This window comes from Nicotiana tabacum, chromosome 11, assembly GCF_000715075.1.
Source record: "Nicotiana tabacum cultivar K326 chromosome 11, ASM71507v2, whole genome shotgun sequence".
Lineage (NCBI taxonomy): Eukaryota > Viridiplantae > Streptophyta > Magnoliopsida > Solanales > Solanaceae > Nicotiana > Nicotiana tabacum.
The window spans coordinates 117,929,585-118,001,673 of NC_134090.1; the positions used below are offsets into that span (position 1 = coordinate 117,929,585).

Genomic DNA, 72,089 nt, shown 5'->3' on the forward strand with positions numbered 1-72,089 from the left:
GACAAAACTCACGGGGACTCATCAACAGAGGTGGATTCGATGAGGACACGGGGCCAACGAGGGCTCCTCGCCTGTCCGAATACAACTTCAATGTCGATATATCGGACATCGTGTTCACCATCAACAAGACCAGGGACACCAAATGGCCCAGGCCTATTAAGTCGAATCCTTCCCAGAGGAATCACAGCTTAGTATGTGAACTTTATAATACGCATGGCCATAGGACCAAATATTTCCACCAGCTCCGACAGGAAATAGCCAAGATACTCAATAAAAGTCACTGTTGAGAATTTTTGAGCGACCGGGCTAAGATTCAATTTCGAGAAACAAAGGCGGCCACAAATGAAGCAAATGAGCCACGACATGTTATCATAATATTGGAGGGGAATCAACACTCCCCGGAACCCATGATGAGGAGAACAAAAATATCCATCACCAGAGAAAAACGAACCCAGGGATATATACCCGAAGATGCCCTCACATTCAGCGAAAAAGACTCTGAAACCTCGCCCCAACCTCATAACAATGCATTGGTAACCTCTTTCTTCATTCATTCATTTCGAATAAAACATGTGCTCGTGAATCCAAGTGGCTTGACCAACATTATCGGGTCGAGAGTAATAAAGTAGCTCGGACTGCTAGACCAAATTGTGCCCACCTCTCGAGTCCTTAATGGATCCAACACGGCGGTCGAAACAACGAAAAGAGAGACCACTTTCCCGGTCAGCGTGGCTAGCGCGGCCCAAAACATCAAATTCCATGTCATTAAAGGAGACATGAAATACTACGCCTTATCCGAGCGACCAAGGATACACTGCATGAGAACAACACCATCCACCCTCCACCAAACAGTGAAATTTTCGACAAAGGATGGGGTTAAAACCATCTACGGGGAAAAACACACGGTAAAGGAACCGTTCGCGGAACGTAACATAGCGTCGGCGTCGATATATCCACTCTCGAAAAAGCCAAAGGATAATCAAACTACGACTTTGGCTAAGCCTGAATAAATGCAGCGAAGGACCGTACTGAGTCCTCACTCCAAACAATAGGGACACGTCAAATCTCGGAACATCGCCGACGCATCCCACGATATGGTAAGACCACCTCCCTCTTTCATTATTTTACATTAACCCATACGCAGGCGCCCGGTCAGGGCGGTCGAAAGTGCTAACCCAACCCGAAGATCTTAAGGCCTTAACGGCATCCGTTGCACTCTTTTCCTTCGGCCGAGCTTTTGTCCCGAAGAGGGTTTCACAGGCAAGATTTTTAGCGAGGCAGCGTCCACGCGCTACCTAAGGAGGATCCAATAAGCTTACAAGGCTTCTTTTGCAATCAACCTCCAACACTGGAGGGCACCCCATTGAGAGGTCATCCACTCGGAAGAACCAGGAAACGACAAACAAGGTTCCAATAGGAAATGATGTACCGATCCAAACGGCCAAATGAACCGTGTCCGCATAAGCCGGGCTCATGGCAACAAAACAACATGTACTTATGCCAAACAATCAAAGAATATCTTTTGCCAAAGCACCTCATGCTCCAAAGAAAACTCAACGTTTTCTCAACAAAGATTCCTGCACCGAAAATGCCCCAAAATACTCGGAGACTAGCGTCAATAACCCGGCACCCACGTGGCCTCAAGGTCAGAACTCCATACTCATAATCCCTCAACGAGGCATCACGGAGATCACAAAACATCTCCAAAAGGGAAAAATGTCCCGAAAACACGAAGACTAGCATCGCAAACTCAGAAAGCGCATGACCCCAGGGTCGGAATCTCCAAAAAACATAAGCCCTCACTGAGGTAATTCCAAGCTCACGAGTAATGGCCTCCGAGCCTAAGCAAACTCGATGACTCAAACACTGTCGCCAATCGCCATTCACTTAAAAACACGAGGCCATAAGACCCCGAGTGGGCAGACTCGGTCTAGTAAGATCTATTTAAGGTAGCAATGAAAACTGTATGACCTCAAGCAAGGTACAAATCATACTCGTACCAAGTATCAGCTAAACTGTAAGACCTCAAGCAAGACATGAATCATACTTGTACCAAGTATCAGCAAAACTGTAAGACCTCAAGCAAGGCATGAATCACACTTGTACCAAGTGTCAACAAAACTCTAAGACCTCAAAAGGCATGAAAATTTTGTAAGACCTTAGTACATGCAAAAACTCAATCCCGAAGTTTAGGCTATATGTCGCATTTGTAAAACTCCTGAAAGGGTATACCCTCGATGTAGATGCCTAAACTACTACACTCGGGATCAAAAATGGCTCCGGCCAAACACAAATGACTACGGTTAAATGGTTATACCAGCCGAATTAACGCGACTCGAGGACGCCCGACCGTAGCTACAAAATCATAGGCCATTACTTCGAATTTACATTGAAAAGAACCGGTTAAACAGGCTACCCTCAACAGGCAAAAGAGCTTCGACCATGTCAGCTCCAAATCACAAGGCTCCGAGCTACTCAACCTACGAGCCAAACCTTCTGAGGTGCTCGAACATCGCCGCAAACGATTTGAAATCGAGGTTCTTCCCGAACAAATGACGGGTCAGGAAAAATCATTTCAGAAAGACCTTAACGAGAGGAAAACAAAGCCTATAAATTCCTAAGGGCAAAGCGTAAGAGCCATTTTCGCCAGCCTAATGAGCCTCAGGGCCACACACTAAAAGGTCACATCGACCAAAAGCGTAAGAGCCATTGTTGCCAGCTTAAAATTTGAAAGCTTGAGGGTCAAAATGAGCTCGAGTCGTAACCTAATTCGGAGACCGGATCCAAAATAGTTAACTATACATGCCTAAGGGCAAAGCATAAAAGACATCGTTGCCAGATTCATGAGCCTTAGGGCCACACACATAAAAGGTCGCTACGACCCAAGGCATAAGAGTCGTTGTTGCCAGCCCACTCAAATGCAAAACTTGAGGGTCAATTGTGCTCGAGTCAAAACCCGACTCGGAGACTGAACCCAAAATAGTTAAAATACAAATGCCCAAGGGCAAGGCATAAGAGCCATTGTCGCCCGCCCATGCAGACACAAAAGCTTGAAGATCGAATGAGCTCGAGTCAAAGCCTGACTTGGAGACTAAACCCAAAACAGTTGAGCAAAAGCATAAGAGCTCTAACGCCAGCTTACACTAAAGGTCGCATCGACCAAATGTGTAAGAGCTGTCGGGCCTACCTAATGAGCCCCGGAGCCATATCACGAATCTAAGGATTCTCACCAACTCCGAAACCAGTCCACCTGGTCAGAAGTGAAGCAGAAAGGGGTACATAAGAAACAAAGCTTCAAGTTTTCTTTTATTTACATACATGAAAAAGTGCATTCTCCATCTACAAACGTGCTTTGAAAATATCCCATACAAGATGGAAAATTCTACGCCCCGCCCCTAAGGGCTACGGCCTGCCAGCCTCATCTTCACTCTCCTCAACATCGAATATAAGTGATCGAGCATCACGCTCGTCCGCCCTCGCTCGCGCCAACTCTTTTAGGAGACCAAAACCCCTGACACCGATCTCCTCGAGAACCTTTCTTCGGGATCTGCAACGAGCATATTCTTTGATCCTCTCTTCACGATCGAGGACCCTCTTCAAATCGGCTTGGGCATCGATAGCATCCTTCAAATAAATTGTCATCTCCTTATCAGCCTTAGCCTGGCTCAGTACAGCTTCGGTTCGAGCATCAACGATCTCAGCCCTAACCTTCAAAAGTTTGGATTCGAGCTTCGTGATCATATCCGCTTGAACTGAAGCGTTATCAAGAGCTAAGCAAAGTCGGACCTCGAAGGCAGGAACTTTAGCCAAGGCGCCTTTCTTCTCTAAAGCTTGAACATGTGCCTGGCTCTTAGCTCGATGCAGTCATTCCCGATTCGGTCGGCTTCACTCCTGAGGCATTCCAGGGCCTCCGGCTTTTTCTGTAGCTGGGATAGGCAAAGAGTTAACCTGAGAGGTTAAAAAGTGAAACGCATACCCGCCTGGGATGGGAAATTACCTGCTCCATCAAATAGCACTCGTAATTCGAGCTCCGGTACGCCTCATATCGCTAGTGTGTCAACTCAACTTCCTTCTCCTCGCAAAGGAGACCAAGGTACCTACCCTCATCTAGAGGTTTCCGGAGCCTAGCCCCATGATGGATCAGCTCGGACCTAAGCATGTCAAAGGCCTGCAAAAGAAAAACTCGATAAGGAAGGGAAGACGCAAGATTCGGAAGGCCTATGCCAAAGCTCACCGCAAAGTGAAGTCGGCGGACTTCCTCGAAGGCCGAGCACACCTCTATTAATCTAGTCCCCTCGGCCCTAAAAGAATCAACCCTGGTCGAAGTACGATCACTCGGAGGAACCACCTCTCCAGAATCGGAAACTTCAGGTGCAGCAGGCTCGGGTGATGTTTCCTCTTCAAAGACTCGGCCCTGTTTCGCCCTACTGTGAGTGTCATCGCACTGCAAATGCATATCCCAGTTATCATTGTCGTCCTTTAGCTCGGAAGCTGGCAACCCCTCCCCCTCTCTGGAGGAGCACAGCCTCACCCTTGGAGACCTTCTGATACCTACGACGGCAAAATTAATACATGAAAAAGGGAGATGTCTTCCCAAATGTATGGGGATAGGGAAAAAGAAGTACTCACACATACCATGATGTTGTGCTTCCCCTCTACCCCAGGATGTAGCTCGCCACCTGCGCTCATCACAAGTTGAATAGGTCGCCAACTTCCGGACCCAATGGGGCAGATCAGGAACTTTGCCCGGCACCCATGAAATTGCTGTAGAGAAGGGAGAAACACGATTAATAAACTAGCATCCACCAAGAGCAAACCTGAGAAAGCATGAGACGCTCCACTCACGCGTATAATTCCATTCCTCGGGAATATCATAAGTTCCATGGGGATAACGTCAGCCGTCCGAACCTGGACAAACCGACTAATCCACTCTCGATATCCATCTTCCTCCTCATCAACAACAAAGGGCGTGTACGAGCAGCACCACAAGGTTAGTAGACCTTGATGATGAAAGGGCCAGTACAGCCTGATAAGATGATTGAGTGTGAATTCAAGCCTTGCCTTCTCCGCAAAGAACCTCATCATCAGCACTATTCGCCAAAATGACGGATGTATCTACGCCAAAGTAACTCAATACTTTAAATAGAAATTGAGCACGACCCTATCTAAGGGGCCTAGTGCGAAAGGATACAAGTACACATTCAGGAATCCATCGCCAAGGTCTGTGATACCCTCATCCGGGGGAAGCACCTGTAATGCTACCCCCTCACCCCATCCGTAGTCTCTCCTCACCAACTCAATGTGCTCCTCTCTTATCAAACACATAGTCTTCATGGTAAACTCCCATGGATCCTGAGCGCTGGGAGTGGAACTCTCCCCTCTCTGCCGGGCAGACCCTGAAGTAGCAGTCATGATTATGGCGGGACTAGTAAACTGAAGCTGGAACCTACACAAACACTTTGGTGCTAAGGTAACGAAGGACTCGATGCCGAAACAGAAGGATAGGTATCGAAAATAGTGGGATCTCCCAAGGAGCGGGAGCAACCCCATATATATGTGGGGAAATAACAACGGTCCACCTACCCAAGTTAGGCCCCAAAAGGCCAATGACATTATCTCTAGTCCGAGGTGGTACCCGACTTTAAGGATCTCTGTCATAAGAAAGTTAGGCTTCAAAAGGTCAGCGACATCGTCTCCAGTCCCGAGAAGGTATCCGACCTCGAAGGTCCCTCTCAAGAAGAAAAGTAAGCACTTTGAGCTTTGTCCATGAGGATCCAACCTCAGGACATCGCCTAAATATGGGTAACCTCTCCTTAGGTACCTATTTACAAAGCCATAAAAGGTTATCTACATCAAGTTCAGAGTAAATCTCCAGGTGCCTGAAGCTGACCTTCACTCAGAGACCACTCTCAAATTTCAAGGTTCGATGCACTATCTTTATATGACTCGAGGGTCCCGATGACCTGAGCCTATCAGACCGCTTTATGCTTGGTCCGAGGAACAATAGTGGGCTAGGAAAAGAGCCATTTCTATCAACTAAAGACCGGAAGGAATACTCGCATCCGAATTATATATTAACAATCGTTGAAAGGGCATACATTAGAAATTCCCACAAATATAAAAGAATACGACAAGCAGCAAAGGCAGAAGTCAAGAAAATAGCTTTATATTCATATTCATAAACATTTGCTTACAACAACCGTCGAGGGGTCCTTACATATGGTTACAAAAGCCGGCAAGGGGTCCTTACACGAAAACAAAGAAGCAAAGGGGTGCACACCCATAGTGAAAGCCTAAGGACCTAGTCTACCCTCGAAGGTTCATCTCCGGTAGCAGCATCTCCGAGCGCCACTTCCTCAAATTTGCAACCTCAAAGGCAACTCCTTCGATCGCCACTCCCTCTAGGTTCCCAGCTCGATCCCACAGAATAGCTTCGCCGAGGGAGAAAACGAAGAAAAGGAAAGGGGGGGGATGTAGAAGAGGCAGAAAAAAGAGACATAACCCGCTGAAGCCAAAGGTTGAAGATTCGGTGGGCCCCAGCCTCAACGGCCAGTTGTGCCATCTTATCCCTTGGGAGAAAAAACCCAAGGGATGAAGTTCCATACCAGGACAGGGTAGGAGAGTGAGCAGCGATATATAGTCCAAATACTCTCCCGAGCAACGGTGTAGAGTCCAAATGCCCTTTTAGATCAAAGGATGCCAGTTGCCCCCATATCATCATCTCAAGCCAATAACGACAGCAGTAGCAGGCGTAACAATAACAGCAGCAACGAAAAGATGGTATGATCTCGCTTGACAAGGGGAAAATCAGGCGTGAGGCTATCATACAGCCGACGGGAATACTGCCAAATAGCCATAAAGTCGTGAACTCCAAACATGGTGATTAGCAATAAATAAAGAAGGCGAGAAGAAAGGAATGAATGAATGAAGAAAGGCACTTGGGTAGAGCAATAATGCCACAGTACCCCTATTTATAGGAGATAATGACATGGCCATTAATGCCTTTGGAAGACTAATCAGCAGGTACAATTAATGCATTCTTGAAGAACCAAATCGATGGCAGTACTGTCACTTTGAAGAACAGGAATCGACAGCGCATTGAATGGCATCGAAAAGACAAGTCCATGGGATTTCCCGGTTATCGTGAAAACTCATGACATAGGTTGTGTCATCGGCATGACGTCATCATGGGAAGCCCGGGGAGTCGGGTATCAGAACCGTTTCCTATTGCTTCATTCTAGGAAATGTAGAGCCTATCTGTATACGACGAAATCAGAGGGTCCAATTTCTTGCTATTAAGTCATTTCAGAAGAACATCTCGAGGCCTCGAGGACACAAAGTTGTGATCGAGTTCCCTCCCTCGAAGCTCGCTGAGGCCCGACCTAAAGAAAATATTGATCGAGGCTAGAGTAAAATAGGGGATTCCCAAGGTGGCATGCGGCTAAGTCTGACAAAGTCGGTCTGCCCGGGGCCTGTATCAAGGTATCGCATCTAGCCGTCCCATTTCCATACCTTTACAATTAATGCATTTTGTACTATGTTGGATTTTTCCTCCTATATAAAGGGGATCCTCACCACTTTGTAAGGGGATGCAGCTACCTCAACTATTCTACGCAAGATAAATAGCAACTCTCTCTTTTCTCTCTAAACTTACTCTCTCGATACTATTGCTCATATTTACTGCCATCATACTTGTTTTTCACTTATTGCTCGTCATTGGCCATAAAGAGCCTCCTTTAATTATATCCTAACTGTTAGCCCCTTCTCGATTATCCCCGATAGCTCGAGCCCGAGCCCAGGCATCGACCTCAAGGCCTGAATAGCTAACCCCTTGGTTTGATTATAACTCCGCTTTTGCTCGTATTTCATCTTTTATCTTTACATATCTAGCATCAACTGCTCTAACAACTAGCATAAAAATAGATCATGTATTTTTAGAGTCTCATCAACAAATTTAATTGTTATTACCATTTTCACGATAAACATCATCATCATAAGGCATATCCTAATAACTCATCAGTAAAGTGTAGAAGGACATAATAGCAACAAAAATGCCGATGGAATTCAACATATAAAGCATGACTACGGCCAAATCAAATATAACAACCAAGTTTAAGTTGTCATACACGAGATTAAATATGTGTCATAGAGTGCGCACGTCCCAATCCAGGCACACCACAAGAACAAGACGGATATGTGTTTTCAACATATGTGTATCTGCTTCCGAGGCAAGTTTAGCATAAATCTCAAGATTAGTTCATCATTTTCAAACTAAGACACCAATAGCCTTAATGTTAGTTATACTCTGATGTATAATGCTCACATAGTTAGTTAATAGCATAACACATAGGATCAAGTAGAACATGCAACCAAATAAGGCATATAGTAATCTAAAATATACCTCGAGCATGAATACTGTTACACGACACCTTCATGATATGCCTTGGAAGGGCGACGTAAGGCTAAGCAACCGATGTCCGTGCGGTTACTATCCACCAACTAGGGTCCCCCCAAACACTAGACGAGACTGTCAGTGTCGTACGAGAAAACCAATATCAAGAGCAATTGAGAGAACATAAAAGAGAATGAGAATGAAAAAAATCTTGATTGCATTAATGAAAGATATTATAGAAAGGCAACAGGGTGTCGAGAAGGAAAGACACCAATACAGAGAATTATTTGCTTGCTTGAAAGTTTGACTACTTGATCCTCCCTAATAATGCTAAAAAAATAAACCAAATTTATAAGACTTGACATAAATAAGCTAGAGACTTATAATGAAAATACAAGAAGTAAAGCTACTCAATAGTTACAACCAAAAGGACTTAGATTCCTACAAAGAAAAAGCAGGTTCGTTGGCGGCAACATTGTCTTTAGCATTAGGTCTGCACGTATGGCACTAGACATTGGGCATGGGTCGATATGGGCACGTGCTGAGGCATGGCCTGCCAAGAGGCAGCTGTTTGCATCTGTCTGCGGTTGGGCGCTGGCGAGGGATATTGATTTGGCGACATAGGCACATGCGCGCATGTCACTTAGAGCAACCAAGACCACGAGGCCGTCCATGTAGCTAGGCATTGGGATGCTTTCTAGCATGCCATGGGGCGCGTCCAAGGGGTCATGGGGCATGGCTGGAAAGCCGCCCATAAAATTCTCCCCCATCTGAGTTGACGACGTCCTCGACGCCTTACTTGCAAGATAATCATTGATTAGGCTCTTGTAGTCTTTGAGGTTGTTCCACTCTCCCAAGTATTTTCCTCTGTATCATAGCCCGCCATTTCATCGAGAACTCTTGCTGATCTTTCCTTTAAGCATTAATCACTTGATCATCGAGAATAACTTTTGCACGCCTTTTCTCGGTTGAATTGGGGCCTCGAATACTAGGTATTGTGAGTTTTCTCCGCGAAGGATCCTCCATGTCTTCCAGAAAAGGTTTCAAAAGGCTGACATGGAAGATTGGATGAATCTTGCTCCAGGATGGGGTATCCACCCAGTATGTAACTTTCCCAATGTGCTTCTCAATGGATAAGGGTCCAATGTACTTTTGCAACATGCAAGGGTCATGGACCCCTGCAAAGAGATATCCCCCACTTGGTATTCAACAATGTGATGATTTCTATCAGCATGTTTTTTCATTTGTTTTTGGGCTTTCACAAGATAGCTCCGCACTATATCCAAATTTTGCTTCCATTCTTTCGACAAGCTAGCAGCTAGGAGATTTTGACATGTTTGGGGAATTCACAATGTGTGGGAGTAGCGGTTGCTATCCAGTAGCAATTTCAAAAGTGCTTCTATATGTGCTAGAGCTCTTTTGTGAATTGTAACATAATTGAGCAGCATCCAGAAGCTTCACCCAATTCTTATTCGATTCGGTAATAAAATGACGAAGGTATTCCTCCAGCATGTCATTGAACCGCTTCGTTTGGCCATCATATTGCTAATGGAAACTTGAACAAAGGCTCAACATGGACCCGAGGCACTTAAAGAGCCGAGTCCAAAAGTTGCTAGTAACGCGAGAGTCGCGATCACTAACGATGTATTTAGGAAAGCCCCAATATTTGACAACATGAGCGAAGAAAAGTTGAGTTGTATCTTCTATTGATATATATTTTGGGGATGCTATAAATGTAGCATGTTTTGAAAATTGATTTACCACAACTAAGATAGTTGTAAGATATCTGACCTTAGGCAATTCGGTGATGAAATGCAGTGACACACTTTCCCAAGGTCTCTTTGGAACAGGAAACGGCTCCAAAAGTCTCGCTTGTGTCAAGCGGTTAGAGTTATCTTTCTGGAATATTAGGCAAGTCTTCATATATTGTGCAACATCATTACCCATTTGAGGCCAATAATAAGCACAACGCAATAACGCCATGGTGCATTCTTCACCCGGGTGGCTAGCCCACAAAGTATCATGGAATTCTATCAGAAGAGTCCTTCGCAGATCTCCTTATTTAGGAACATAAAGTAAGCTCCCTTTCACCTTCAAGAAACCATCTTCCATGTAGAACTGGCGAGTCTTGCTCTTTCCTACCAAATCGACCAAATACTGTGCAACAAGATACTTGGTGAGCAGATCCTGTATCTGGTCCTTTATAGTGGTGGCCACTTCGCTCCCCCTTAGAGTGGCAAGTAGGCACACTGATGCTAGGTCAGCCCTCTGACTAAGCGCATCAGCAACTTGGTTGGTCTTCCCACTTCGGTACTCTAGGTTGAAGTGAAATTTTGCTAGAAGTTTCTACCACCTGGTCTGTTGGCCATTCGGCTTTAGTTGGGTCATGAAATGACTAACAACCGTGTTGTCCATCTTGACCATAAACAGGGTTCCCAATAGATACTACCTCCAAAGGTGTAATAAGTGGACGACAACCAATAATTCCCGGCGTAGCACCGTTCTGCATCCTTCAACTTTCGGCTCTCGTACAGAAAAGGGATTCCCGTCTTGTAGCAAGACTCTACCTAAAGCATAGTCAGATCATCCGTTTGTACTTCAAACAGCTTGGCCAAATCAAGAAAGGCCATGACGGAGCTACTAGACACAGCCACTTTCAATACGTTGAAGGCCTACGCTCGCTTGGGACCCTAACCCCAATGCGTTACTTTCTTTAGGAGTTCTACTAACGACGCTATAATAAGAGAGTAATTTTTCACAAACTGCCGATAATAGTTGTGTAGGCCAAGGAGCGCCCTCAAGGCATGGATATCCTTAGGTTGCGGCCAATCTGTGACAACCTGAATCTTCTAAAGATCCATCTTGATCTGCTCTTCCTCGATGACATGTCCGAGGAAATCAATCTATTTTTGGGAGAAGGAGCACTTGGAAGATTCATATATAGTTCATGCTCCTGCAGTCGAGCTAGAACCTTCCACAGGTGCTCCTCGAATGTTTTGCTATATACCACAATGTCGTCCAAGTAGACCACTACGAATTCATCAATGTACTCTCGGAAGACTTGGTTCATCAAGGTGCAAAATGTGGCTGGAGCATTAGTATAGCCGAATGGCATGACTAGGAAGTCATACGACCCATATCATGTCACACAGGTCATCTTGTGCTCATCTCCCTTAGCAATCCAGAGTTTCCAATAACCTGTCTTTAGGTCTATTTTGGTGAACACCGTAGCACCACCCAGTCTATCGAAAAGGTCTGCCATTAGCGGGATATGGTACTTATTCTTTATGATGATTTTGTTTAGAGCCCGATAATCCACACATAGTCGTAGGGTGACATCCTATTTCTTTTAGAACAACATAGGGGAGCCATAAAGGGACTTGGAGGGAACAATGATCCCTGTGTCTAGCATTTTCATCAATTATCTCTATAGCTCGATGAGTTCAATTGTGACATTCTATAAGGTGCCCGGGCGGGTGGCTTCGTACTTGGCATCAACTCAATCTCATGGACCACAGTACACCTAGGCGGGAGTCGCTTTGGTATGTCTTATGGAATGACATCTTTCAAACTCCTGTATCAGCTCTTTCACGGGTGCAGGAATAGGAACCAAAGAGTGCTCAATATCTTCAATACAAAGGGTAGCCAGGAAAGTTGGTTCATGTCTTTTGACTCCCTTCTTCAAGTGCAAGGCTGATATGTTCTCCGCGGTCGTCTTTATGGTTGTGCACGGGATAATGCAGGGCTTGGCCCCAATTGCTTCTATCATTAGTAGCATGTATGCATAAGGTACATGAATGGTGATGGTTTGCCTCATGAATTCCAATCCAATTATCAGTTCGAAGTCATTTATGATCACCATACACAAGTTGATTTTCCTTCATAAGGACCAAGAGTCACTGGCACTCCTTTGGCTATTCCACCCACTGGCTGAGGTGGTGAGTTGATAGACTTGACATGACCTCTTCCCTTTCCCCCCAACTAGACCAAAGCGATCTACCCGAGTTGAGGCTAAGTAATTGTGAATAGCGCCCATGTCTATCATCGCCCGAATGGGCTTGCCATTAACTTTCATTTTGACGAACATCATTGTTTCTCTTGGTTAATAAGAGGCACCTCATCTGCCTTCATTCTCCTTTTCTTGGTAGTTGGGCATGGGTCCTTCTTCTTACAAATGCCAGCACTAGTTCCCGCTAATGCCTCAAAAATAGAACAAACAAGTTTGCTGAAGACACTTATTAGTTATGTTTGGTCAGCATCATTTGTATCGTCATCCGTCTCATAATCAAAAGTTTGATGGACGTTGATTTGTGCCTATGGTCATTCATTATTCCAATGTGGCCCGCTACAATAACGATATCCTAAGAGAGCTTCCTCCCCCCATCATTATCGTGAGATGCAACATTATTGTTGCCTGAGGAAGAAGTCTTAGATTTGGTTACACTCCGATCTCCTCCGCTTCTTCTAGGGCCACCATTGCTAGGCTGGACCACTTTATATCCTCCTCGGATAGGTGGTTGAGGCATATCCTTCTAAACTTTCACTTGGTAGTCCCCAAGGCATTCTGCTGCTTGGATCGCCTTGGGTAAAGTATCTATCCTTTGTCTTTGCACCTTCATACTGGCATAAGGTTTCAAACCTTCCAAGAATGTGAAGAGTTTGTCTTTGTCCCCCATATCTTATATGTTCAGCATGACTGAAGAGAATTCTCGCACATAATCCCGGGCTGACTTGGTCTGGCGGAGCTCCCAAAGCTTTCTTCGCAGATTGTACTCAACATTTTTGGGGAAGAACTGTAGGCATATGGCTGCCTTAAGGTCTCCCCATGTCTCAAGAGTATCTTCACCGACCCTGATGGCTTTGTATTTCACCCGCCACCAAAATTTAGCATCACCTAAAGAAACATGGCAGCAATTTCTACCTTTTTTACAACTTCTAACTCCTACACGTCATCGAAGTACTGTTTAATGTCAAAGATGAAGTTATCCACTTCCTTGGCATTCTGATACCCATTGTAGGGGTTTGGTTTAGGAATATTCATCTTTTGTGGTGCACGGGCGAGGTTCAAAGCACCCCTGATGTGGTTTCTTCTTCCTCTAAGTAGGCCTTGTAATGCAACATTGACAATATTGAGCTGGCCGGTCAAAATATCTATGGTTTGTTGCATGACAGTCACCATGTTTGCCTCTTGTGCCCTATAGTCTAAATCCTCGGTCCTCTCATGTTGGAGTCCCTTGAAAATACTAAAAATTTTGGCTGCCTCAGTGGCTATTATTTTCTGGTATCCTTCAGAGTTGTGGCTGATGTTTGTTATGTCTCATTCGACCTATCGCATCCTGCGGTCCAAGTCATCCAACCTTTGCACTAGGTTGATTCTTAGAGCAGGCATCATACTCGCGATGGGTTGTAATACGTTAACCATCTCTTCGAGAGCTGCAATATGATCCCAATGATTCACCATGGTCAGAAATGGTGGCAATGACATGTGTTCCCTTGTCCGATGTTGAGCCTAGGCTCTGTTACCAACTGTTATGCTATGCATTCTTGAGATGCATTGGAATGGATACGTAAGGCTAAGCAACCGATGACGTGCAGTTACTATCTACCAAGTGGGGTCCCCTCCATATGCATAATGAGACTGTTAGTGCCATATAGGAAAACCAATGTCAAGAGCAATTGAAAGCAGAAAAGAAAATAAGAATGAAAGAATGCTTTATTGCGTTAATGAAAGCTATTATAGAAAGGAAACACGGTGTCAAGGAGGAGAGACACCAATATAGAGAATTATTTACTTTCTTGAAAGTTTTACTACTTGATCCCCCCTAATAATGCTTGAAAGAAATAAATCGAAGTTACAAGACTTGACATAAATAAGTTAGAGACTCATAATGGAAATACAAGAAGTAAAGCTACTCATTTACAACAAAAAAGACTTAGATTCCTATAAAGCAAAAGCAGGTCCATTGGTAGGAACCTTGTCTTTAGCATCTGAATCTGCATGTGCGGTGCTGGCTATAGGGCATGGATCGATTGCACTAACAACGGGCGCACATTGGGGCGCAGCCTGTGGAGGGGCGTTGTTGGCATCTATCTGCGGCTGGGCGCTGGTGAGGGATATTGATGGGGCGACATAAGCATAGGCACACTTGTCACAGCCAAGACCATGGGGCCGTACATGGTGCTAGTCGTTGGGAGGCTTGCCAGAACGCCATGGGGTGCATCTAAGGGGTCTGTCACGACCCAAAACTCATAATAGGCCATGATGAAACCTAACACCACCGTTAGGCAAGCCCCACAAGTGAAACTACAATTTATTTACCCCTTAACATTTAAAACAAAAGTTTTACTTTTAAAAGAACAAAATAAGTAAGATCTCATGCAACTGTACCTATTGTTTTCTTAACAAAATAACAGGATAATAAGTACATCCACTATAGTAATAGAAATGATAAGTACAACAGTACATAAATGCTAAAAGACCCTAATATTCAGTGCCACAAGTACATGAGCAATCTTAAGAATATATAAAACTAATAAAATTATTGTCTGAAAGTGATAGACATAAATAATAAATAAGATAGAGGGAGACTCAGGTGCTGCAGATCGTAGCAAGGCAAGCAACTCACCACTAAGTCTCCGTAGATGATCGGCAACGCGCCCGCGTGGCCGCTAGTAATACCTCTCTCCTTACCTGCACATTAAGTGCAGAAGTGTAGCGTGAATATGGAAAACAATGCTTACCTAGTAAGTATCTAGTCTAACATCGAAGAAGTAGTGTTGAGGGTCGACTTGACACTTACTAGAGGTCAAATAATAATATAAATACATAAAGTGGACATGGTGAGTGTACAACAAGTAGCAACGAAGCAAATAAAAGTAACTACAGTAAATCCACACATGAGTTTATATTAAATCCCTGAACATATCATAACCGAACGTGAAGGCACTAACTCAATTATTACCAAACCAAATCCAATTCCGATTATTAAGCACGAAATTGCAGAGGCATACAACCCGATCCTATAAGAATAGTGGTACCAACCTGTCGAGGCGAATGACCCGATCCTATAAGAGTAGTGTTACCATACTGCCGAGACGAACGACCTGATCCAGTAAGAGTAATTTATTTCACTACCGAGATGAATGACCCAATCACATAAGAGTAGAGAAATTTACCTCACTCGTGAAAACACATGCGAGACGAGAAGACACAAATCTATAGTTTTTCAAATATTTCCCAATTTTTCTAAAGTAAGAGAATAAGTCGATATCCTTAACTAAAATCCTCAATCCGAGTTCTAATCAAGATAACCAATACATAGGATAGGCATAAAATAGCATAATTAGAAGCATGATGTGAATCTAAGTCTACCCGTACACATCATGAACATAGCTACGTACGGACTCTCGTTACCTTGTGCGTACATAGCTCCCCATAATAAGTAGCACACAACAATTAATACACCTAAGGGGATAAGTTCCCTCTTATAAAGTTAGACAAAAGACTTACCTCGATTTCAAGTCCTTAATCTGGCTCTTCAACCTCACTAGAACTTCTCAAACGACGTTAAGGACTCCCAAACTAACCAAAACTTGTATAAACTAATAAACATATGCTGAAAAGTTCATAATTTAGATATTAGAGTAATTACCCAACCCAATTTGGAAGATTCCAAAAATTCACCCCGGGCCCACATGCCTGGATTTCGGAAATTTTCAAGTATATATGTTGCCCATGACCTCACGAACTCAAATATATAATTTATTCCCAATTACATAATCAATTTTGTGGTCAAATCTTATCTTTACCAAACCCTAGGTTCTAACAAAATCTCACAAATTTTCCCTTAATTTAATGTTTTATCTACCCATAATCCGTGTATTTAACTTAAGAATAGGTGGAATTTACTTACCTTGTGATGTTGATGTGAATCCCCCATAAAAGTGCTCTCAAAATCGCTCAAGACCAAGTGAAAGTGTGGAAAATAGGCTAAGTCCCAAATTAAATGCACTCACTACCCAACGATTTCTGCATCTTCGGTCACTTAATCGCATCTGCATAACCATAGATGCGGTCAAAAATCTGCATCTGGATCCCCCATAACCTCCATCCTTCGAGCTTCTGAGGATATGGACACGCTTTTATGGGTCCACTTCTGCGGACTTCCTTCACTCCTGCGATCTCATCCAGTCGGCCCACTTTCACACCTGCAGAGCCTCCATCGCATCTGCGGACGCACAAATACGGAACAAACCTCCTACCTGCGGCTATCTAGCTCCAGCTAAAGTCCGTTTTTGCGTGCTCGCACCTGCAGCCATTTCCCTCGCAGGTGCGATTGCACCAGATCTGAAGCCACCAGCAGTTCCTAAATCCAAAACTAAGTCTGATTCCAATCCGATTCGCACCTAAGACCCCTCGGGACCCCATCCAATTACACCAACACATCCAACGACATGATACGAACTAAGTTGAGGCCTCAAACCTCGTCAAACAACATCAAAACTATGAATCGCCGGTCAAAACCCTTCATTCAACTTTCAAACATTCAAACTTCACTAAACGCATCCGAATTATGCTTAAACTACTCGTAATGACACCAAAATTTGCGTACAAGTCATCAATCATCATACGAACTTATTCCCAAGCTCAAAATACCAAACGAACCTTGATAACACCATGGACCCGCATATAATGTTGAATCTTTAATCAAATACTCAAAGTCAACCAAAAAGGCAACTTGGACCCGCATTTTGAAACATGATAAAACTCATAAATCTCGAACACCCACTCAAATACGAGTCCAAATATACAAGTTTCATCCAAAACTAACTCCAAATCGCGGATAAAATATCTATTTTTCACTTTAGAAAAGTTTTGCTAAACCCCTTAATTCTCTCTTAGATTCACCAATCAAATTCAAAATCAAAGGTAGAAGCATGAAAAAAAATGAAAACCGAGTCAAGAACACTTACCCAAATCCAAGTGATGAAAATCACCTAATCAACTGCTTCAATACGAGCTCCCAATCCTAAACTATGATAAAATAAGCTCAAAGTCCGAAATAAGAACATAAAATGTACTGCCCAGAAGTACCATTCGCGAACGCGAGCCCTACTCTGCATTCGTGAAGAACAAGCCATGGGACTGACAAAAAATGCCCTACGCGATCGCGGTCCCACCTTGCGATTGCGAAAGACAACAAACCAAAATAATGCAAACATGAGTCATCTACGTGACGCAAAAGCCAATGAGCCCCCTCCTAATCTGACTCTATGCGAACACGACCTCATACCGTGAACGTGAAGGTCTTTCTTCCAACAGCTTGTGAAAGCGAGACATACCATGCAAATTCAGAGCATAAAGCTCTAGTTCCCAAAACACACATCGCGAACACACCACCTGGATCACGAATGCGAAGACCAAATGCCCAGCTTGCAAAAATCCTTCTCCACAATCGTGTGTGATACGACCTGACCAGTCGTTTTGAGCTTTAGCATTCCATTCGGTGGTTGAGATGTTGATTAGCTTCATAATATATATTATGACTTGTGTGTATGGTTGGTTTTTGTTTTCAAGTGGTTCGGGACTGATTTAAAAGAATGACTCTCGATTTGGAAGCTTTATGTTGGAAGAGTTGATCAACATTTGACGTTTGGGTAAATGGACTCAAAATTGGGTTTTGATGGTTCTGATAGGTTTGCATCATGTTTTTGGACTTGTATGTATGTTCTAATTTGGTTTTGGAGGTTCCTAGAGGAATTCGGCATTATTTGTCAAAAGTTGGAAATTTTTAAGAACTTAAAAGTTCATACATTTGACCAAGAGTTGTCTTTGATGTTATTAGATTCCAATTGGTATTCTGTGACTTTTGGATAGGTATATATAGTTGGATTAAACTTATGTGCAAAGTTTGGAAGTAATATGAAGTATGTAAGTGCAAACACTCTTTTGTAAGAATGAAGATTTAACAACTTAAGAGAAATGCTATTCGGTTTGAGCCTCAATTCTTTATTATGATTTTCCTGTGGGTGTTTTGAGCCTTTGGATATGTAATGATATGACCGATCATTTTGAGTGTTATATCCTCGTTTCCCCCCATTTGATGCTTTAACCATTTGTATTTGTGGTTACGTGACTAGCAGGGATGGTTGGTTTGATTTTGGGTAGGTTTTGGATTGATTTGGGATACTTAGTCAGTTGGTTGGACTCTTAAGTTGTAAGAGTTGATCAGAATTTGAATTCTGCGTAGACGACTCCAAAATAATATTTTGATGGTTCCAGTAGTTTCGTATGGTGATTTAAGACTTAGGCGTAGGCAAGTACAATAGTTAGGATAAAGCCATAGGGAATAGCACGCGTCTTGGTGCCATAAACAACCTATGAAGGAGCTGGATCATGAATCTTGGCAAATTAATTTTTTTCCTACTATCCACACATTCGATAAGAACTATGTCCATGAAGGTAGCCACATGCCTTCTTTCCTACCTGGGAAGAACTATCTTGTTCAGAAATTCTAAAAGCACCTTGTGAGAGCACTTCATCTCACTTTTATACACAACTCTGGGTTCTTCTTCCAAGTCATTATTATCAAATTTCCTTGTGATAGCTAGTAAGGCGGGAAGATCATCTAGACTAGGCCATTTAAGCTTTGTGTAATCATTATACCCTACAGCATGTATACACAAAATCTCCCCAATCTTATTATCATCAAAGCTTATTTTCACCCCTTTGACCTCACTAGTGACCCTTCTATTCTTCACCTCATAATTAAAAAAAATCCACAACTTTAGCCCTAGCCAACCCGCCCTCTACCTGAAGGAACATGTCCTTTAAGCCTTGTAACTCCAATTTTCCAGCAGTAAAACAATTTCTTCTTCCTCCACATCACGAAGAAGCCTTCCCATTAAAATGGTTCTTTTTTGAAACTCCACCAGCTTATCTTTCTCCTCATCAGTCTCTTTTTCACTTTCTTCCTCCAAAACTTGAACTTTCTTGGATTTATAGCAGACTTGGTTCCTTTGGATAAGACTGAGTTATATGCCTCAGCGGCCTTTTCTTGAGACTTCTTCTGAGAAGTCTTTCTTTTCTTAGCACTGGTGTGTGTAATTCCACCTTCTTTATCTCATCCTCATCTCGAAGGACCAGGTCCATCTCCTCAATCTGAATAACTTCACTAATTTCCCTAACTTTCTTCTTTCCCTTGCCAGTAGGCTTTTTGGCACTCTCAGCTAAGGCCTTTTTCACATTGCCCTCACTTTATGTCTTCTGACTTCTTGTAGTTCTTTCTCTTGTAGGAGGAGTTGCTACAGGAATATAAGAGTTACACCCCATATTTTCATACGTGAGAGTACGCCGTAAGTCAACTGATGTAAGCTTAGAAATGAGATCACATGTAAAAAAACATAAAGTAAGTTAATCAGGTTAAGTTGGAGGTTACAAATATTTAAGATCATGAACTGTAAGTACCAAGAGTGTTGGAAGGCTTAGAAGCTAAACGAATCAAAAAAATAAGTTTCGTCTAAAGTCGACAAGCTGGGATGTTATAACATGTACTTTTGGGGTAATACTAGGGTGCTTAACATTATAAGGAGATTATGTTATGAGTTATTTTAGTCATATGATAGTCATGTGTTATGTTTTGAATTAAACGAGTTGTGTAACAAAAATTGAAAAAGGTCATCACAAGTTACATTCATAAATGTGTTGAAAATTAGGTTAAATATAGATGCAATTTTCTCCCAATATACTTGGAAGGGGATAATCTACCTACCAAATTGAAGATCTATGAGTCTATTTTCTAACTTATTAAACCATTTGTAAATATGACATCAGAGTAGAGAGATAAGTGTGCTTCCACGAGACTGCGCAGACTGCTAGGTGACAAGTAGGTGTGTCACCTACTTGCAAAAATGAGAGTCCAAAAAGGGGTTATTTCGGGTCAGCCAAAGAGCCCATTCAAGATATTATCTCCTGCAATATAACACTCAATTATATAACACAATAACCAGACCTAAAACCCTACAAACGTCCTCCCAAAAATTGCCCACAAACCCTAATTGATTTTCTCTCCTTTTCAAGTTCTAGTTGGAGGTAAAACCTAGAGTTTGAAGAACGAAGATAGGAGATGAGTTATTCAACAAATAAGATAATTTTAATGCTCTCGTTCATCCATTTTTTCTGCTGGAGATGTATGGAAAGTCGTTCTATAATTGTAAGAACTCACGGGACGGTGATTGGAAGTCGTGGGTTCGAGTTATTCACTTGTAGCGGACTATTTTGTAAGTTGTTTTGTGGGTTGTTTTGTGTGGCTGTTGAATTGTGTGTTTTACTACTATTTTCTGGAGTTTCAGAGGAGTAAAGGTATGGAGAAACACCACATAACTTCAGGGTGGAGGGCTGGTCGTTCGTCGTAACATATTCGGGTTGTTTGACACTACTACAGTGGTCGTTTTGTTTATAGAGAGATTGAGGTGTGTTGGGCTATTTTGTGGTATTTTGTGGTGGGTATAAGGTTGGAAAATAATGTATATATTTTGTTATTGTTGTGTTCTTGTGTTGTTGGTGTTATCTTGAATTTGGAGAAATATGGATTATAGGGGAGATGCTTCTTGTTTAATACAAAATAAGCTTGTTGTTCATTGTGCGATAGTTGTACCTTTTGTAACTTAATGATAGTATTATTGTTTTTGTAGATTAAGGTGAGAAAAGGCGAGTTCAACTTGGTGATTGGAAAGATTGTAATAAGGTATGTTAAGGCTAAACCTTTCCTTCATTTTGGTATGATCCCGAAACTACATGTGTTTGATAACGAGGCATAAAGAGAAGTTCTTATTCCTAAATTTATGTACATTATCCTAGTCTCATAAGCTACAATATTCTCCCTTATCGGGACTTCATATTCAGTTTAGTTTTTTCTTCTTTCAACCAAAAGAGTAGATGTCTTCTTTCAGTCAAGAGAGCATAAGGTCTATATATATACAGTATTACAATATTTTCATTATCGTCAAGCTATAATCGGTGGGCAGGCCCCTATTGGGCAACCTCTAATCAGATAGTAAGTTATATACCGAGCCTACTATGGCCAAGCGCCTATGAGCGAGCCCAGAATGGTCGAGATTAAGAGCTTAGTATGGTTGAGTGCCTATGAGCGAGCCTACTACGGCAGAGCAGTTACACATACCGAGCCTTATAGGGTCGGACAACTATTTTACATACTATATTGAGAGAGTTGAGTCAGTATCAGCAGGTAAGCACATCTTCAGATTATCTTTAACTTCCAGTTACTTTTAGTTATTATATTATCAGTTCAGTTTTAGATTTCAGTTATTCAGTTGCCTTATATACTCGGTACATTATTTCATACTGATGTCCCTTCTCTGGGGAGCTGTATTTCATGCATGCAGGTCCTGATAGACAGCTGGATAGTCCTTCCCAGTAGACAGAGTCAGACATCAGCTTGGTTAGTAATCTCCACTTCCTCGGGGTTACTAGATCTAGACTTTGAAGTCCATTTTATATATACAGGTTTGATGGGTAGGTCAAGGCCCTGTCCCGACCATGATACAGTTTAGCTATCGCTAGAGGCTTGTAGACGAGTCCTGTATATTTTTTCTATCAATAAACGTTTATCGCGACCTCATCAGCCTACACAGTTATATATATATATATATGAGCTTTTGGGTATGTTTACCCCTCAGATGAGAGAGATAATATTTTAAAATGATTCAGAGTATGGTCTTATCGACCTAAGTTGAGGGTTACCCCTCCAGCATTCATAGTTGCAGAGTGGTATGCTCGGGCCAAATATAGCATTGGGTGCCGGCCACGCCTCCCCAAGTTTGGGGCGTGACAAACTAAATCCTAAACCCTAAACCCTATTTTCACTCCACATAACCATTGCCCTTATTTCTTCATCTAACCCAATACGAGTGGGTGAAATAGATTCAGCCACTTGTGCTTCTTCCCTTCCCCTAACATCTACCCCAACACCCTCGGTCTCTCTTTATTTTTTCTTTTTATTTTTTCCACCAACATCCCCTATTTCTACACTAGTGACAGGCCCAACCAACACAAATTGAGTTTCACGATTTTCTTGACTTTTAGATCCAAAAGTAGAAGATTGACACTAAAAGTTACATGTTCATTTTCAGATGAAGCTGGTTGTTTTCCCTTAGTCGCGGACAAGAAAGAATCTTCAGATTTTTGTCGTTCATCTACTTGACTGACTTGTAATTTTTTATTTAGTTTCTTTGCTTGTTCTCCGCTTGCTACTCTTTTGCGTTCAACCATTTTAGTGCAGCATTTCTTGGGGGTTTGGGTGGTTGAAGGTGTGGGTAATAATGGAGGTGATGAACCTTTTATCAGAGAAGAGGGTTTGTCAAAGTTCTGGGATTTTTCGTAGGTGTTGGCCATTTGAACAACTTAGGAGCTTCTATGAGAGTTTTAGGGTTTTGGGATTTTGATTTTTTGAATTTTGGAGAGAAAGAGGGTAATGGTCAGATCAATTTAAAAGGGAAAGAGTTTGAGTGTCCAATGGAAGCTTTTTGAACTTAGAGGTCTTCTCTTATGGGAGCGTCAGTTTGAAAAGATGTTGGACTCTTCCCAAAAATGTAGCAATCATGGCGCATTAGGATTTGGTTTGTGGGAACTAGTTCATTTGTAACTGCTGAGTTTAAAAGAGTTTGAGAAGAAGTGGGACACTTTTCAAGGTCATGATCCTTTAGCATTTATTTCAACTTATGTGGAGTGTAGAATACATACCTTATAAGCTTGATGAACCAGGTTCTTCACTGAAGTTCTCTTGTGTAAGATTGAATTTTTTAAGAAAATAGGGGTAATATCATTAGATATTAGTGAGACGTTTTAGAACATGGAACAAGATTATACTAATAAAATTATGAGATTAAGCAATATCTAATCTAATTATTTATAAAATTCACAAATTATCTAACCAATCATTGAGATAAAACTGGTTTCTTTTAGGTGATCTTAATTATGCTTAGTTCTAACATATTCCCTCCAAAGTGATCCTTACTTAAAGCTTTCGTAAATATTTCAGTAATTTGCTTATCAGTAGAACAAACTTCCATAGTGATCAAGCCCTTCTCAAAATTATCCCTTAGAAAAGGATGCCTGACATCGATATACTTAGTTCTTTTGTGATGAACATGGTCATTGGTCATACTGATTGCATTTGTATTGTCACAAAAGATAAGGATACAATCTACATCAATTCCAAAGTCCAGTAATTGTTACTTAATCTATAATAATTAAGCATAACATGAGGCAGCAACCATATACTCAGCTACAACGGTAGATAAGGCCATAAAGTTTTACTTTTTGGTGGCCCAAGTTACAAGACATGAGCCAAATAAATGTGCCATACCTAAAGAAGCTTTTCTATCCACAAGAAAACCTGCATAATCAGCATCATCATGTCCCATTAAATCAAAATTACTACCTTTTGGATACCATAGGCACGAATTTATTGTGCCTTTTAAGTATCTTAATATCCTTTTGACTACTTTCAAGTGAAACCCCTTTGGATTTGCCTGAAACCTGGCACAAGGTTCGACATTGAAAACAATGCCAGGTCTACTAGCAATTAGATATAGCAAATTGCCAATCATTCCCCTATATATTTTTTGATCAACAGATGAACCAGGTTCATCCAAATCCAGTCTTATAGCTGTTGCAATAGGAGTGTCAATTTCTTTGGAATTTTTCCATCTTAAACCTTTTGAGCAACTCTTTGATATACTTTTGATGATAGATCATAGTTCCATTTGAAGTTTGTTTAATTTGTAAGCCTAAAAAGAAATAAAGCTCACCTACCATACTCACTTCAAGTTCACTCTCCATTAGCTTAGCAAATTCTTTACTTATCCTATTATTTGTTTCTCCAAATATTATATCATCAACATATATCTGAACAACCAAAAGATCTTTACCTTTTTCTTTCAAGAACACGGTATCATCAATTTTACCTCTCTTATAGCATGCTCAAGTAAGAATTTGGACAATCTTTTATACTATGCTCTAGGAGCATGCTTAAGCCCATAAAGTGTCTTACCAAGTTTGTACATATGCTCAGGACATTTCTTGCTTTCAAAGCCAGGAGGTTGACAAAAATTTCTTCCTTTAAATAGCCATTGAGGAAGTCACTCTTGACATCCATCTTATGGAAAGTGAATTCCATGTAAGCAACAAAGGCTATAAGGAGTCCACTTGCTTCCAATCTTGCAACTGGAGCAAAAGTCATATTATAGTTTATACCATCCTCTTGACTATACAGTTGAACCACAAATCTTGCCTTGTTCCTTCTTTATAAAGTTTGCTTCTGAAGACCCATTTGGTACCAATTATTGTTCTATCTTTGGGTCTTGGTACCAAATACCAAACTTGAATTCTCTCAAATTGATTGAGTTCATCATGCATTGCATTTACCCAATCTACTTCCTGCAAAGACTCAAAATATATTTAGGTTCAATAAGTGAAAGAAAAGCATCAAAAGCACAAAGATTCTTTAAAAAGGGTCTATTTTTAATCCCAAATGTTGGAAATTATGTTCCCAATGAGAATATAGGGTTTCACAACCAACTAGTTTTATTTAGACTTTCATTCATTGCTTTGATCCCGAGGAACAAGTTCAGGGACATGATCCTTCGAGGTTTGAGGATCAGTTCCTCTCTGATTAGTTCCCTCTATCAGTTTGTCTTGGGTGGAAGGAAATGTTCCAGTGCAGCTTTTGGCTGGAATGTATCTTTACCATTGGAATTTTCTGTCAGCCCAATCTCTTTATCTTCTCGTTCCTGTCTCTCAAAGAGAATGTTAGATTCATCAAAAACAACATGCACACTCTCTTCTATACATATAATTATTTTGTTATATACTTTATAGGCTTTACTATGTGGTGAAATTTTACTGGTTCGTTGTTGTTGTTGTATCGGCTTTACTATGTGAAGAATATCCTAAGAATACTCCCTCATCATTTTGGGGATCAATTCCTAGGAAGTTCTTTCCATTTTTGTGGACAAAGAACTTACATCCAAATGCCCTAAGATGGGATATATTGGCTTTCTCCTTTTAAGTAACTCTTAGGTTATTTTCTCAATAAGAAGTCTAGCCAGTACCTATTTATGATGTAGCATGCAATGTTTAAAGCTTCCGCCCAAAAGTTATGATGCAACTTACTAAAATTTAACATAGTTCTTGCCATTTCCTCTAGAGTTCTATTCTTCCTTTCAACCACTCTATTTTGTTGTGGAGTTTTAGGGGCAGAAAAGTTATGATCTATACCATGATCATCATAAAATTCAGCAAATTTAGCATTTTCAAATTCAGTACCATAATCAGACCTAATGGATGCAAGTTTATTACCTAGTTCGTTTTGAGTTTTCTAACAAATGAAGTGAACATGTAAAATGCTTCATCTTTGGATGTTAATAATAGAGTCCAAGTAAATATACAGTAATCATAAGCAAGCACCATAACCTATCTATTACCACCTCTACCCATTGTCCTCATTGTGTCTACACAAATTTATATGGACCAGTTTTATCAACCTGGTAGTATTGGCCACTTTATTACTTTTGAATGGAGATTTTTACCAGCTTCCCTCTAGCACATGCCTCACAATGTTATCTTCCTTGAACTTAATATTAGGTAGCCCTATCACCAAGTCTTTGAGACTAGTTTGTTGAGTTTACTTAGGCTAGCACACCCAAGTCTCTTATGCCAAAAGAAGGGATCACTATCTATAACACTTAAGCAAGTGAGTTTATTTTCTGAAAGTATGGATTGATCAACCACATATATATCGTTCACTCTCTTTTTTGCAAAACTTTCCAACTCAATTTATCTCACCTTTCTTTACATTTTCAAATGATACATTACCTCTTTTAAAGACCACAAGTGAAAGAAACTGGTTCTTGTTTCCTGTCATGTACTTTGAGCAACCATTATCCATCTACCTTATTTGGCTAATATCATTCACTTGGACCTGTAAAAAGGAATTCTATGGACAAATAGATAAATTAATTTTTTCTTTGAGCAACTTGACAGCCTTTTCTTTTTAAGAACAATTTTTTTGTTCCTTAGACTTTCTCTTTCCTTTTGCTATACATTCAGTTTTATAGTGCCTAGTGTTACCTCAGTGAGTAAAAATTTTGTTCTCATGAAGTGTTAGGTACTTGTTTTTGGATCCTATTTAGGTGTAGAGTTTCGAAAGCCAAGTCCTTTTCTGTTGCTACTATGGTGCTCCTGTAGACAAGAAAGTGCATCGAAGGAGGAAAAATTCCACTTTTATATTCTATCAAGTTCGATCTTGACCTTTATTAAGTCCTCTTTCAAAACTCTTACTTTTTTTTTCTTTTTTGTATAGCTCAAATTTAACCTTCCTTAAGTCATCCTCTAATTTGAGTTATTTATCACTGTCTATTCCTTTACTTGTTCCTAACTTTAATTTTAGATTTTCAGATCTAAGTTTTAAAACAGCTATATCAAGTGCATTAACCTGGTTCTTTAAAATATTATTTTCCTTTTTCAGTTTTACAGATTTTTATTTCCAGGTTTATGCATTCTTCTTTTAAAATATTGTACTCTTTACAGCTGTTTTTTTCCAGAACTTATATTCTTAGATTCATCAATTAAAGTTAGCAGTTCTGATAGTCTATCTGTTGAAATGAATTTAATTTTATCTTTTAGGTCCAAAAAACTTATCTTAATTTCTTCATCAAATTCATCTTCAGATTCTCCAATTGCTATAAGACCTCGTTCATCATCAACATCATCAATGTCCTCATCTGAATTGTCTTTACAAGTAATAATAATTGCTTTGGATGGCCCTTGTTGTAGTTCTTCTTATCATGAACTGGTTCTTTCTTCATGTTCCTTCTTTTAAATCTCTCCTTTTTCCACTCGACTTTCCACATAGGATAATTTTTTATAATGTAGTCCTATTTACCACATTTGAAGTATCCATCAGTAACCTGTAAGTGATCTCTTATCCTCTCTTTCCACCATGAATAATATTGGCTATTGAATAGTGGTGGTCTAGTTATGGACTACCCTTCATAGTTTTCAGGTGGTGCTCTCATATTGATCTTCTTCCTAAGGTGTTAGCCTCTTCGAGGATAATATGCTCTGATACCAATTAATATTTTATACTTCAATATCACACAAGAGGGGAGAGTGATTTGTATGGTGTCCGATTTTCGCGTGCATTGGATTATCAAAGGACCTGGTTCTTTGATGAGTTCCTTAAACTACAATTGTAGATTAAATAATGTAGAAAGTAAAGAACACAAGTATTTTTCACGTGGAAAATACCTGGCTCAAAAGGTGAAAAAACCTCGACCTACATAGGATTTTCTCCAAACACTTCACTAAACTCAAAGCCAAAACAAAGTTTACAAACTCTTGCAAACTTAAAGATTAAACTCTAACCCTTGTAGCAACACGTCACGGGCTGTTGCGACTACTTCAAGTTAACTCTAACTTGAATTAGACAACTCAAGTACTTAGTACAATTTGCTTCTAAAGAAAGCTGAAAGGTACAACTCAAAAGCTCCTACTATACTTGAACAAGAACTAAAGAAAGACACATGGAACTAGTTCTTCAATCTGGTTCATGTGGTTTCAGGTTAGCACCCTTGAATCTCACAGGAATTTCTCACTATAAATGCCTTGTTATTTTGCTCTCAATTTTTGCTTTACTTTAGTGTGTATGCGATTACCTGTAAAAGAGAATAACACTGATATTTATAGAGTTAGTAGAATAAGGAGTAACTAGAAGTATGATGTTTTACTCTTCTTTGGTGGAAGAGTTCTAGTTAACTTCAATTTATAACTCTTTCCTTATCTTGGATAGAGTTCTCTTCAAGTAAGGAGTCATGCTCCTTATCAAATATACAATTTTTTCGTTTAGGAATTATCAGAAATAACCACTTATACTTACATGCATGCCTCTTGCTTGTTTCTGATTTTAACCTGCGTACAATATCCATAGATCTTGTTCATGCATGTGTTCCTTTGTCAAATCATCAAAACCTATATCGCTTAGGTTAACAAAAGGAGAAAAAAGACAAATGGAATCAAAATATGGAGAGAGAAAAATAAATATATAATTTGAAAAAAAATGAATGGAGTATGAAAAGGAGGGGAAAAAAACAAAAAAGGACGAAAAAATAATTGGTTTGATCTGGCGTAATGGGTACTAAAAATAAATGGGGCTGCATGGTATGGTCGGGTAAATAGTTTCAAATGCATAGATATTCTGTTTAAGACTCCTTTAATGATATTCAAAGATGAAACTTAGGGATCATTTGGTAGGATGCATTAGATAAAATAATGCTTGCATTAGCTTTGTGTATTAATAATATCTTGTTTGGTAGATATTTTGAACCTATGCATTAGTTATACATCCTATTTGGTATTATCCTATACATAACTAATGCATAGAAAACCATGGTATTAGCAATGCAATGGGTTTTAATGCATGTATTAGCTTAGTTAAAGACAAAATTGTCCTTCAAAATTTATGCTTGATTAAAATATGCTAGTTATTATATTAATGCAAGTTTAAAATAATTCAAATAGTGAGAAATAAAATTATATCTCTAGTAAATAAATAAATACTTAGCATATTTCCTTTTTTATAATAAATATTTAGTTCTATTTTACAATATAGGTAGACAAATCAAATAATTTTTTAAAATTTTTTCATATAAAAATATTTCTCAACATATGTTTCTTTTAAAAAGTTTGAGTAATGGACTAGTTTTAAGGATATTTTTGTAAACAAGCAATTCTTTTAGAAATTGTGCAATGCTTTAATACATCAAACCAAACAATAGATAAGAAATATGTCAGCATAACTAATATCAGCATAACTAATGCAAGCATAACTAATACCAGCATTACCAATACATTATATTCAGCATTATTCTTATGCATCCTACCAAACGACCCCTTATGGGTCATTTGGCTCGAGAAAAGATATGCAGGAATAATAATGCAAAAATTTATTTTTTGTTAAATGCTTTTAAGAATTTTCCCTTTTTAATGTGTGATGGCATTTATGTCATTTTATTATCTTAATCCATGTAATAGAATAAATTGTTACACAGGCAAAAGATGTGGATTACGTGTGATGGATTCTTCAACAATACTTTTATGTCATACTTGATTCTTCTCAACAGCCTTTGACAGTGTTACTAAGCAAGTGTAAAAATCCAAACTCTCGTATAAAGTTTTTGACAGATTAAATGAGGTGCGTATAAGAGATAACCACCAAATGACCTAAATGACACCTATACTCACTTTATCATATCGGTCCCTAAACTTTACTTGTTTTCATCTAGACAATTTAACTTGATCAAAACTTATTATTTAAACCCCTCTGACTATTGATCAAGCACATGTGGCAAAATAATGGTTGAGCTGGATAAAGTGAATGTAATTCACGCGGATAATGAGCGTGAGTTTGAGCATTTTGAACCAAAATTAATTAAAATAAGAAGAAAAAATCAGTCAAATAAGTAAAAAAAAAAAAAAAAAAGGAAACGGGTCGATCCAAATAACTGAAGCAACGGGTGGATCTGTTCTTCCCCATGCCCACCTTTCTCTTTCTCCTTATTTTGATTTAATACCCAAGCATATTTTCCCCTCCGACCAAGAAGTTGCAGGATATTCTTTCTCAATATTCACTAGTTGGGCCCTGATAATTTGGAGAATTTGTAGAAGCTAGCAGAGCAGTTCCACAAGCAAGCACCTATTGCTGCCCCAGCTACCGGGGCGCCTGAAGGTGTTGCTGCAGATGATGAGGTGCCGGAACTCGTGGCTGGCCAAACCTTTGAAGCAGCCGATGCAGAGGAGGGTCACACTTCCTAAAATTTTAATTGAATTTTGTATCAACCCCTTCTCCATCTCAACGTTTTGAGATCCGTTTAATTTAGATGAGTGTTCTATTTGATTTTGATTGTGACAACTAAAAAATTCATCAAAATGGTTTTTGTAGTAAACCCCCACCCCCACCCCCACCCCCCCTTTTCGTTCCCCGTGTAAGCTTCTTCTTCTTCTCCCTACTGCGCCCCCCCCCCCCTACAATACCCTATTCTGTAACGGCTCACTACAATACCCTATCATGGCTACGGAACTGTCGCCGATAACCTCCGCCGCCGACCCAAGTCGCCGCCTTCATCAGGGACCAAACCTAAGCGAATAAGTGTAAAATGAGGGGAAAATTTGGGTGGGGGTTAATAATCATTTCCCATTTTAATTATTTTCCGGTGTGGCCATAATAAATGATCTGTAGCCTATGTGGTTTAATTTCTTGACATGGCATTCTATGTGTAGGAGATTGTATTACACGCATTAATAGTGTCGTGTCATAAGCGTTTATTATACATAAAATATAAGTGTTCAATTAACAAATTGTTAAATTTGGAAACCGGCATAATAAAAGTAGGACAAGCATAGATGACATTTACACCATTCAGCCCTAGCAATATTTAAGACTCCAGTTCAGTGAGGTCCAATAAGGCAATATTAACAAACCAGATACGAAAAGAAAGGAAGAAAATAATTATAATAACAGAAGGGCAACTTGGTACGGACCTTTGTTACCAATTAACGATGAATCTGTGTTGGCATCTTTAACGTATCCAATGGCATTATGCACCCTTGGAACTTTTTGGGTATGCTGACACTCGACTTACATTTCTATGTCAATACAGTCATCACTCAAAGAAAAAAGAGGACTAATATAGTGACCACATGAAAGACATTTAATTTCTGAAGTCACCAACCCCATTGTAGTGCAAGGGCTTTCTTTTCCTTTTTTTTATTGTAAATATAATTCTATGGGCTCATGTGCAATGCTTTTATAAACTTTATGCTATCACATTTTAGAAAGTGGGTGTCATTTAAAGAAAATGGTTATGAAAAACATGTTAGAACTATGAACTTTCTTGAGAAGTTATATGCACGCCCGATAATATTACTTGAAAATGCATGTAAATAACTTTTCCAGATACGCAGCTATTTTATTCACAGCTCAAAAACGTCACTACCTACAATAAACATATTAGGAAACTGAAATAGAAATTTAGAGCTCAAGTAGTACAACTATTAATTCAGGCGTCACGTCCTTAGTTGTTAACTAAGTACACGTGCGGCACTTGACAACTCGCTCACGATCTTGCACAAATTACTCACGTTCTTGCTATGCCAAGTCAGCCTTACTACATTTAGGACCGCTAAGAGAATGGTGGAAAGAACACAAGAGAATTGTTCAATGAAGCTTTGTATTAGAGAGAACTTGAATTGTTTGCTTGATGAATTACAAATGAATGACCCCCTTTATATACTAGTCTCCTAGGGGCTAGTGTGTAAATATTAATTATTACACATGTCCTTGATATTTACAAGATAAGGGCTTTTTCTAGAATTCTCTACAAGCCTAGAAAATTCCAAGGACTTTCCTAGCAAATCCATAAGGATCTAGGTTTTTCCTAAGGAAATATCCATACTTCTCTATAATCTTCTCACAAATGCTAGCCTTATTCTTATGTAAGCTTCCACATGACATTAATATATGCCAAATGGCGCCTATGTGGCATGATGACATGGCGGGTCATCACACTCTCCCCCACCCAATATTGCGACGACCGCGGCGCAATGCTGCTGCATAAACTCTCGGATCTTATCTTTGAATTGCCACAAGTCTTCATATCGTTCCCACGTGGCCTCCTCCGGTGATTGCCCTTTCCAATGGACGAGGAACATAGCAGTGGCTTTTTGCCCTTGTTTTCGCTTGGCCTGGTAATCTATGATAGCCTCAATCTCCCGATCATGCGAGGCGGTGATAGTCATTGGCGTCCGACTTGATTGGCCCCTACTCGGATCATCCTTATCTTCATGATATGGTTTAAGCATGCTGGCATGGAAGACAGGGTAGATCTTAAGATACGATGGCATGTCAAGCTTGTATGAGATCTTGCCTACCTTGGCGACGATCTTAAATGGCCCCTCATACTTGCGAATCAAATTCTGATGCATGCCCCGTAGTGCCTTGAACTGTCTTGGGTTAAACTTCACCATGACCATGTCCCCAACTCCATAGTATGTGGGACGCCGCTTACGGTCCGCAAACTTCTTCATCTTCTTAGCTGCCTTATCCAAGTAGGACTTAGCAATGTCGAGCTCCTCCTCCCATCCTTTAGCCATATGATAAGCTCCCAAACTCTTTCCCTCGAATGCGGCTGGTAATGAATGTGGAGTTTGTGGTTGTTGGCCTGTTGCTAGCTCAAATGGTGTCCGCCCAGTGGACTCACTCCGCTGCAAGTTATAAGAGAATTGGGCGATGTCTAGGAGCTTTGCCCAATCTTTCTGATGTGCGCTTACATAATGCCTCAAGTAGCATTCTAGTAAGGCATTGACTCGTTCCGTTTGTCCATCCGTCTGTGGGTGGAAGCTAGTACAAAAGTGCAGTTCCGTGCCAAGTATGTCGAACAACTCTCTCCAAAAGTTCCCAGTGAAGCGGGGGTCTCGATCACTGATGATATGCCTTGGTAAGCCCCAATACTTTACCACGTTCTTAAAGAATAGCTTGGCGGCTTCCTTAGCTGTGCAACCCGGTGAGGCGGGCATGAAGGTGGCATATTTGGAAAATCTATCCACGACCACCATAATAGTACCATAACTATCAGACTTCGGTAGGCAAGTGATAAAGTCCATAGTCACGCTCTCCCATGGACGCTCTGCAACTGGTAGTGGCTCCAAAAGTCCTCCGGGTTGTTGTTGTTCAATCTTGTCCTATTGACAGACAAGACAAGTCTGCACATAGCACTCTATGTCATTTTGCATACGTGGCCAATAGTAGACTGACTCAACCAAGGCCCTAGTGCGACGTTGACTTGGATGACCAGCCCACATTGTGTCATGACTCTCCCTTATGATCCGTCGTCTAATGTCTCCAAACTTAGGAAAGTAGACCCGCCGACCTGTGGTAAGTAGTAGGCCGTCTTCTATCCAAAACCGTCTCGTCTTGACTTTGTTAGCTAACTCGATAAGTTGTCTGGCTGCTGGATCATGCTGCATGCCTTCTTTTATAGCCTCCCGAATGTCCCATCTCGCTGAAGTGATTGCAGCAAGCTCGGCTTTTCGGCTTAAGGCATCGGCTACAGCATTACCTTTTCCCGGCTTATACTCCAGCGCATAATCAAACTCGGCTAAGAAATCTTGCCACCTAGCCTGCTTTGGTGTGAGCTTCTTCTGTGTTTGAAAGTAGCTAGTAGCCACATTATCAGTCTTGACCACGAACCTCGACCCGGGCAGATAATGTCTCCATGTACGAAGGCAATGCACAATGGCAGTCATTTCCTTCTCTTGTACCGTGTAACGCCGCTCCGTCTCATTTAACTTGCGGCTCTCAAATGCTATGGGATGCTTATCCTGCATCAGGACACCTCCAATGGCAAAGTCTGAGGCATCTGTGTGCACCTCAAAAGTCTTGGCAAAGTCAGGTAACGCCAAGACTGGCTCCTCTGTTACAACTGTCTTAAGGCCTTCAAATGCCTTTTGACAATGCTCCGTCCAAACCCATGGCTTGTTCTTTTTTAGCAACTCAGTCAATGGTGCGGCCTTTGCTGAGTATCCACTGATGAACCGGCGATAGTAGTTAACAAGGCCAAGGAAGGATCTCAACTCAGTTACCTTTATGGGTGCCTCCCACTCCTGGATAGCACGTACCTTAGCATCGTCCATGCGTAGCTCACCATTGCTAATGACATGGCCCAAGAAGTGCACCTTTGATTGCGCGAACTCACATTTCTCCCTCTTGATGTATAGCTCGTTCTCTCGCAAGACTTGGAAAACCTTCCTTAAGTGCTCCATGTGCTCCCCCAAGGTGTTGTTGTAGATGACTATGTCGTCTAGGTAGACTACCATGAATTGATCAAGGTAGGGATGGAAGATCTTGTTCATAAGGGTGCAAAATGTAGCCGGTGCATTGGTTAAGCCGAAGGGCATCACCAACCACTCAAAGGCTCCATATCTCGTCACACATGCTGTCTTTGGCTCATCCCCTTCGGCAATGTGAACCTGGTAGTAGCCCTTTCGAAGATCCACCTTGGTAAAGTACTTGGCTTGCCAAGTCTATCGAACAAGTCAGCAATGAGCGGGATTGGGTACTTATTCTTCGCGGTGACCTTATTAAGTGCTCGGTAGTCTATGCACAAACGCAACGATCCATCCTTCTTCTTCTGGAACAATACTGGTGCGTCGAAAGGTGCCTTTGATGGGCGAATGTGACCAGCATCCAACAACTCTTTCAATTGTTTCTTGAGCTCCTCCAGCTCGGGCGGTGCCATACGATATGGGGAAAATGCGGGTGGTTTAGCCCCTGGCTCCAACTCAATCTTGTGATCCACCTCTAGCCTAGGCGGCAAGTGCTTAGGAAACTTCTCGGGCATGACATCCTTGTTCTCCTCAAGCAACTTCTCTATGCAAGGCGACACTGTCTCTTGAAAATTCTTGTCTTCCTCTAGACTTGCAATGGTTGCCACGAATGTGGGCTCCCCCTTCTTGATCCCCTTGACAACCTGCATAGCTGAGAGTTGTGCTTGGATCTGTCCGTGTGGCATAGTCATTGTAGGTACCATGCAAGCTCCTTCTCGCTCCATAACCAAAAGACGTTGGAGGTAGGGGTTGATTAAAGTATGACAATGTCTAAAGAACTCTTGCCTCAGTATGATGTCAAATATATCCATAGCGGTTACGGTAAAGTTTGTCATACCTTTCTAAGTTCCCAATTTGACACCAACTCCATTAGCTACCCCATGAGCATTCTGTATCTCGGCATTCACGGTCTTGACGCGAGAGTTGGTTGGAGCAAGCTTCAATTTCAGTCTCTTTGCGGCAGCCTCAGTCACGAAATTATGAGTTGCTCCTATGTCCACCATTGCACGAGCGGGCTTGTTGTTGATGGTGAGATCCACGTACTGATTGCCATTCTTGGTAGGTTGGATAGCTTGCTTCGTGACAGCACCACATAATCCGATCATACCCAACTGTGCGGTTCCCGGACTCTCTCCTTGTGGCTGCTCCTTCCGCTCACGTACCATGGCACTGAGGCTCTTGAGGTCAGGACAATTCCTTAAGCCATGTGGCCCTCCACATATATAGCATCCCTTCTTCTGGACCTGTGCCTTCTTCTCGGCGTAGCCCTGGAGGCCACTCGACTTTTTGAAATCTTGAGTCTTGGAGTATTGTTGTTGTATCTCCTTGCCTTTGCCACGGTATCCCCCACCTTTGACATTGTTAACCTTTGACTCCTTTCCATTACCTTTGTCATGCTTGTCATGCCTGAAGTCCATCAATGATTCAGCCTCCACTATGGCTTGGTCTATATCAGTGACTTGTCGGCATTGCAACTCCTGCTTAGCCCAATTTTGCAACCCGTCCATGAAGTGGAACAACAAGTCATCATTGGTCAGGTTGGGGATTTGAAGCATAAGGGTAGTGAACTCCTTGACATGGTTACGTATGCTCCCTGTTTGCTTCAATTCCCTAAGCTTGCGCCTTGCCTCGTACAAGACATTGTTTGGAAAGAACTGTCGCTTGAACTCTGCTTTGAACTGATCCCATGTGCTAATAGTACCTAGACCTTTATCCATGTTGTCCATCTTCCTTCTCCACCATAGCATGGCAGTATCTGAGAGGTACAATACCGTAGTATTGATCTTGGCCTCGTCGTCCCTCACTTTGCCGTGCTTGAAGTAGTTCTCCAAGTGCCAAAGGAAGTTTTCCACTTCTTGTGCATCACGAACACCTTTGAACACCGGGGGTTTAGGAGCCTCGATTTTGGCCTCCCTCGTCACCACAACATTGCTGGCTACCTCGGTCATTCCAGCATTGACATGCTCCTCGAGTGACTCTATCTTTGCCTTCATAGCATCGATAGTACTCAAAGCCTCTATGAGTCTGCACTCTAAGGCAGTGATGGTTTGTCTTAGTTCCATCTCAGTCTGTGTACGTCCCTCCAAGTCATTTCGGATACTCTCAATCTCTTCAAGAGTGTGCCCCTCAAGAACATTAAGGGTGCCTTCCACCTTCCCCAAGCGTTGGCCAAATACCTCCACGGCATCCATCCCCACGTTCATCTTCATCACCCACTCTTTACCGAGCGAGACGTCCTCTGGAAGGACCTCCACTTCATCCTCGCTCGCCTCAGTGGCAGATGGTTCTTGGGATGTAAGCCCTTCGTTTAAGACAACCTCAGGTGGCACCTCCTGGCTCTTGTTGGTGGCATCCCTCTTTTTTCTACGGCCGCTCTTGCCAGCAGCATCCTGGATGACGTTGGCTTGGGTGTTAGCAACGTTAATTTCTCTGTCGTTCTCCATTCCCTTAGTTGAAACCTTCGCTCTGATACCACGTTGTCACGTCCTTAGTTGTTAACTAAGTACACGTGCGGCACTTGACAACTCGCTCACGATCTTGCACAAATTACTCACGTTCTTGCTATGCCAAGTCAGCCTTACTACCTTTAGGACCGCTAAGAGAATGGTAGAAAGAACACAAGAGAATTGTTCAAGGAAGCTTTGTATTAGAGAGAACTCGAATTGTTTGCTTGATGAATTACAAATGAATGACCCCCTTTATATACTAGTCTCCTAGGGGCTAGTGTGTAAATATTAATTATTACACAAGTCCTTGATATTTACAAGATAAGGGCTTTTTCTAGAATTCTCTACAAGCCTAGAAGATTCCAAGGACTTTCCTAGCAAATCCATAAGGATCTAGGTTTTTCCTAAGGAAATGTCCATACTTCTCTAGAATCTTCTCACAAATGCTAGCCTTATTCTTATGTAAGCTTCCACATGGCATTAATATATGTCAAATGGCGCCTATGTGGCATGATGACATGGCGGGTCATCACACTTGGAACTTTTTGGGTATGCTGACACTCGACTTACATTTCTATGTCAATACAGTCATCACTCAAAGAAAAAAGAGGACTAATATAGTGACCACATGAAAGACATTTAATTTCTGAAGTCACCAACCCCATTGTAGTGCAAGGGCTTTCTTTTCCTTTTTTTTTTATTGTAAATATAATTCTATGGGCTCATGTGCAATGCTTTTATAAACTTTATGCTATCACATTTTAGAAAGTGGGTGTCATTTAAAGAAAATGGTTATGAAAAACATGTTAGTGTTATGAAATAAAAACAATTTAGTAAAGCATGAACAAGAAATAAAAGCAACTTGGTAAAACATGAACAAGAATAGAGATAGAGAGAAGGAAGAGATTTTCTTCTTCAATTGTGTGTATTTTCCTATCTATTACAAGACCTTTATATAGGCATGAAAAGTGAAGAAAATATGTCATGGAATATGTCAATGAACATAGAAAATATGTCATTGAATATGTCATTAACCATTTGAGAGAAAAATCATGGAGGAAGAGTAGACATCCACCATATTTTGATTTTTATCATAACACTCCCCCTTGGATGTCCATAAATAATGTGCCTCGTTAAAACCTTATTAGGAAAAAACCCTATGGGAAAAAAAATCCTAATGAAGGAAAAAGAGTACACATATTTAGAAATACGTCTTTTGGTTGCCTCGTTAAAAACTTTGCAAGGAAAACCCAATGGGACAAAACCTTGTAAGGGAAAAAGAGTACAACACATATTAACTCCCCCTGATGAGATCATCAGTTCACATCGTTGAGCCTTCGTATCCTAATCTTGTACACTAGTTTCTTGAAGGTTGATGCCGGTAGATATTTGGTGAACAAATCAGCCATATTATCACTTGAACAGATCCGTTGCACATTAATATCACCATTCTTTTGAAGATCATGTGTGAACAATAATTTAGGTGAAATGTGCTTTGTCCTAACTCCTTTATGAATCCTCCATTTAATTGGGTTATGCATGTTGTATTTTCTTCATACAAAACTGTGGGTAGTTTATCACACTTCAAACCACATTTGTCTCGAATAAGATGTATAGTAGACCTCAACCATACACATTCTCGACTTGCTTCATGAATAGCAATTATCTCAGCATGATTAGAAGAAGTAGCCACGATTGATTGCTTAGTCGATCGCCAAGATATGACAGTGCCACACATGTAAACACATAACATGTTTGAGATCAAGTCTTGTGTGTGTCAGATAATTACTCCACATCGACATAACCAACAAGATCGGTATTGCAATCATTGCCATAAAATAAGCTCACATCGGTAATCTCCATTAGATAAAGCAATATGTGCTTGATTTTATTCCAATTTCTCCTTGAGCGGAGCTATATCTTGTTAAGACATTAACTGAAAAAGTTATGTCATGCCTTGTAGTGTTAGCAAGATATATTAGCGCACCAATTGCATTAAAATATGGTACTTTAGGACCAAGAAACTCTTCATTATTTTCATGAGGTCGGAGTGAATCTTTATTTATATCGAGTAATCTCACAACCATCCGGGTACTTAATGGATGTGCTTTATCCACATAGAAGCTCTTTAAAATCTTTTTAGTGTATGTTGATTGAAGGACAAAATTCTATCTTTCATATATTCAATTTGTAGACCAAGACAAAATTTTGTCTTTCCAAGATCTTTCATTTCCAGATTCTTTCTTTAAATAGTCTACTGCTTTAGGAAGCTCTCCGGGAGTTCTAATGATATTTGAATCATCAACATACATGGCGATTAAATTCAAATCCATATCCTTTTATAAGGACACAAGGACAAATTGAATTATTCTTATACCCTTCTTTCAATAAGTACTCTCTCGGGCGATTATACCACATGCGCCCTGATTTTTTCAATCCGTATAAGTATTTTTGAAGCTTTATTTAATAAATTTCTTGGAAACCTTAATATGCTCCAAGACAATTTAAATCTTTCAATGATATCCACTATACACATATCAAGTTTTTCATATATTGCCAGATTAAAACCTGAAGTGACTATATCCACTATAAGAGAACATGTCTCCATATAATCAATGTGAGGATATTTACTAATTTTCTTGTGCCACAAGTCGTCTTTATGTCTATCGACTTGAACCTTTCGCACAAGAACACATTTATACCTCAATTGACTTTATACTTTTAGATGTTGGACTATCCGTCCAACTTCACATTTTTCAAGTGAAGTAAATTTCATTGCATATTTTTTATTTGGCCAATCTTTTATCCGTCCAAATTTCATGACAGATTTGATCTCAAGATCCTCGTCAATATTAATCATATTGAGCGCTACATTATATTAACAATATCGTCGACAATCATTTTATGTCGGTTTCATTATTACCCAATAAAGACATAACTTATTGAGATCTCTTTATTTCATTATTTTCAGGTACCTGAGCCTCTCCCATGAGGTCTTATGAAGTGTTATGTCGTGGTGCTCTTCTAGGGCACTTGCCTCCTTATTATGACCATTTTGAATATTTGCCCCTCTCCTTCTTCAAGGAGTTTTATCTTTGGAACCGATTGGTCTGTTACACTTCATGCGTGCCATAGACTCTGTCCCTCATGGACTTTATTCTATTTGGAGCATTAGCAGCTGAACTATGACATTTAGCTTTGGGTCAGCAAATACGTCTGACAATAATTTGTAAATGAATTATCACTTGAACTTCAAGTTTATATTTTCTTGTAGGAGGATCTATATGTATTCATAATAATTCATTTCATGTATCACTTTCTCAGCTGCCCATTTTCTCCCCCTAATGTTGGAATCACCAACACATTTCCCAACCATCTTTGGGAACTCATCTTTGTGCATTTTGGTGGCATAATTAAATCATATAACACATCCATATTTCTATATAGAAATTATTTGGTTCCTGACCCTGAACCGATTGTGATAGGGAAATTTTTTTTATAACTTGGCTAGATGCGTACAAGTGCTGCTGTATATTAAATAATAAATCTCATACCAAATTTCGTTTTTGGGAGTTTTGTTCTCATAACCAATGATTTAGCTATAATTGGAGGCATACAATTTCTGCTAAACCAACTTGGATTTAAACCAGTATTATTAAGATAAATCATCATAATTTATATTCTGGAATTGTACTCTAATAATTTGAGCAAGCAATCTTGCAAAAACCAAACTGCAAGTTGATAACAAATGCACATGTGACCATAAAATAGATGCATCTATTAAAATCATATTATAGTAAACAGTCCACATGGCAGGTGACTGGGCCCATATATATATATCACCTTTTATTCCTTCCAGAAATCAAAGGATTCAATCCCAACCTTTAACTGGTATATCATGAGAATAAGCAGCACAAGAGAATTCTTGAAGAATCTTCTATTCTTCAATATGTGTCAATGTAATTCTTAATTAATTTTTCGCATCATAATTGAACCGATATGGTCAACCGGTCATGCCAATTAATATTTATTTTAGTAAATCTCTAGTTTACTTGTGGCATATGATTCCAGCATCATGCTTATATTTGTGTAGTACAAATAGAAAGAAGATCGGGTAACCTTTCATATTTACCCGGTATGATTATAGAAATATGAAGATATTCAATCTTTCATTTATAGTCTCAATATGCCAATCACTTTGACTTATATATTTGAAACTCAAAAAGTTTCTTTTGAGACTTTACAATATCAATGTCATGAATAAGTTTATTCATCGGGGTAGTAACAAATTAGTTTTTCCGGAGTTCTTAACAACTTTTGTACTACAAAATCTTTTATCATACCATTCATATGGTAAATATTTCATTCACGGAGAAAATTATATCATAATAAATTATCATGGTCAAAATCATCATAAGCAAAATCATTTCTTGCTTTAATTTTGCCTTTAATAACTTTTATAAGGCATGACAAAATAATATTTGGCATATCACATGTACGCGACCAATGACATATTTATGTAACCACACAATAATATTTATTCTCTTTATTTTACTCAAACCTCTCTTAGAGGTGAGTTGTGTGGTATTCATATAATCATGAATTGCATGTCTTTATTCATTGCTTTTATCACATATTGCCACATTCAACTTTAGGAATGGGTTTGCATTCTCAATGCTTATCATAAGTCACATTCTCTTCAAGGAATGGATCATAATCAGCGACGTGTTTTATTATTTTCATACCAATTTGATGGTAAGCATTGCTTTCACATTTTGAAGGACTATTTTGAGAACCCTTATTGTTCTCCTTTTATAATCATAGTGATGATTATTATTATTTTGATATTTGGAACGCTCACGTTCATTGTTTAACCACTTGTCTTCATTGAAACTTATTATGCATTGTTATCACATTCACTTCAAGAATGGAGCAAATCAAGTGGGACAATTTTCATGCCTTTTCATGAAAAATATATTATTTTTCTTTAGTCATCATTATATCATCAATATGGTACATTGGGACTCAAACCCAATGTCTTACCAATATAAAGGCATGGTAGATCATAATAAATTGGGACTCAAACCCAACTCTTATCATTATGGAGCATCAGGACTTGATCCCGATGTCTATTCCTCAATTAATGGCATAATAGGCTAAACAATATTGAGATTCATTCTCAAGCCTTAATTTCAATCACATGCCAAAAAAAGTTATACACAACTAATTTGCAACTTAGCAAATCAAATTTGCTTTCTTAAATAAGTGTACAAATCTCAAATCAGCGTAAAGCTTTATTAATTATTTGTAGCATCTATATGAAATACAACCATTTGTAGTCAGAATATTTCTTCTAAATTCTATTAGAGTTTAAAAGGATCATAAAATCATTGTCATAATATTTATTGAGTCTCTCTCAAAAATATTGTTGTTTTCGGGGTATATCCTACCTATTGGATTTGATTTAACGCCATGACTTTCCTTCACTCAATTCAACCAAGCAATTAGTGAATAAATTTATCAAAAGTACATCATATAGGTAACAACACACATATAATACTAATACATAAATTTAGTATTTATATTACCTGAAAAGCGACATTATAGGTAACAACTTACCAGTTGTAGCTTGTGCATCATTCATATAAAATACTTAAAAATGGTATGTCAGTAGCAAGCATCAAGTAAGTCATGGATACTCAAAAATACCTCTTCTAGTAGTCATACTAATCATTGTTTGCTTTCAAATGATACGACCATAAATTATGAAGTATACTTTCTCAATAGCCGGTTTGTTTTTCAAATTTCAAAGAAGTAATTAATCAACCTAAATAAAGATGTGAAGTATTTTTTGTTTTCTTCAAGGTGATTTATGCTTTTAATCAGTATGACCATTTTTTTTGTACTATATGCAAGTGTAAAAATCCAAAAGGAAAAAAAATATTCATCCAAGTAAAAGAAAATGTTAAAAGCGGCAGGACAAATTGAAGATAGTTAACATACAAATATGCATAAGACAATTTATATTAAATATCCTTGGTTACCATGACATGCATCATATCAACAATTAACTGCTACTATGATTTTCACATATAGAACTTTGAAAATTTTATTCCATTCATGCGATATAAAAGATGTAATATTAATATGTGCTTATGTAATATAGGTGTAGTACGAAGTTGTGTGCATATGAGATTTAAGAGGAATGACAAGTATAAGATAATCATACCTTCTTACATTTCATTACTTACCATATGTAGTTTCTCTTTACATTTAACCATATGATGATATGTATAGCTTCTAATTGTAATCTTTCCGGATGTAGGAAAATTTTTGTAGATATATATGCAATTGGTTAGAGACTCGTGCTGATAACGTGTTATGAAATAAAAATAATTTAGTAAAGCATGAACAAGAAATAAAAGCAACTTAGTAAAACATGAACAAGAATAGAGATAGAGAGAAGGAAGAGATTTTCTTCTTCAATTGTGTGTATTTTCCTATCTATTACAAGACCTTTATATATGCATGAAAAGTGAAGAAAATATGTCATGGAATATGTCAATGAACATAGAAAATATGTCATTGAATATGTCATTAACCATTTGAGAGAAAAATTATGGAGGAAGAGTAGACATCCACCATATTTTGATTTTTATCATAACAGTTAGAACTATAAACTTTCTTGAGAAGTTATATGCACGCCCGATAATATTACTTGAAAATGCATGTAAATAACTTTTCCAGATACGCAGCTATTTTATTCACAGCTCAAAAACATCACTACCTACAATAAACATATTAGGAAACTGAAATAGAAATTTAGAGCTCAAGTAGTACAACTATTAATCCAGGCCATACTAGCTACACTATTATTAGTTATGTTCTTTTTTCTCTATCTTGTCATTTCTTTGGCTCCTTCTTCGAACCATGTTACTGCCAACATGTGACTCTGAGCGCACAGCGTCACACGCATGTTCTTTACTACTCGATAGATATTGGCGAAAATTCCCATAACCATAGATTGATCAATCATTTAATAAGTAATGGCGTCTCAACTTCAAATTAGTCTTCCGCTTCAATTTTGACGACACACTCTATTTGTTAGCCTATTTCAAAAAGAATAATATATTTCTATAATTATAAATAATTTAAATTTAAACTTTTTATTTTACGTGTTTTACCCTTCATGATAAGCTTTTATAACCACACAAATGTCATGGCTCCACAAATTTTTTATCTCTTAACCTTTTAAGTCCACAAGTTTCAAAAATCTCCCTCTTTTCTCTTAAATTTCATGTCGAATTAAACTAGCTCGTGTAAATTGAAACGGAGGAAATATATATGAGTCATCCTACATGCATTTTGCTTTATTGGAGCTTATTTAATTTTAATACTAAATTAGTTCGTCTGCTAAAGGAAATTAGAGGTGTTTTAGATCTTATATATATTCAACCTTATACTAACAAATAAATTTCTAATTAGACCGAAACAAATCTTGGCATTATATTGGTAATGCATATGGAGTATCTATTTCTGTTGCGCAGGGGTGTACAAAGAAAACTGATAAACCGCATCAAATTGATAATCCGAATCAAATCGGAAAAAAAAAAAATCGATGTGGTTTGGTTTGGTATTGGAAAATAAAATCCGGCCATAATTGGTTTGGTTTGGTTTTAACTAAAGAAAGTCAAACCGAAACCAAACCAACCTGATAGCACTTTTACATAATTTTTAAAAATATTTTATACATATAAATATTTATTGTAATGTAGCTTATAAGTATTTCTTGAACTTTTTCATAGCTTTATCTTTTAACATATTATTTCAAGTTTAGACTCAACATTCTTGAATGGTAAATAAATTTTAAAGCCCGTAAATGTAGTAACTCAAGCAAAGTCAAATCAATATTAATGCTAACAAAATAAATTCAATTCAATACTAGGAATAACGATAGTGTTGGATAATTATTTTAGTTTTACATTAGTTTATAATAAAAATGCACAATTTATTTTGTCTTTTTCTTTAGTACTTAGTTATATAATTAATACTAGTACTTATTAGCTATACTTATTTTAGCATGATCTATATAGTATTTTTAGATTATGTTAATTTTCATTCTGGCTTATTAATTAGCAATATTTGTTTTATGTAATTTTATTATTTTATATTTATTATTGATTATTTTATTATAATGATATGACTTATCTCATATTATTGTGTTAGTTTCTTGAAAAATACATTATATAGTTTACTACTAGGACTTAAGACATATTTGGAGCACAAGTTACATATTTTATGCTATGAAGATTTTACCGTGAAAAAATCCGAAAAATCCGACTTTGTTGGTTTGGTTTGGTTTATAATTTAAAATTCCGACATCATTGGTTTGGTTTGATAATTGAAAAATCCGAACCAACTCGATCTATGTACACAATGTTGCGTCTCCTTCTTTGTCAAATTTTCAGTTTCTAAAATAAATAAAAATTTATAGGTCTTTGGAGATAACTTCTCTCCATTTAATTTTTTCTCTAACTCATGATCCTTTTCAGAAGTTTTAATCATCATATTATCCCGAATACCAGCAGTTACATTTAGAAGTCTGAACATGGTTAATAGTCTTAGGCGACTGTTTCTTAATTTAATCACCTTATTTATTAATGTACTTGCACTCTATGTCAGAGTTAATCATTCCTAATCTTGTTAAATTTTGTATGATTGTGCCATTGTGAATGTGCTCAGCCTTAGAGGCCAATACTACATTCCAATGTCCTAAATTATATCGGTGTAGTACATAGTTCAATTTCTATGACATCTTTGTCCAAATAGTCGGTCAGACGTACTGTTTACTTTTTTTAATCGATATGCATAAATTATATAGTAATTATATATAAATTTATATAAATTATACATGTATTATTATATATCCACCAGTTATATTTAATTTAAGTGATTTGATGAGCGACTATTTAGATTAATTCTTCATTACAATATTTGTTCAGAAAGATGTGTCACACATAATTTCATAATTTGTAGTACTATTTTTGCACCTACGTACATAACTTGCATTTGTTTTATCACCTGCATAAATTGTATTTTATTGTTTTATATGAAACTCATTCCGTGGAAATATTAAGCATTAAAGACCCCACATTGCATAGTTCTAATTGATACTCCTAGTCCAGTACTTAATCAGTCATTCAACTATACGAAATTAAATAATACAGTCACGTTTTTTTGGTAACAGAAAAGTCACTTAATTATGCATAAACATTCAGAAGGTCACTCAACGAGATTTCGTAAACTTTTCGGCAGCCAAATACCTATTATACCTGCTAAATCATCAAGTTTTATTATTTATCACTTTTTTAATGTTATGATATTATTTTCTCTTTTTAATCTATATTATGACCTTACATATAGAAGAAATAAATCTTATTTATAAAGTAAAAGACAAAAATTATTTTCAAGCATTTATAATATTGGAATAAAAAAAATTAAGCATATATAATATATGTTATAAAATAGACCTATGTTTTAAATAATTATTTTCTTGCATGCATGAAATATATATTTTAAAAGCTTTGGTTTCATTAATTCTCACTTTTGTAAATAAATTTTGAGCTTTTGCTGTTTTTTTTTTTTGGAAATAGGGATAGATTCATTCATAAAAGGTTAGGGAGGCATTACATCGCTGTTAGTAATAGCAGGGATAATGCTGTTAGTAATAGCAGGGATAATGCTAAAGTTCCCAAGTACTGCTAGTATATTACATATAGAGCTTGATACTAGTCTAGTAGTTAAAACTTTATTTTTGTCATCTTGGATTGCCTTCTTTGTTGCGTCCGGAGGTGAGTGTAAAATAGTAGTTGTAGAGCTTAGGTGATGCTTGGAACCCCATTTACACAACAAGTGTGCCACTTTGTTGCCTTCGCGAAAACTATGCCGGATCACTGGATTCCCCAGTTTCTTCAACAAGTACCTGCCTGGAGTGCTTGCTCAATTATTTTATTATTCCGACCTTATGTATGCTTAAAAATTATTTTCACTTTATAAATAAAATTTATTTATAAAAATTATTGATACAAACGAATTATTTTAATTAAATTTCTTAGTTTGCTCAATTATTTTATTATTCTGACCTTATGTATGCTTAAAAATTATTTTCACTTTATAAATAAAATTTATTTCTTTTATAGGTAAGTTCATTATAGATTAAAAAGAGGAAAAGAATATTATAATATTATAATATAAAAAAAATTTAAAAAAAGAAGAAGATAAAGATTGATAGTTTAGAGGGTAAAATAAGTATTTGATCACTAAAAATTTGAAATTATGGTTGAATGATATTCTTATTGCTATAGACATGATTAAATGATTTTTTTGTTATAACTAAAAAATATGGCTTTATTAAATAATTTTGAATAATTAAGGGACCAATTTTAGTGATGAACTCTCGATGCTCCTATATCGGTGTAGATTAGGATTCTACTTTTACAAGTACTTTCATTTTGTTTAGAGAAGAACACGTACCGGCCCTCACCAAAGAGCAAACCAAAGAGTTGTCCTATTAGGAAATAAAACATGGATAAGTTACCTCCTGTAGCAAAGGATGATATCTTATTTATTTTAAATAAATATCTTTTAAAAAAATTATATTTTATAGCTACCTTTTGATTTTTTATAGCCAAATATCTATTTATGGTCGCCTCCTACCCTTAAGCCATAAAATAAGTTTATATTATTTTTCTCTCTATACTCAAATTTCTCTTATCCCCTCAAATTTCTCGTATCCCCTACCCCATATCTATTCTCCCTCTCTCTCTCTCATCTTCCACCTTCATCTTACTTTTACAGAGCATCTCAAAGATATTTTTTTATATTAATGTTTGTACAGTTTCGACAAAACAAGAAGGGCTACAATTTGTATACTTGAAAATCTTCTCTAAATAATTCTGAATTGAGATATTTGGCCTTGTGAGGCCATGAAAAAACTGAGATCTTTTGGGGTTGAAATCTGCCATTAATATCGTTAGCTTCAGCCATACTTTGGAGTAAAGAAGATAAGTAATCTATTAGTTTTGCCATCAGGCTTTGATTTTGAGTGATTTCTAGCTCTGCCATTGTTGTATTGGTACAAGAAAGAAAGGAAAAAGAGGAGAGAAAAGGGATGTGTTGCTTAGGAAAATCGTTGGTGGTGAGGACGATGTGGTAGATAAGAAGAAAGTGAAAATTGAGGTTTCTATTCCGAGGGAATTGTTATTTCCATTCGCTGAGACGACATTAGGATTGTTCCTGAACAAAGATGACGGAGTTTGGGGCTGAGCAACTTGAATTTTTTGTTAACATATTTCAATGTATCTCGCTGTATTTTCATGTATTTCATTGTATTCATTGTCTTTTTTTTCATTGTATTTCAAGGTCTCTCGCTGTATTCCATGTATTTCATTGTATTCACTGTCTCGTTGTATCCCATGAATGTATTCATATATATTTTTATTAATATAATTTATGTATTCAGATGTATATATGTATTCAAATTGCTCCGTTTTTGTTGTATTTATCGGTTGGGAAAAATATTCAGCATATTTTTTCTGAAGATTGTTATGTTTTTGGGGTGTTTTTCGGTTGAGAATCTTTTTTATAACTGGAAATACAAATTTTGTGTGTTATAATTGAGTTTGTTGAGTTATATTAAGAGTCTATTATATTAATTGATTCACTTTCCGTTTAAAAACAGATGAATAGACAATGAATTGTGCTATTTACGTTACTGTATTCACAAATACATATCGTGAATACAGTCAAATACAATAAATCTGTCTAGCTATAATCCCTGTTTTACGCCATGAATACAATCGAATACAGTCGAATACAAAAATCTGTCTAGCTGTAATCCTCTATTTCACACCTAGAAATGTTATTGTATTCATGAATACACTAACTTAAATACATCGAATACACTCTAAAAACCCTGAAAACATAGCTATAAAAAATAATATAATAAATAATAGCTACAACTAGCTAATAACCGCTAAAACATAGTGGTTTCTAAAAGTTTCTCATAAAACATCGACCTCAATGAAACTGTTTTTTCCTTTTCTGAAATCCTTCTCGCGAATCCAAACAAAGCAATAATTAACAACCTCTCTTTTCCACCACACAACAAAATCTGTACAATCCACATGGGTTTCAATAAAAATCTTTGGAAGAAAATTAAGCATAAACTTCAAGGGTCTCAACAATTTTATTCATTTTAAGTCGCCAAGAATTAAAACAATTATTGGTAAAGAGATTATACGTAAGAACAATAATCCAGGATTAACGAATAATATATGTAAAATAATAATTGTCATAAACATCCGTGTAGTTCTATATCAATATTTCGAGCTTCACACTTTCTCTACTACAATTTCCACCATCTCAAATGAATCTTGAGCAGAAATATAGAGAAAAAGTTAAAGAGACCAAAATATTCAAGGGTATTTGTGTCCCAAAAGTACACCTCTCTCACTTCCCAACTCCTCTGTTCAACATTTCCTTGTACCTAATAATAGAATCAAGCCTCTGTAACTTCAACTGCTGCCTAAACATGTTAATAAAATCATCAGCTTTTTCATCAACTGCTTCGTCTTCTCCAAACGACGCTGTTTCCCTCGTCGTCGCCGGTCGCCGCCAATCCACCTGGTCCGCCTCTTCCTCCTTCTCCGCCACCGCCATCTTCTCACTTGCCGACTTCATCATCGTCCTCGTCGGAATCTTAACCGGCGTTTCAACGCACGTGGCAGACTTAGTCCTTGTCACGTGACTCTCAATCTGCGGTTCAATATTATCAACCTTTTGAACTTCTTCTTCATATGGGTCGGCGTGTTGGGCCACAGAAGGAATTGGACCGGGCTTTTCCAACCGGGAGAAAGACAAGTTGATGGAGCGGACCCGTTGTAATAAAGATGGACTACGGTCGAGTTGTGGTGAGTTAACGGAAAAGTCATGAGTGACGGAGGAAAATGGGTCAGGGAAAGAGAAGTTAAAGGACCTGACTCGTTGTAACAAAGATGGACTTCGAGTGAGTTGGGGTATTGAGTTTTCTGTACTTTGTTGGTGTTGTTTCTTAGTATCAGTTTTGCGACTTGAAGTGATGAAAATAGTTCCAATCATGAGGTTCAGAAAGCAGAAGAGAACTGCGGGAGTGAACCAGCTAGCTACAGATTCAATCATGGTGTTTTTATTTTTTATATGTTGGACTTGGAGAAGAACTGCTGAAGGGAAGAAGAAAGAAGATGAAAAACTAAAGAATGAGGAGTTATGGTTGGAGATGCGAGGAAGTTTCTATTTATAGAGTGTTAAGGCTAGTCGGTAGAAATTAAGGCTATTTATAGAGTTTCTATTTTGACCAATATTGTTCCTTGTCTTTGCGTAGGTCTATTTTGGTCCCTCAAAATATAATTTTAAGCATATTTAATTCCTTAAGTATGCAAAAGTGGAGCACCTTTAGTCCACTGGCACAATATATTAAAAAACTAACGGTGTTACCCAACTCTGATTCATGAATCAAATCTTCTGCCCAGAAGCAAAACACTTCCTCTCCTTTTACTGGATAACGCAAATTATCACTTTAATTCCTCATTTTTAGATAATGTCTTCTAAAATTTTGACCTTGAAAATATCTCCTTCTGTGCCAGTTTTCAATGAGAAAATGACACTGTATAGCCGCTGTAAAATAATATATATATATATATATATATATATATATATATATATATATATATATATATATATATATATATATATATATATATACATTTTTAAAAATATTAGTCGATTTTTCCCAAAAGAAAAGTTAAAATTTGAAAAAAAAACATAGCTGCTAGGATCATTTCTAAGCATATTATTGAAGCAAACGAATAACCGGGTTGTATTATCACTTTTAACCCATGTCAAAAATTATTTACATCTGATAGAGGAAAAAGTATTTAAAATTTGTATGATTTTTGTATATTAACATACAAAAAATGTGTGTGTATGTGTGTGTGTATATATATATGGATATTTTTTTAAAACGACTATACAATGTTATTTTCTCATTGAAAACTGGCACAGAAGGAGATATTTTCAAGGTCAAAATTTTAGAAGACATTTTCTAAAACTGAGGAATTAAAGTGACGATTTACGTTATCCAATAAAAGGAGAGAAAACGTTTTGCTTCAGAGCAAAAGATTCGTTTCACGAATCAGAGTTGGGTAATACCGTTAGTTTTTTAATACACTATGTCAATGAGACTAAAGGTGCTCTACTTTAGCATACTTAATGGACTAAATATGCTCAGGATTATATTTTAGTGACCAAAATAGACCTACTCTCAAAGATAAGGGACAATATTAACCAAAAACTCGTAAAAATGGCAACAAAGTCAAGTTGATTCTCTTTTTTATAATCCACCGTTGTTCCCTCCTGTATGAAATATTAGTGTATTTTTCAGATTTTATTTACTTTCAAATATCTTATTTTTTTAAAATAAGTGTCATTTATTACGTTCTTCAAATCTACGGGACATTTGTATCTATACCCGTTTTTTGTGTCACATTTTAACTTGTGCCTGCTTTGCAAAAAAAATTGCAAGCGTACCCGTTTTTTCGCATAACTTCAGCACACGGGGCTGAAGTAGCAAATGCAATCACGCAAAACTTCAGCATTCTAGTAGCCGGACCTGAAGTTCAGCTCTAGAGCTGAAGTTTTTGTGTTGTAACTGGGAAACTTCAGCTCTAGAGCTGAAGTTTTTGTGTTGTAACTGGAAAACTTCAGCTCTAAAGCTGAAGTTTTTGTCTTTATAATTGGAGAATCCCACTATCAAGATGTTCTAGTTTTTGATAACTCACCCAAATTTTATGTAATTGGATCCAATTCAGAATGTTAAAAGGAAGGTGGTAATTGATGCATTTCGATTGATCAATCCGCAAAACCATGATGCCAAGGCAGACAACGTCGAATCTGGGACGTCTGAACAAGCCAGTAAAATTATTTATTTTTTAAGTTTTTTGCAGAAGATATTATTTTTTTTCTGAATATATGACATCCTAAAGAAAAGATAAAAGAAAAAGAAGAACAAACTCCATGTGCATGGGAAAAAATGAATTTGAAACTTACTGTTAAAGGATGGAGCAGAAACATTCACGGTATCAAGTAAATTTCCAGCAATGGAAGGCGGAGTTGTGTTTCCAGACAATGAGGAAACTGATTTTTAATGTTATAATAATCCAAATGGAAGTCCTCAGTATATTTGCTTTAGCTTCATTAATCAAAGAGAGTAATGTTGAAGTCATCGTTGTAGAAGAAGAAAAAAGAAAATGAAGAAGGAGAAGGAGGAGGAGAAAGGGAGCTGAAGTTGTTTAAAAAGTGGGTACAAGTTAAAAGTTTTAAAAAAAATGGGTATAAATTAAATGTGAGCGACCAAATAAGGCGCCTCGTGCAATTTTTACCAATCTACACTTACAATCTTACTGATCCAATTTGTTTGAACATTAATCGAGTAAACGATTAAGAGAAAAATATCCTTATAATTAAGGATATTAAATATTATTATTAAGAAATTTGCAAACAATTTAAAGACTTATTAATATGGAGTGAAGGTAGTATCCCAAAAATAGATCTGAAAACTATGAAAGCCTCTCAACAATACGAATCCTTCACTTCAATACCTCCAAAACCCCCAGATAGTCTACTAAACTCCTTTCCGACATCATCACCACCTAGTTCTTTACCCAATCACAATATCAACATGCCAAGTAATATGAATATTTACATGCACGAACCAATTTCCAATTCATCTCCCCTACACAAGTCCTACCTACAAATTTAAAGTATAATAATATTTCTTCCCCACTACCTATCTCTCCAGAACCAATAAACTTTAATTTGGAGCTTACTGATAAGGTTGAGGCATCAAATGATCCTTCCATTTTTATACCATTATCTTTGGAAGAAAAAAAATAGGATTTACCAACCATGGCAACATGTAGTGATTGTTAAGGTTTTTGGTCGCAAAATTGGACATCGAATACTTAGACAAAAAATATATGCGTTATGGAAACTAACTGGAAACCTCCCTCTAATTGACTTAGGGTCAGATTTTTTTCCTACTTAAATTTCAAAAGGAGGAAAATAAAAATCATTCTTTACAGGGTGGTCTTTGGTTTGTTCTAAATTATTTTCTATCAGTTCGTCAATGGGAGCCTAAATTTATGGCTACTGAGACAAAATTAACTACCTCTGCTATTTGGCTACGATTACCGGAATTACCTACATAATTCTATGATTACCAAATTCTTCAAAAACTAGGTCAAAAAATTGGTAAGTTGTTAACAGTAGACACTTGCACCTCTTCAACAACAAGAGGACAATATGCTAGGTTATGCGTGGAAGTACCCTTGGACCAGCCATTAAAGACACACCTATACATTGGCAATCATAGACAAATTATCCTTTATGAAAGATTAAACTTTCTTTGTATTAAGTGTGGTCAAATGGGTCATAATCAAATTTTTTACCAGTTGATCCTCATGCAGAAACCTTAAACAAGGAACACCTACTAAATACAAATACTTCCAATTCAAATACATCTACAACAGTTACTGAAGCATGAAAACTTGTTCAATTTCCGAAAAAATCAACCCTCAAAAGAAATACTTACACAGGAAATCATTTGCATTCACCACATGCAGTGGGGACACATTCCGCAAGTCAATCAGGTAAATCTGGGGTAATTATACCTAATACTCTTCCATTCACTAATCTAACTATAAATCATATTAACACTACTAGCTCTAAGCTAACCACATCCCATGCTCCTATTTTAATTAATAATAAATTTGCTAATTTTTTTGATAATGAGTCTGATAATGGTAATCCATTATCAAATAAAACGACAAAGAACCAATTACATAACACCACTCAAGTACCAAACCACTCGGTCCAATCAGAAAATCCTCCAAAACTAAATCCTATCCATCATACAATACCAAACCCTATTACTATCCATGCAAATGGACACGAAATCCCACCCCACATGCAAGACATGCCCCAATACCCAAACACACCATCTTCACCTACACACAAAAATCACCTACTTAACCTAGCAAATCATCCACCTCCTCCTTCGAATATCGGAATACCACCATCAATTACACCTACTGTTGCCATGCAAATAGGTAATGATGAGTCCTCCACTTCTCAAAACCATTCCAATACACCATCTAAAAATCAATCTTTTCAACCATCCACCACTACCATTGATATAGTTCCGCCTATACGTATACAATCAAATCTAGCTCATAACATTTTGACTAATCCACTACCACATCCTCTCATTTTAGAAGATGTTTCCCTTCAACTTCATCAGTCATTTACGAAGACCACAAACCCAAACATGACAGAACACCCAGCATCTTCAACACAATCCAAATCCATTCTCCCACCCTCCACCACACCTGATAATGGAGCCCAATACAATCATATACACGGCTCAAACCCCACATGCACCAACACTCCTATCATCTTGGCTAGAGGCGGGACTTCATAACCATGAATTAACATTCACCATGGAGGTAAATCATCAAGAGGTGACAATACTAATCAACCATCCGAGGGACTTAGCACAAATAATGGCGGAAGGAATGCAATTGGGAACAGACCTTTATGCTCGTTACCATTAGTCCATGATGCAAGCACCTCATCTTGCACCCTACCATCCTCTCCCTCTACCAACACCATTTTGGGATCCAACATACCTTCATCCAAATCTACTACAAATGCAGTTTTATCCTACTTCCACTCCAAACACCCCTTGGATTTAACCTTACTGGGATCCACAACCACTCACACCACTCTTGGAACCAGTAACACCCCCCTCTCCAATACCACAACCACCCCTCCATCACCACAACATCCCAATCCACTCGATCAATAAGTGCATTTTCAGGTAGAACTAGACACAACAATCGTCTACAATAGAAAAACACGTCCAGTCCATGCATGTTTGGAAGGAATCAAGGTCTTTGTCCAGAAGGAGAAGTATGAAAGAAAAATCTTCATAAGGTGCCCCCAAATCTACTTGCAACATCATTTCGCTTAAGGCCAACAACAAATCCAGCGGTGAAGAAGTATGCAATGTTATTCCTCCCAACTTTGAAGCTTCGTCCAGGAGAGTCCAGTAGTCAAAATGAATCCATACTAAAGTCATATGAACTTCATAATTTGGAATTGTTGAGGTGCTCAATCAGTCGAGTTCCAAAGAAATTTTAGATCTTTACTAGTCTACAATAGGCCTTCAACGGTGGTTCTGCTGGAAACACACTGTCAATCTCATCAAATTTTAAAGGATGATTTTGAGTTCATAGGTATGATTGAGGTTTCCGCTGTAGGAAAATCCGGAGGGATTGTTATACTATGGAATTCAGCTATACTAAATGTGGAGCAGGTGGCCACTACTATACAAGAGATCCATTGCCATGTTCAAGTTCTTCCTTTACCTTTTAAATTTTTATTTAGTACTATTTATGCAAGTACTGACTTAGCAACTAGACTAGCATTATGGGAGAATATAATGTGTATCTTTGATAATTATAAGGGACCTTGATTGTTAGGGGGGGAATTTTAATGAGATACTACATGCAACAGATAAATTTGGAGGATTACCTATAAATAATTCAAGAGCTAATAAGTTATTAGATTGTTTTAATTATTCTCACTTAACAGACTTTGGATACAAGGGTAGTCGTTACACTTGGACGAATGGTAGGCATAATAGTGTTAACATACTAGAACGTATTGATCATGTTTTGGCTAATTATGGTTGGATCTCTAATTATCCTAATGCTTTAGTCACACACCTTCCCCGAACTCACTCCGATCATTACCCTATTAAAATTGAGCTCCAACACTGTTCAATGCCTAGGAAAAGATTTTTAGACTAGAAACTATATGGACTACCCACCCCTCTTTCTCGACAGTAATCGAACAAGTTTGGCTTGAAAAATTGCACTTACTCCCTGCTATTAATCAATTTACGAAAACAATCCAAGTTTGGAATAAAGCTACTTTTGATAATATTTTTAAGCGTAAACAGAAATTATTGGCACGGTTAGGTGGTATTCAAGCTTCTTTCCACTATCCAACGAGTACCTTTTTACAAAATTTGGAAAACACTTTAACTTTGGAATTTAATAATATTCTACAGCTTGAGGAAGAATTTTGGAAGTTAAAATTCCGAATTAATTGGTTAAATAATGGTGATGCTAACACCAAATTTTTCCACCTTACTACTTTAAATAGAAGACGACATAATCGTATTACTGCTCTTCAAGACTTCGGGGGTAATTAGACTACTGACCCTCATCGGATTAAAAATGATATTACACAATACTATCATCATCTTTTTACAACTCAAAAAATTCTTTCTACTAAAAGAACTTTTTTACAACCTTTTAATATCTTAACACCAAATGAGCAGTCTTGTTTAACAACTCCTTTACAAGATTATGAAATTCTCACTGCAATCCATTTCTTTCAACCTCTAAAGGCTCCTGGGCCAGATGACTTACATCCATTATTTTATCAAAAATATTGGCATATCATAGGGAACTCTGTCAAATATTTTTGTCATAAGGTTTTCTTGGACCATCAAATTGATCCTTCTATTAATACAACCTTCATTTGTTTAATTTCAAAAATAAGAATACATCCACTATATCACAATTCCGACCTATTAGTCTTTGCAATACAATCTATAAGATTATTACGAAAATAATTGTTAACAGACTAAAGCTAGTCCTGGAACACATTATTCATCCAACTCAATCTAGTTTCCAGAAAAATAGACGAGCAGCTAACAATGCTATTATGTTTAAGAAATCATCACTAGATTCCAAAAAATGAAGGGTAACAATTCAAATATGCTTCTCAAATTGGATCTTGAAAAGGCTTTTGATAAATTGGAATGGTCTTTTATTACAACACATTACACACTTTAAATTTTCCACAAACGTTTATAAAATTAATAATGTCTTGTATAACAACTACTACTACTGATATTTTGATTAATGGTACACCTACTAATTATTTTACACCTACACGGGGCATTAGACAAGGGGATCCTCTATCACCTTATCTATTTATTTTATGCTTAGAAATGCTATCAAGGAAAATCAATACTGAAGTTGACTATAACATTTGGCATCCAATTTCAATAAGTAAAAAGGGACCTCAATTATCATATCTATTTTTCGCAGATGATATTATTTTGACATCCAAAATTACACCTACCTCATGCCAATTCATAATTAACACTGTCAATCAATTTAGTCATCAATCTGGGCAAACTATTAACTTCGAGAAATCTAAAATTTTCTTTCCAAAAATTGTGGTGCTAATATAAGAGCTTCAATACTACAAAATTTTCACATGAGTGAGGGAAAATTTTTTGGAAAATATTTAGGGTTCCTTATTTTTAATTCAAGGCCTACTAAACGAGATTACCAATATTTACTTGACAATTTCAAATCTAAATTGGCAGGTTGGAAAACCCATTTTTTAACTAAAGCAGAAAGGACGACCTTTATATGTTCAACTCTAAACAACCTTCCTAATCATCTGATGCAATATATCACACTACCTTCTTATATTATTTCCTCACTTAATAGATACCAACAAAATTTTCTATGGGGCACCACTCCTCAAAAGAAAAAATTACATCTTATTAAGTGGTCTATGGTTACACAACCTTTAGAGCAAGGGGGGGTTAGGCATACAAAATTTTAGTACCAAAAACCTAGCTTTGCATGTGAGTCTTGCATGGAGGCTTTTTCAAAACCCTAATCACCTGTGGTCTCAAGTATTGCTGCATAGTTATCTAAGGCCACCCACTTTAATCAAAAATAAAGTTTCATCAACTTGGCTTAACATTCTTAAAGGTTGGTCCAAATGTGGATTAGGATATAAATAGAACCTAACTACTGGACAACACGTTAAATTCTGGAATGATCCTTGGCTAACTTACAATTCTTTGATTCGTAATTATATATCAGGACCCCTCCCCCAAGCTGAGGACAGAAAATTAGTGTCGATTATTACTTTAATCACAAATGGCACCTAGATAAATTACCATTCGTATTACCTCCTTCTTTAGAACATGCAATCACTGATATCTATATACCAATGGTGCCCATCACTTATGATAAATTATATTGGGCAATTACACCAAATGAGTTATTCTCTGTGAAATCTATGTACAATACTCTCATAAGCGGACTTAATCAACCAATAAATAATGAGGTTATTAACTATAAGTGGATTTGGAAACTTTATATACCACCCAAACTTTCATTCTTCTTATGGTTAATCTGTCATGAAAGACTCCCTACAACTTCTTATTTACATAAATTAGGCATTATTAATTCATCTTTGTGCACACAATGTCATATGGTCCCTGAAACTATAAATCATATTTTCTTTGAGTGTCATAATGCTATTGCACTTTGGGCTGCTATTAATATATCCACTACACAAATCAATACTCCACCTCAAATTACTCGTACATCTTGGTTACACAACTTTATACATAAACAACCTTTATCCTCCTATTGTCACATTCAATCTTCCATAATCTTGCCTTTTGCTTTGTGACAGTTATGGTCTATAAGAAATAAAAACTATTTTGATCGTCAAAAACTTAAGTCGAGTGTTTCTTTAATATACAAACAGGCTGCTGAATTTTATTATCTTACAAATCCTACAAAAAGAAATACCTCATTACTACCTCTATAAATCAAATGGCATCCACCAAACCGACATTTTTTTAAGTTAAACATTGATGGATCTTCATCCTACACCCACAATAAATGTAGCATTGGTGGGTTGTTTCGCAATCAACATTGCAAATGGATTATAGAATTTGCAGGAAGAGCACAACATGGCTCCAGTGTTCAGACATAACTGCTGGCACTTCTCATGGGGCTAAAAATTGCTGTCCAGCATCAACTCACACCACTGATCATCGAAACAGATGCAACTGCAATACTTGGTATGTTAAATACACCTACAATGCAATACACTAATTTAAACAATGATTGCAGATTATTAGTCCTACAACTGGATAATCCAAAGATCCAAAGCATCTACAGAGAGCAAAACTTTGTTGCAGACTGTCTAGCTAAATATGGAGCAATGCATGCGGAGGATAGTTGTATACTTTTTGGAAGTCCTCCACCTTTTGTCACGCCCTTTTACCAGCAAGATCAAGATGGAATGCTTAGAAGTAGACTGCTCAAATCAACAAATATGCTATGTAATAGTAGTTCCCTAACTAGTACTGTATCTAGCAGTAGTGTTGTAGTAACAAATCCAGTTTTTGTGTATGACAATCGTTCCCATAAGGGAGACATAATATCTAACTCTAGTACTCTTCAACTGATGCAACTTCTGCATCCTACAAACTCTTGTGTACGTTTTTAAGTATCTATAATATGTTTATCTTTTAAACCATAAAAAAAGAAGAAGTGAAGGTAGTATCCATTTAGAAGAATTACTGTCTTTGAAATTATCATTATAATATTTGTTACACAATTTTGAAAATCAATTAATACTTATAGTCAGCTAACTTGAACCGTTTAAGAAGTCAAGTTGCTTCTCTTTTTTTTATATTTAGTTGGGAGGGTAAATTAAACAAATGATTATATAATTACTATAATTTTTTCTCACCAAAGACATACAATTATGTTCTCCAGCACAAAAGTCACAGCACTTTTATTAACTCATATAAAAATCACAATAACCGTAAAACACAACTTTCTGATGCAATATATTTTAATTAATATTTTTATTTTTTATTTTCAATAGAAACAAATATTGACCCAATTAAAATAGCCTGAACTGTTTTTTTAAAAACTCCTCTCTATATGGTATAAATTTTTATACTGGTGAAAACACCTATGAGCAAGCTTGAAATTGATTTATGGGGATGAGAAGATTCCCTTCATTATTTATAACAAATAAATTGGCTGGAGCTTAGTTAAAATAATTTATTTATATCCATGGTCATTTGGATATGTTTCTTGAATTGGTAATTCGAACGGAAAAAAGAAAAAAATAACTAAAGTTGGAGATATACAAACACACTTTAAATATATAGAGTAACAAAAATCATGCAACTATTAATTATTATTTTTGCGCAAGATGTTAGCATAATTTTTCCTTTTTATTGGGTTTGAGATATATTATAATTTGCAACTCACATACTTAAATTCTTCTTTAAGTAATAAAAATTTATAAGCAAAAATTTAGATAAACAAAGGTGAAGCAACCAATAATATAACTTTATTAAACATATGTTAGAGGGACATGCATCTTCCTGTGGGGCCATGCTCGTGTTGTCCAGCCAAACGACCACTGGCCTAATTCTATTCTCTTTTGATTTTTATTCTTATGATCGAAATTAGATTCGATTTTTATTTCTATTTGGAGTTGGTTTTGGCTTTAAGAGAAAACACCACTCATTATCTATAAATAGAGCAACTTTGAAGAATTGCTTTATGCTCATTGGTATAAGTCTTTGAAAGACTTTAGCATATAAGAGTGATTTTTTAGAGAGCTTTCATCAAGAGACAAGAGAGAAGAAAAAATATTTGTTTTGCTGCATATTTTTGTTCCGACCAGCCTACTTCAAATCATGTTTTCTGATTCGTTCACTGTTGGATCGGGTTTGACTGAGTGTTCTTAACATCTTGGTCTTTGATTTGAACGGCGGAGATCTAATTTGGAGGCCCGTAGCATCCGATTTTGAGCTCAGAACAACAACTTCATTTTGTGACTTCTCCTATTTCTTCTATTGATTTGTTGTTGCTCTTGTTGCTATTATTGCTCCGTATTTGGCATTTGTTATGTAGTCAATTTGGAGAATTTTTATAACCCTCTTATTGTTATCATGGAGATTTTTGAATCTTTGTGATCTCGTTATTTTTACCTTTGATTTGAAGGATTTTCATTTTAAAATTTGGTGTTCTTTATCTTCTTTATATTCGGGTTTGCCTTTTCCTCGTTATAATAGTGATATCAGAGCCTTGGTTATTTATCTTGGGTGTTTTACGGAATGAAGGCGAATATGAGCAAGATGGTATGTTTAAGTGGGAGCAATTATAATATTTGGAGAAGCAAGATAAAAGATTTATTGTTCGTGAAGAATATATATCTCCTATTTTTGCAGCTCATAAACTCGAGAGTATATTTGATGAAGATTGGAGTTTCGAGCACCAACAGATATGTGGATATATATGACAATGCATTGAAGACAATGTTCGCAACCATATTGTGAATGACACACATGCGAGATCATTGTGGGAAAAGCTAGAGACTCTTTATGCTTCAAAAACTAGGAGCAACAAGTTGTTCCTAGTAAAACAATTGATGACCTTTGAATACAAGGTAAGCAGTTCGATCCTTGATCATATAAATGATTTTCAAGGTGTCTTTGATCAGTCGTCTGGAATGAGAGTTAATTTTGATTATGAGATACAAAGACTTTGACTTCTTAATACTCTGCTAGACTCTTGAAAAAGTATTCATATTTCGTTGACAAATTTAGCTCCTGGTGGTAAGATGACCATGGAATAGTCCAAGACTGGTGTGTTGAATGAGGAAGTAAGGAGAAAATCTCAGGGTTTGACCTCACAAGCAGATATCTTGATTACAGAAGACTGGGGGAGAGATAGAACAAAAGGTTCGAGGAATAGATGTAAAAATAGAAGTACGTCAATGTCCAAATACCATAATTTCACGTGAAACCACTATGTCAAGAGAGGACATATCAAAAAAGGTTCTGCTACAAGTTGAGCAAGACACTAGGGAAGGGAAGAAAGTTGAAAATAATGAGAATAACATTGCTTCTATTATTCGACATGACCTTATTTTTGCTTATGATAAAAACATCATCAATTTGATATCCCATGAGACGAGCTAGATAGTAGATTCTGGAGCTACCTCACATGTCACACCGAGAAATAATTTTTTCTCATCTTATACACATGTTGATTCTAGAGTGTTAAAGATGGGTAATGCCAATGAAGTTAAGGTGTTTGGTGTTGGCACTATTTGTTTGAAAACAACTAATGGTTCAAAGTTAATTCTTCGAAATGTCAAGCATGCTCCAGACTTTCCTTTCAATTTGATCTCCGCTGGAAGATTAGACGATGAAGGTTACAATAATGCCCTCTTTAATAATCAGTAGAAGCTCACCAAGGGCTCATTAGTAGTGGCTCGAGGAGTCAAGTCTTCTCATCTATATGTGACACAAGGCTCTATTCGTAATGACTTTATAAATCTGGTGAAAAGTGACACTTTATCAGAATTGTAGCACAGAAGATTGAGTCATATAGGAGGGGGATTACATGTTTGGATAAGAAAAGCTTACTTTCTGGAGTGAAACAAGCAACAATGTAAAGGTATATCCATTGTTCATCTGGCAAACAGAAAAGGGTTTTCTTTCATAGTTATCCTCCTTCAAGAAATCCCGAATTATTGGAGCTAGTACACTCTAATTTGTATGGTCCTTTTAAAGTAAAGTCAAAAGGCGGTGCACTTTACTTTGTGCTTCATTGATGATCATTCTCTCAAGCTTTGAGTGTATCCTTTAAAATCCAAAGATCAAGCACTTGGCGTGTTTAAGGAATTTCAATTCTTAGCTGAGGGACAGACAGGAAAAAAATTAAAATGTATTTGTACTGACAATGATGGTTAATATTGCGGTCCCTTTGATAACTATTGCAAAGAACAAGGAATTAGTCATCAGAAAACTCCACCCAAGACGCCTCAATTGAATGGTTTGGCAGAGAAGATGAATAGAAATCTAGTTGAGAGAGTTAGATGCTTGCTTTCAGAGGCTAAACTTCTAAATATATTTTGGGGGAAGCACTTAATACTGTTGCTTATGTTATCAATTTGTCTCCTGATGTTGCTTTGGATGGTGATGTCCCAAACAGAGTTTAGTTTGTCAAAGATGTTTCTTATGATCAACTGATAGTTTTGGTTGTAATGCTTGTGTGCATGCTCCTAAAGATGAGAGATCGAAGCTGGATGTCAAAACTAAACATTGCATCTTTATTGATTGTGGTCAAGATGAGTTTGAGTATTATTTTTATGATCCAATTTACAATAAACTTATTAGAAGTCGTGATGCAATACTCTTTGAAAAACAGATAATTAAAGATATTGAAAAAGCTGAGAAGATAGATTCTTAGAGTAATGAGAGCTTAATTGATATTAATCCATTTTCTATTGCTAAGGCACCTATTGCACATGAAGGAACCCAAGACAATAATGAAGATAGTGATCATGATCAAATATGATCATCATGGTGTAGATGTTATGGATGCTCCAATTGATGAAGTTGTGGTTGATCAGTAACCAATTCATACTCAAGTAACTACTTAGAATTCTCCTGAAACATCTCTTAGAAGATCTACAAGGGAGAAGCAAAAATCCATAGGCTATCCTCGTGATGAGTATGTACTTTTACCTTATTGGGGGAACCTGAGAGTTATGATGAAACCATGTAAGATACTCACAAAGATTAGTGGATTGAAGCCATGGAAGATGAGATGAAGTCACTCCATGAGAATGGTACATATGAGTTAGTGAAATTGCAAAAGGTAAGAGAACTTTATCTAATAAATGGATATTTAGATTAAAGCAAGATCAACATACCTCTGTGACTAGGTACAAGGCGAGGTTAGTTGTTAAGGGTTTTGGCCAGAAGAAGGAAGTTGACTTTGATAAAAAAAATTTCCCTGTTGTGAAGATGTCTTCTATTCATGTGGTTCTAGGCTTAGACGCGAGTCTAGATTTAGAGGTTAAGCAGATGGATGTAAAGGTTGCTTTTCTTCATGGTGATTTAGATGAGGAGATTTATATGGAGCAACTTGAGAGTTTTGTAGCTAAGGAAAAAGGAAACTATGTTTGCAAATTGAAAAAGAGCCTGTATGGATTGAAACAAGCTCCAAGGTAATGATATTTGAAGTTTGAATCTGTCATAGAAAAATAAGGGTACAAGAAAACTTCTTCAGATCACTGTGTATTCTTCCAGAATTTCTCTGCCTATGATTTTATTACCTTATTGCTTTATGTGGATTATATGCTTATTGTTGGCAAGAATAAATCTAGAATTGCAGTCCTTAAGAAGCAGTTGAATAAATCATTTGTGATGAAGGACTTGAGGCCAACAAAGAAAATTCTGGGCATTCAAATCCACCAATACAAAGACATAAAGGATTTATTTTTATCCCAATATTAATTTATTGAGAAGGTACTTAGAGGTTCAATATGACATATGCAAAAATGATTAGTACTCCTCTTGCTAAATACTTTAGACTGAGTATTAGTCATAACCCATCTACTGATTAAGAGAAAAAAAAAGATGTCTCATATTTCTTACTCTTCTGCTATCAGTAGTTTGATGTATGCTATGGTTTGCACCAGACCAAATATTGCACATGTCGTTGGTACTATTAGTAGATTCCTTTCTAATCCTAAAAATGAACATTGGGATGTAGTGAAATGGTATTAAGGTCTCAAAGGTACTGTAGATTTGAAGCTGTGCTTTGGCAGTGACAAGCGTGAACTTGTTTGTTACACAGACCCTGATTTAGGAGGCAATATTGATAATTCAAGATCCACTTCCCGTTATTTGATCACCTTTGCAGGGGGCTATTTCTTGACAATTTAGACTACAGAAGTACATAGCTCTATCCACCACAAAAGTCGAATAAATTGATGTAATCGAAAAAACCAAAGAATTATTATAGATGAAAGAGTATATATTTTGCGATGATTAGAGTGTTATCTATCTCACCAAGCACTCCACTTTTCATTCTAAGACCAAACATATAAATAGAAAGTATCATTGGATAATAATGGTCGTGGAAGAGTGTGATGACCTGGCCTGTCGTCTCATGAGTTACCGCTCTATTTTCTCTATTTCTGCTTTATTATGCTTCATTATCCGTATTTTATATGATCGAGTTGAGTAGGTTGCGTTCGGAGTGAATTTGGTAAGAAATGAGACATTTAGTCTCTTTTGAAAAGGTTCAAGTTGGAAAAGTCAACTGGATGTTGACTTGTGTATTAGAGGGCTCGGATGAGAGTTCTGATGGTTCGGTTAGCTTCGATAGGTGATTTATGACTTAGGAGTGTGATCGGAATTGGTTTTGGAGGTCCGGTGTAGAATTAGGCTTGAATTGGCGAAGTTAGTATTTTGGCGATTTCCGATGGGTAGGTGAGATTTTGGTTCGAGGGTCAGAATGAGATTCCGAGAGTTGAAGCAAATTCGTTATGTCATTTGGGATGTGTGTGCAACATTTCAGGTCATTCGGACGTGTTTTGGTTGAGTTTTGGATCGAAAGCGTATTTCGGAAGTTTTTAGAAAACTTAGGCTTTAATTCGATGCGTTTTTGGGCAATTTGATGTTTTTTGAGGTGTTTTGATGATTGGAGCAAGTTTTAATGAGGTTTTAGGATGTGTTGGTTTTTTTGGTTGAGGTCCCGGGGGCCTCGGGTGAGTTTCGGGTGGTCAATCGGACCACTTTTGAGTTTGGAAAGTTGCAGAAAATTGATCTCAGCAGTTGCAACAATTTATCTCTTCGCTTTCATGTAAGGGTCCTCGCGTTCGCGAAGAGTAAGAGGAGGAAGGTGTGAAATTGGCCTACGCATTCGCGAGGCAGGCCACGCGTTCGCGAAGGGGAGTGAGCTTGGTGCATCGCGTTCGCGAGGGGTACTGTCGCGTTCGCATAGAAGGATTTGAGTCGGTGGATTAGAAGTGAAATTGTGCTTCGTGTTCGCAGGTGTGTTGTCGCGTTCGTGAAGGGTTGACTAGGAAAAGCATCGCATTCGCGAGTCCTATGTCGCGATCGCGTAGAAGGAAAATCTAGTCAAGATAAGTTATGCATCGCGAATGCGAGAGTTTGACCGCGTTCGCGAAGAAGGAATATCAGAATTGGGAAGAAAGTTTATAAGTTATTTCATCCGCGATTTTGAGTCATTTTTCCTCCATAGTTGAGCATTTTGAGAGCTTTTTGAGGGTGATTAAAGAAGGATTCAAGGAGAATTGATTGGAGGTAAGATTTTTGAACCCAAAACGTGATTCTAATGTGAAATCAACCTAGAAATTCATGGAACTTAAGCTAAAAATGGAAGAACTAGGGCTTGGGATTTTGAACTTTTAAATTGGGATTCGAAGGACCATTTGAGGCCGGATTTGAGAACTTTTGATATGTATGAACTTGTGGGGTGATAAGGAATCTAATGATGTGAAAATTTCTGAGTTTCGAGAAGTGGGCTCGGGGCTCGAGTTTTGCTAATTTCGGGATTTTTGATATTTTTCGATTGTTTTCGCTTGGGCTTTGTTCCCTTGGAATATTGTGACGTATTCGTTTTGATTTGGATAGATTCAACACGCGTGGAGGCCGATTCGAGGGGCAAAGGCATCGCAAGGTAGAGTTGTAGCCGGTTCGAGGTGAGTAATGATTGTAAATGATGTCCCAAGGGTTTGAAACCCCGAATTGCACATCGTAGTGCTATATTGAGGTGAGACACACGCTTGATGATGAGCGTAGAGTCGTTTACTATTGGGGATTGTGACTTGGTCCATCCCGACTGATGATTTTACCGCGTATTTGACTGAAACTTGTTTGTTATCATCATGGTTTGGGCTGATTGCCATATTTGGGCTTCGTGCCAACTATTTGAACCCTCCGGGAATTTTTATCACTATTTACTCACCGTATTGATTTATCACTTGAACTCAGTCCTGTTGATATTTACTATTTTACAAACTCAGCCGCTTTTACTCATATTTGAAACTTAAATGATATTTCTAAAAGATGTTTTGGGCTGAGAACTCCTGTTTTATAATGCCCGAAGGGCATGTGATGATTTTTGGACTGAGTGAGGCCGAGGGCCATATGTGAGTATATGTTGAGCAATATGAGGCCGAGGGCATGAGATACTTTTATATGCCATGAGGTGGCTTGAGTGACGTGAGGCTGAGTGCCGAGTGATGTGAGGCCGAGTGCCGAGAGATGATGTCACGAGGTGGCTTGATATAGCGTTTGGGCCGTAAGGGGCCTCTTCGGAGTCTGCACACCCACAGTGAGCGCGGGTACCCATCATGATCTGAGAGTGAACTCGAGGGGCTGATATTGTTCTGAGCGATTGTTACTGTGCCCGAGGGGCATATTTCTACTTGTTATTTACCTGCTAAATTACCTATTTTACTTGTTTTAAAGGAATTTCATTTGACTTCCTCACTGATTTACTGCTTTAAGTGATTTTTACTGTTTGATATAGAATTGCTTTGTGCCTTTACGTGTTTTCTTGCTTTCAGCCATTATTTATAATTATTACTCACTGAGTCGGAGTACTCACATTACTCCCTACACCGTGTATGTAGATTCAGGCATCGCAGAGTCCACTTTTGAGTGCTGATCCTCCCAATCCAAGCAATGTTTTCGGAGACTACGAGGTAGCTGTTGGCGTCAGCAGCCCCCATACCTCCCTTATCTTACTATTTTCATGTCCTTGAACTTCTGTATCGGATTTCATATCTAGTAGACTGGTATCCGAATTTATTAGTTGCTCATGACTTTGTGACACCCCGGTTTGGGCTGTGTCGGGATGGTTTCTATTGTTGTTATCATTATTTCCGCAAATTATGGTATTATATCATGTTTTAGAACTATTTATGGTATTTAACTATTTAAATGAGGTGTTCTGTTTTGGTCTGGCTAGCCTTGTATTCACGAGAGGCGCTATCACGACCAGGTTCGGGGTTAAGGTCATGACAAGTTAGTATCAAAGCCTGGGTTACTTAGGTCTCACGAGTCATAAGCAAGTTTAGTAGAGTCTCGCGGATCGGTACATAGACGTCTGTATTTATCCTCGAGAGGCTGCATAACCTTTAGGAAAAACTTCATATTCTTGAAATCCTTGTCGTGCGAACTTGTTATTCCGAGTACTGAACTTTTGTTATTCTATTCTCTTATATATAGTGAGGACACGAGCTACCGGGCGAGGTGGACGACCCCCAGTACCACCAGCTGAGACCACCAGAGGCCGTGGACGCGGTCGTGGTCGTGGCAGAGGCAGAGCAGCGAGGGCAGCACCTGCAGATCCACCAGCTGCCCTAGCTCCGGATCAGGCTCCAGCTATGGATGCTCCAGCAGCACCAGTTCAGGCACTAGCTGTGCCCATCGTGATTTTGGGTCTTTAGGAGGCCTTGGCACAGATCTTATCAGTTTGCACTGGCTTGGCTCAGGCAGTTTCAGCCAGTATAGTAGCAGCTACTTCACAGGTAGGGGAAGGCAATCAAACCCCCGCTGCTCGCATACCTGAGCAGGTAGTGTAGGGACTTCAGATGCCAGGGGCACCTCTAGCCCAGCCAGTTGCACCAGCTTAGGAGTTCATGGTACCAGTTAAGCCTGATGATGAGCAGCGCCTTCTTGAGAGGTTTAGTAGACTCTAGTCTCCGTCATTCAGTGGTGCTGAGGGAGAGGATGCCAGGGTTTTCTAGATAAGTGTCAGCGGATGCTCCCTACAGCCGGGATTCTTGAGACTAGCGGTGTGGAATTTACCATCTTTCAGTTTACTAGGGTTGCCTTCACTTGGTGGGAGGCATATGAGAGGCGTAGGCCGGTTGGTGCGGCGCCCCTTACTTGGCAGCAGTTCTCCATTTTCTTCTTGGAGAAGTATGTACTGCAGTCCCGCGAGAGGAGCTGCATAGACAGTTTGAGTGGTTGCGGCAGGGGGGATATGATTGTGTCGTAGTATGAGTCAAGGTTTTCTGAGTTGGCTCGTCATGCTGTTTGGATGATTCTGACAGAACGTGAGAGGATCAGGAGATTTGTTGATGACCTTAACTATCATCTCTGTATTCTTATGACCCGAGAGAGGGTGTTGGGTGCTACGTTCGAGGAGGTGGTTGATATCGCTCGCGAGATTGAGATGGTTTGCCGTCAGGATTGAGAGGAGAGGGAGGCCAAGAGGCCTCGAGGATCTGGCAGTTACAGTGGTGCTCCTTCGAGGGGCCAGTTCCAGCATGGTAGAGGTCGTTCTTTTAGGCCTGCTCAGTCAGCCCGTCCAGAGTATCGCGGGGCATCTTCAGGTCGTGGTTATCATGGGTCTCAGTAGGGCCAGCCTTCACTTAGCGCCCTACCTGCTTAGAGTTCATGTCGTGCCCCGTCGACTTAGGGTTCTTCTATGCCGAGTGCATCAGCTAGCCACTCCGATGCGAGGGGTTCCCTTCAGTCCCCTTCTCCAGCACCTGGGAGTTGTTTTGAGTGTGGAGAGTTTGGGCATGTGTGGAGGCAATATCCTCATTGTGTTGCTAGTTCGTCCCAGCAGAGGGGTCAACCCTCAACTTCTGCTCCAGTTACTTCACCACCCGCCCAGCCAGCTAGGGGTGGAGGTCATGCACCTAGGGGTCGCCCTAGAGGGGGATGTCGATCAGGGGGCGGTCAGGCCTGTTTCTATGCACTTCGAGGCAGGCTAGATGCTATTGCTTCAGATGCTGTCATTACATGTATTGTTTTAGTCTGCCACATAGATGCCTCTGTATTATTTGATCCCGGTTCCACCTTTTTCTATGTGTCATCATACTTTGCTCGTTATTTGGGTATGCCCCGTGAGTTTCTTGCTTTACCTGTTCATGTATCTATCCCGGTGGGCAATACTATTATTGTAGACGGTATGTACTGGTCATGTGTGGTGACTATTGGGGGTCTGGAGACCCGAGTAGATCTATTGCTATTGAGCATGGTGGATTTTGATGTCATTTTGGGCATGGATTGGCTATCTCCATGTCGTGCTATTCTAGACTGTCATGCTAAGATAGTCACTTTGGCTATGCCGAGTGTACCGCGGATCGAGTGGCGTGGTGTGACTGATTATGTTCCTAGTAGAGTGATATCTTTCTTGAAGGCCCAACGTATGGTTGGAAAGGGTTGTCTTTCATATCTAGCGTTTGTGAGGGATGTCGGAGCTGAGACTCCCAGTATTAATTCTATTCCAGTTGTGAGGGATTTTCCCGATGTGTTTCCTACAGACCTGTCGGGCATGCCACCGGATAGGGATATTGATTTTGGTATTGACCTGGTGCCAGGCACTCAGCCCATTTCTATTCCGCCATATCGTATGGCACCAGCGGAGTTGAAGGAATTAAAAGAACAGCTTCAGGAACTCCTAGATAAGTGGTTCATTCGGCCTAGTGTGTCACCTTGGGGTGCGCCAGTCCTGTTTGTGAAGAAGAAGGATGGCACCATGAGAATGTGCATTGATTATAGGCAATTGAACAAGGTAACAATTAAGAACTAGTATCTTTTGCCTCGAATTGATGATTTGTTTGACCAGCTTCAGGGAGCGAGAGTGTTCTCCAAGATTGATCTTCGTTCGGGCTATCACCAGTTGAAGATCAGGGATTCAGATATTCTTAAAATGATTTCAGGACCAGATATGGTCATTATGAGTTCCTTGTGATGTCTTTCGGGCTAACCAATGCCCAACAACGTTCATGCATTTGATGAACAGCGTGTTCCGGCCTTATCTTGATTCATTCGTTATAGTTTTCATTGATGATATTCTGGTGTACTCTCATAGCCAGGAGGAGCACGTGAGACATTTAAGAGTTGTATTGTAGAGATTGAGGGAGGAGAAGCTTTATGCAAAATTCTCCAAGTGTGAGTTTTGGCTCAGTTCAGTGGCTTTCTTGGGGCATGTGGTGTCCAACAAGGGTAGTCAGGTTGATCCAAAGAAGATAGAGGCGGTTCAGAGTTGGCCCAAACCATCCTCAGCTATAGAGATTCGTAGCTTTCTTGGTTTGGCAGGCTATTATCGCCGGTTTGTTCAGGGATTCTCATCTATCGCATCGCCCTTGACCAAGTTTACTCAGAAGGGTGTTTCATTTGTATGGTCGGACGAGTGTGAAGAGAGCTTTTAGAAGCTCAAGACATCTTTGACCACAACTCTAGTATTAGTTTTGCCATCAGCTTCAGGTTCATATACTGTGTATTGTGATGATTCGAGAGTTGGGATTGGTTGTGTATTGATGCAGGAGGGTAGGGTTATTGCTTAATGCAGGAGGGTAGGGTTATTGCTTATGCTTCTCATCATTTGAATCCCCATGATAAGAACTACCCCGTTCATGATTTGGAGTTGGTTGCCATTGTTCATGCATTGAAGATTCAGAGGCATTATTTGTGTAGTGTATCTTGTGAGGTATTCACCGATCATCGCAGTCTTCAGCATTTGTTCAAGAAAAAGGATCTTAATTTGAGGCTGCGGAGATGGTTAGAGTTGCTTAAGGATTATGATATCACCATATTGTACCATCCAGAAAAGGCCAACGTGGTGGCCGATGCTTTGAGCCGAAAGGCAGTGAGTATGGGGAGTTTGGCATACATCCCAGTTGGGGAGAGACCTCTTGCAGTTGATGTTTAGGCCTTGGCCAATCGGTTCGTGAGGTTGGATATTTTGGAGCCTAGTCGGGTGTTGGCATGTGTGGTTTCTCGGTCTTCCTTATATGATCGCATCAGAGAGCGCCAGTATGATGATCCGCATTTGCTTGTCCTTAAGGACAGAGTTTAGCATGATGATGCTAGAGATGTGACCATTGGTGATGATGGGGTGTTGAGGATGCAGGGCCGGATTTGTGTGCCCAATGTGGATGGGCTTCGGGAATTGATTCTGGAGGAGGCCCATAGCTCGCGGTATTCTATTCATCCGGGTGCCGCGAAGATATATCATGATTTGAGGTATCACTGTTGGTGGAGAAGGATGAAGAAAGATATTGTGGGATTTGTAGTTCGGTGTCTCAATTGTCATCAGGTGAAATAAAAGCATCAGAGACCGGGTGGCTTACTTCAGCAGATGGTTATTCCTGAGTGGAAGTGGGAAAGGATCACTATGGACTTTGTTGTTGGACTTCCACGAACTTTGAAGAAGTTTGATGCTATTTGGGTGATTATGGATCGGCTGACCAAGTCCGCGTACTTCATTCCTGTGTGTACTACCTATTCTTCAGAGCGGTTAGCAGAGTTATACATTCGGGAGATTGTTCGGCTGCATGGTGTTCTAGTTTCTATTATTTCAGATTTGGGTACTCAGTTTACTTCCCAGTTTTGGAGAGCTGTGCAGAGAGAGTTGGGTACGAAGGTGGAGTTGAGCACAACTTTTCATCCTTAGACGGACGTGCAGTCTGAGCGTAC

The 72,089-nt window shown here is 38.5% G+C and overlaps 1 protein-coding gene and 1 long non-coding RNA gene across 3 annotated transcripts; both read right to left on the reverse strand.

The window, feature by feature from the left end:
- Positions 1-27,604: 27,604 nt before the first annotated feature.
- Positions 27,605-31,713, reverse strand: LOC107795376 (uncharacterized). 2 transcript variants are annotated; one of them, XR_012696963.1, is made up of 3 exons: positions 31,011-31,713; positions 28,351-28,450; positions 27,605-28,129 (listed from the first exon to the last, which is right to left on the reverse strand). It is a non-coding gene; the product is annotated as an uncharacterized LOC107795376 (long non-coding RNA). The 2 variants fall into 2 exon arrangements; XR_001650090.2 differs by having other exon boundaries at positions 27,605-28,147.
- Positions 31,714-49,115: 17,402 nt separating this feature from the next.
- LOC107828153 (uncharacterized) lies at positions 49,116-50,147 on the reverse strand. Its single transcript, XM_016655416.2, has one exon. The coding sequence runs from the start codon at positions 50,015-50,017 to the stop codon at positions 49,310-49,312; it is 708 nt and encodes a 235-aa protein (XP_016510902.1). The 5' UTR covers positions 50,018-50,147; the 3' UTR covers positions 49,116-49,309.
- Between the last annotated feature and the right edge of the window lie 21,942 nt (positions 50,148-72,089).

What these genes read in the sequence shown, in the direction of transcription:
- LOC107828153 (XM_016655416.2), bottom strand. Translation starts at nt 50,017, where the DNA reads ATGATTGAATCTGTAGCTAGCTGGTTCACTCCCGCAGTTCTCTTCTGC.